This window comes from Arachis ipaensis, chromosome B5 (assembly GCF_059453495.1).
Source record: "Arachis ipaensis isolate K30076 ecotype BB chromosome B5, ASM5945349v1, whole genome shotgun sequence".
Taxonomy (NCBI): Eukaryota; Viridiplantae; Streptophyta; class Magnoliopsida; order Fabales; family Fabaceae; genus Arachis; species Arachis ipaensis.
The window spans coordinates 151,132,065-151,203,716 of NC_142440.1; the positions used below are offsets into that span (position 1 = coordinate 151,132,065).

A 71,652-nucleotide genomic window follows, 5' to 3' on the forward strand; every position below is an offset into this window, starting at 1 on the left:
ATAATGAATAATTTTATTTTTCTTTGCTAAAAAATGTAGTCAATACTTACCAGTAGCATAAAGTGAACCTTAATTAACACACAAATGAACCGAAATTAGTTCGAATTTGAACAAGCAGTCAAAAAGACTCAATCATCAATAAAAACACATAGAATTCATTTCTGGATCCAAATGAACCTCAATTAAACTAAGAAATGAACCGAAATTACTTAAGAAATAAAAAATTTGGTCAATACTTATCAACTGCATCAAATGAACCTCAATTAACATACAAATGAATCAAAATTAGTTCAGATTTGAACAAGCAGTCAAAAAGACTCAATCATCAATAAAAACACATCGAATTTATTTCTGGATCCAAATGAATCTCAATTAAACTAAGAAATGAATCGAAATTACTTAAGAAATGAAAAATTTGGTCAATACTTATCGGCAGCATCCAGTGAATCTCAATTAACATACAAATGAACCGAAATTAGTTCAAATTTGGACAAGTAATAAAAAAGACTCAATCATCAACAAAAACCCATCAAATTCATTTCTGGATCCAAATGAACCTCAATTAAACTAAAAAATGAAGCGAAATTATTTAATGATCGCACAAAAAAAAAATCAGAACCAATAAAGATGTTAGCAAAATGTTGGTGTTGTAGGTGATGAAAGAAAGATAACGAAAAGAAAAAGAAGAACCTATGTGCACGAATTTAAAAGAAGAAGAACAAGTGACGCTGTGACAGTAGTAAAACATGCATGCGTAAATTTAAAATACTTGATTGGACTTGATTAGAGTTATGACTTAGATGCAGAGTTTTATTCAAAAATTTATTAGATATACAATTATTTATGTACTTTTACTTAACAGCTTAAGTTAAAATTTTAAAACGTTTGAAATAAGTTATTTTATGACATAATATTAGAATCTCTACTATCAAAATATATTGAATTTGATTTTTATTACCGTTAAAAAAAATTGATTCTAATATAAGATAAATTGAAAAAAAAACCCCTTAAACTTTCAAAAACAAGTGGTTTTAAGATAAATTTCTCTCCCCATCGATCCCTTGTGTATAAGCATTGTAAGCATGTCAACATTACAGTTTTGCACTAAGATGCACATTTATGATGTTTATTAAAGATTTTGTTTTTTTTTTTTATTCCATGAGGAATTAGGAATTTATTATATACTTGCATGTTTACAATAATATGCTTCTTCTTTTTAAAGGCCTATCACTTGCTACCAACAATGGAATTGGAGAGCCCCACATCATGAACAGGAAATAGCACATATCATTGCTCCTTCCCCAATGCCTTTATAAATTCCTTCAATTCCCACTCCAAGTTGCCATCAAAAGTTCCCACCTTCAATTTGAAGAAACACAAAATGATGAACTTTTCCTTGTTTGGTAGAAAGCTACAACATCTTTGTAGTAGCCCTTATTTTCATCTCAACTTCAGCTCATTTTTCATTCAACTTTGTTATTTCATGATCCTTTCTCTTTTTGGTTACTTGGGTCTCAAGATATCAAAGACAAGAACTCATATTAAGCCCAATGATTTTGACCTTTTTTATACTTCTGTTTCTACCTCTACTGTGTCTAGCATGACGGCGGTAGAAATGGAAGTTTTCTCTAACTCTCAACTCATTCTCATGACCTTTCTTATGTTTGTTGGTGGTGAGGTTTTCACTTCCTTATTAGAACTTATTTTTGCTAGGTTCAGTAATAATAACAATTATAATAATTCATCCACTTCTATGAAAAATAGTCTTCCAATAAAAGTGGTCAATGATCAAATTGAGCTTGGCTTAGTTTCTATTCCTAATCATCACTCATCACAAGACCATAAACAAGTCAATGATGTCAATGGTATCAATAATAATAATAACAATGTTCCAAGTGGCACAACAATAGTCTCCTATAATAACAATAAAGATATGCTACTTAGGTCTAACTCCCTTAAGTATTTGAGTCATGTAGTTTTAGGTTACTTTTTGTTGCTTCAATTTGTTGGAACTTTCTTGGTTTCTATGTACATGAGCTTCATTCCTAGTGCAAAGCAAGTACTTAGAGAAAAAGGTATCAAAACCCTAACATTTTCTTTATTCACCATAGTTTCAACTTTTGCAAGTTGTGGCTATGTCCCCACAAATGAAAATATGATAGTTTTCAAGAAGAATTCTGGCCTTCTTCTTATTATTCTCCCATATATCCTTCTTGGTAACACCTTATATGCACCATGCTTGAGGTTTGTGATTTGGGTTCTTGAGAAAATTACCAAAAGAGAGGAATTTTCATACTTGCTTAAGAATTCAAAGGAAATAGGTTTTGGTCATTTGCTACCTCCCCTTCATTCTTGGCTACTTGTTGCTACCGTTTTAGGGTTCAATATAATTCAATTTGTGATTTTTTGTTCCATGGAGTGGGGAACACAAATCATGGATGGTTTGAATCCTTATCAGAAATTTGTAGCGTCTTTGTTTCAAATCACAAATGCTAGACATTCTGGTGAATCCGTTTTTGATCTCTCTACCATCTCTTCAGCCATATTGGTTCTCTTCGTTGTCATGATGTAAGTCTATTTCTTTTCATAAATTATTAAGGCCTTATGTATGTATATATTAATTTTTTTCATACAAAAAATTCAGAGGTGTTGCGAGAAAAAAGTTAAAATAAGATAAATGTAAATTAAATAAGTCTATTTATTTTAATTCAATGTCTTTGTATTTCTATTTTAAGATGAACTTACTAATTATAACATTATAAGAATATGATAATATTATTCAAGGAAACAATAATATAAAATTATCTTATTTAGTTTAATATCTATAATTTTATGTATGTAATATTTATAATTATATATTTATTATATTTAATATTATTTAATTATTTCAACTATAATTAAGATATATAAAATAAAATAATTTTAATGTATTTTAAACTAATTTTTTATTTTTTTTATATGAATATATAATATAATGATTACCATAATAGATGTGCTTCATATATATCAACATACTATTTCATTTACCATTGAATTTTATCTGAACTTTATTTACACTGGAATTCGTATATGATTCGGTAATAACTAAACACTATGTTGATCAAGAATCCAATAATAACTATATTCCATACAAATGAGCTTATTAATTATTATATCTCTAAGAGTCTAGAACACATGCTTTCTTAGCTTATTACCATTGGTGTTTAAACTATATTATTATATATTGATAGATTGAGTACCTAACTAAATTATCTTCTACACTAACCGAATCCAATGGATTGATATTTTCAAAACCTTAACTTATTAATTAAAAACAATAACTTTTGCCTATATTGTATAAACTCATCATTTCTTATATAGACAAAAACTAACATATTTGTCAAAATTATGCAAAATTTATATTATATTTTCTGTTTTTCATGCTTTTTTTTCATATTGCCCCTTTGATAATACCTAGTATTCCACCAAAAATAAGTTGAAAAAATGTTAATATCATGTTTCAGAGGGAAAACATATTTATTGAGTTCCTTTGTTTAATACTAAATACATAATTTTTAAAATTATTATATTCTAATTAACCAATAATTTAGTCTCATTCTAATGATTCTATTAGAGTTTTTTTTATAACAATAAAAAAAAAAAAAAAACAAAACATATTGGTGTTACAAGATAAGTCACACTGAGTCATTGAAATGAAAGCACTACCCTTTCTTCCCTATGCAGAGAGATAACATATATATTAGAATAGTAGTCTTCATTATATGTTGTTTCTATAGACATTAATTATATATTGCTTGATTGGACGTGAAATTAATGAGAAAAACTTATAGCTTAATAATTACTATGATTAGTTACTTGCCACCTAATTTTTCTCTTACCCAATGCTAACATAATGTGTGGCAATTGAGTTAGATTTTCTAGAAACAAAATTACAATTAAGTGATCTCAGCATTGCCTCAGATATGTCCTTAATTATACTAATATTCATACCCACAGCCCAATAGGTTTATTTCATTTTTCTTTTAGTTTTCTTGGATTTCTTTGCTAGTTTGATACAAAAACTTTATATTTAGAAACATTAAATAATCTGTTTATTAAAGATACATACATATAGAGGAGATGATGTTAAATACTTAAATTAATATAAGGTAAAAACTCAGATGAAGCCGACTTTACGTAAAGTTGATATCTGAGAGTCGTTAGATGAAAATTTAGTCAAATCAATCAAATCATTTAACAGTTCTCAGGTATCAACTTCACGTGAAGTTGACCGTACCTGAGTTTTCACCTTAATATAATGCATATATCATATTATTAGCTTTCTCCTTAGGACAAATGAAGAATATTCAAGGGTTTCTTAGCTTTCTTCATCAACTAGATAATGACCAGACCAGATATCCCTAGTAAATTATTATTGTGTGCTAATCAACAAGATCTATAACCTTAGCTTCCTTTTCACTGCACTTAGCAATATTCCACACTAGATTCGGTTATAGAACCTTTTTTTCCCCTTCTTTTTTCTTTTTCTTTTTTTGCTAAAAGCATATGAGAGCAAAAATATTATGGATATATTCCTTTTATTTTCTCTATTGATTGTTTTGCATAAATTCTATCCTCCCACTTATATGGAATTGGAATATATTTTTAGATTTGGTGAGTCAGTATTAGAATATATCTAAAGGAGCTTACTTAAGATATGATTATTAACCATACGTACATAAATTTATCAAAATGGTCAATATTCAGTTTGTGAAATTAAGGCAGTGGGAATTTTATAAATTATCTTGAAAATCTCACTCTTGATCATGATTTCTTTTTTAAAAAAATCAAAATTGATAATGCAATAATTTTAATTGGCTTTTCAAGAATCAAGAAATATATAAAACTATGAACATGTGGAGGGGTTTTTTTCAGGTTAATTAAACTTATAATAATAATAATAATAATAATAAGAGAAATGTTAGGTAAACAATGACTATCTTGAATAACACGAACAACCACCAATTAAATAAAAATACAATACAACATAATTTAATACTATTAATTAAATTTATTCTTTTAACTCTATTAATTCACATTGTTCACACATTGTTCAAAAAAATTGTTGATTACTTATACTTTTCCTAATAATAATAATTTGATATTGATTGTTATGGGTATGGAAATCAGGTACCTTCCACCATACACAACATTCTTGCCCATAATGGACCACGAGACCGAAAATGATGCCAAGAAAGACAAAAGAAGGCTAGTGGAGTGCCTTGTGTTGTCTCAACTTTCATATTTGGTTATTTTTATTATTTTGATTTGCATCACTGAGAACAAAAGCCTGAGAGAGGATCCTCTCAACTTTAATGTTTTGAATATCACCATAGAAGTCATCAGGCATGCCACTTTTATTTCTTTTCTCTCTTCACTTATATATATATTCTTTCTCAACTATTAATATTTTTTTTTATTGAATTGATTCCTTTATTTTTTTTTTATATTATCTAATCAATTTTAAATGGTTATATTAAGTTATCCTGAACAACCCATTTTTACACTTTATTTGGATTATAGTATAATATTTGTCATTTTAATCATTTGCATACTAATTTAAAATAATATTGATTATAAATTTTTATTTACTAAAATATATTTATTTGATAACTCAGTTACTAATTCTTAATTTTTAGATTAATTATTTATTGTACTTAAAATTATATTGAGAGAAGTTGAAAATAACATAATGAACAAAATATAAAATACAAAAAAATTGAGTAAATTACACTAGCCTCTTATTAAATTTGACGATAATAATATAAATTTTTTAGTTCAACTGGACAGCTAATTTTTTTTTATTCTAAATTCTATATTCTAAATTTTAAATCTTAAAATTTAAATTCTAGATCTTAAATCATAATTTTAAACTCTAAATTTAAAAAAAAATTACAATAATAAATTAATTAATATTAACTAATAAAAATTAGTTCCTATTGCTTATTAATTATCTTGTCATGCCTATACAAAATTATAAAGAAGACCATTGTAACACAGTTTATAAAACACAGGGGAAATTAAATGTTACCTAACTTAAATAATATCAGAGAAAATTAGTGTTTATATATATTTCTACAAATTAAGAAATATTATGATAAATAATACCAATTAACAAGTATTAAAAATTGTTTTGAATTGTGCAGTGCATATGGAAACGTAGGTTTCTCAATGGGATATAGCTGCGGAAGGCAATTGAAAGCGAATGGTAGTTGCAAAGATTTATGGGTTGGATTTTCTGGGAAATGGAGCAACAAAGGCAAGTTCATCCTTATTCTTGTCATGTTCTTCGGAAGGCTCAAGAAATTCAATATGAAAGGTGGCAAAGCTTGGGACCTATCCTAGCTAATATATATAGCACACCACAATTTAATTATTAATTTGCTCCAACAATTGCCACATACGTTATCATAATCATCATAATATTATACTATATACTCGTTTATGGTGGAATCAATAAAGAGCTTCTAGAACTTGTACGAGATTTTGTGATAGTGATCCTAGACCTTGTATAGTTGCACAACGTCAGATTCCATGTAAAGTAGTAAAAGAAGCATCTCTATTTACTCAACTTGTATGTCCTAGTTTTAATGTCCTTTTTCTTTTTTCTTTTTTTTTTTTGTCTTTTTTCCACAAAACTTCTCCTCTTGTAAAAATTAAAACAAAAAAAATATGTGTGGAATGCATAGCATGTATGATTTTTCTACTCAGCTATATATATTTATTTCTATGATGAAAAGACATTTTAAAAGCAAAGAAATTAATACTTTAATTATTAATTAACCTCTGATGGTTATCAGTGGTTAAGGGAAAGGGGGTTGAATCTTAGCCTCTTTTTGTTTATTAACACTTGCTGTCCTTTTAAAGCGTTTCAGGAGATATTTCTGCTTTTTGTCTCGTCACTGGTCAAGAGACTTTTTCTTTTTGTCTCGTAATCAATGAGGAGATATTTTTCAATTTTGTCTCCTTCGAACAGAATCAGAATTTGAATAGAGTAGAGAGAGAAAATCACACACAGAAGAATCCTAGTTCAGCTGCTAAGTGCAGTACACCCTACATCCAGTCTCCATCACAAAAATGATGGAATTTCACTATAATCATCATGATTATATACAATAATTCTCCCTAGAAACTACCCTTCCTATTCGGGACAAGTCCAGAATCTAACCCTAATCCTAAACTTGACTTGGTCACCTATCAAGCTTTCAACTGCTAAGTGCTAACCCAACTTACAAGGGGATTCCCACAGAATCATGAAATACAACACAGATGTACAAAGGACTTCTAGGATATCTATGACTTTTTTCTTTTAATTTTGTATACTCTGCCTTTTTCCGCTCTATGGCTTTTTCTTACAAACCTCACTGTTTGCCTTTTTCCATGAAACTTAAGACAGACAAAACTAAACAGAAAAATACAAAATGAAGAACATTGAAGGAGGAGAACTTCTGTTAGTTTAGGTAGCTATGAGAACTCTGTGCTTTGCACTCTTGACTCCTTGCTTCAAGCTCTGGTTGTTCTCCCTTATTTATAGAAGGGGAAGCCTCCACGGTTGAAACTATTGAACTAAGCTAAACTTCTTCTTCTTCAAACAAAAACCGGTTCGACCAGAGAGAGATGAGAGAAAACCGAATGTAAAACTCAACATGCAATTATTTCTATGTCTTTCCTTCACACCAAGCTTCATCAATTCGGGCCTTCCATCTTGACTTGCTCTCTAAGACGGATTTCTGGCCCTTGATGAGTTCTTGATGATGACAGCTCTTCCTGCTCTTATCCTCTGCCTCATCTTCCACGTAGCTACAGTAGCTACCTCCTGTAGTGGTTGAGCAAAGGAAGAGACGAGCCATGCCTCCAAGGATCTTCTTTCTCTGACCGAATGGATCTCCACCATTTTTGGTCATGGAAGGCTTGAGATTACTTCACCACATCTTGCCTTTTGTGGTAAAAATCTCAGCCACACCATACTTCAAATTTTCTTTTTCTTGATGCCATCATCACAATGGCCTTACTACTAGCTTCTTCTTCTTTCTGATAGTTTGCCTTAGCTTTCATATTTCCTCTGTGAAGTGACCGAAAGTCTGAGAGAGAAGAAAGAGAAGAGTGAAAAAGGCTTCCAAATGAACTAAAGAAGGAAATTAAAATCTATTACATTTAATTAAAAATCCACTTTCCTTTCTTTCCTGCCTTGTAACGTGTAGCACACATTTAATTGCCATCAAATCACTTTTGCATTTTTTCTCTTATGTTACCAAGGCAATTAAGGTTATTTCATAAAAATTTGAATTCCAACTAAAGAGAGAGAGAAGTAACCAAACAAAGCATGCAGATTTTCCTCCTTCTTTCTTTTCAATTCGGGCCAATCCTTTTAGTCTTTTACCAAAGAAATAATTTGGACCTGCTTCTCAATTATCTATCCCAACTAATACATTACTAATTCAGCCACATATATTAAACCATTTTTGTACCAAAGTTAAATTCTAATTTCACATTGGGCTTATTAATTGTTTCTTTTAGCCCAAACCAAAATCTGCAAGCAACAAAAATTTTGATTAGCAAATATGAATTAAAATTCAAATTAATAATTTTATAATTAATAATGTTTGATCATCATCAATTTAATTTGAAATTTTTCAAACTCATCAACCTCATTTATTATTATAATTTCCAATTTGTAAAAAATAAATTAACAAATATATTAGTGCCTATTAATAAACTAATAAACCACAAATTGCTCTATTTAATTTACAAGCTTGATCAAAATTTCCATTACAAAAATCAAGAGGTTCGTTGTTTCATATACACAATTTTATTCAATTCGCCATTAAAAAAAAAGTATTTTTGAAATTATATCAAAGAATTAGCCACTTATATAAGATAACTAACGTTAAAAATATCAAAATTATTGTTGATTTTATCATTGGACTAAAAACCTCAGTAAAATCCACTCTCTTTATTTGATGATTAACCAATAATGCTACTAAAAGAGTTTTGTATCTAGTAATATTTGCTAGTGGACTCTTTTTTTATTACAAATACCCACTTTGAGCCAATTATGATGCTATTAGAGCATTTTCACTTTTTCACAAGAATATATATCTAACAGCAGTGGAGTTTTTTTTTTTTTTTTTTTTTTTTCACTTTTAAGTTTCTGTCAACAAGAATGTGGCTTTTTTTTTTCTCATTAATTTTTTAACATCAACTTCTATTATATTAACTTGCATTTTTTAGCGGGGCATATGATGACTGGAAAATAAAAAATATGTTAACTAAAGTAAATATTTAAAACTTGTTAAGTACGTAGATAAAAACTTACAATATTAATTAAAAACATAAAAAAAAAATAGAATACATTTTGATTGCCACTGCTAGAGAAAAATAATTATATCACTTTGTTTGCTTAGTTTAGAATAGTGCTAGCATCTTTTGTTGAAGATTTTAAAGGGATTTGATAGCTCTTAAAAATCAAACATTATTTAATTATTGTAAAAAAAAAAGGGTACAAATGGATTTTTTGGACTGAATAGCACTATCAATTTATACAATAAAAATTTTCAAATTCATTTTAGAATTCTTTTTTTTTTGGACTTGATTGTGTTTTTTTTTTCTGTGTTCAACGTGGGCTGCTTGCAGCGGCTCTTATTTATTTCACTCCCACATTTGTGTTCGGCTTATTCAATGAAATTTTCATTCAGGAACAGGAAGAAAAGCCACCGCTCAAAAATTAAAAAAATAAAATGACTAAAATAAAATGGAGAAGAAATACTAATTCCTAAACCGGTCCAAAAAGATAAAAATAAAAATACTCCCTAACATCCCCTAAGGAAATGCTAAATTTTGGAGTTTCATGTAGTTTAATATATATATATATATATATATATATATATATATATATATATATATATATATATATATATATATATATATATATATATATATATTTGAATTTAATCAAATATTTTTTTATTTATATTTATGTTTTAATATTAATAAAAAATTATTTCTTATTTTCTTGTTTTATTTCATTCCAATTAAACAAGGACTTAAACTAAAAATTAAAAAGTGCAAATAGTTGTTGAATTTGTGTGTTATTGGCACTTGGGATTTTATTTAATTATTTTGCTATCACACTTTCTCCTTGAAAGGTATCATAAGCCAGCAGAGAAGGTGAAAAAAATCAGAGAGTCTGAGAGTTTTAGAGAGGAAGAGAAGAATTGTTATTGAGCATATTCATCAAAACTAACTCAGAATACAATGATAGTAATCACATATATAAGCAGAGGCAGAGTTCACTAACGAGTTTACTAACAAACTATGATAACTGGCATAACAGAAAGGTAGAGCAAGTTGGAAGTCTCCAGAGAAAGGGGGGATTTAACTGACTTAAGCCAGTTGGATTAACAGAATGCAAGCACACGTTTCACGTGCTACTGCTGCATCCTCTATCATGCCCCCGCAAACTCAATAGTGCTGAATTTTTTAAATTCTGCACCTTGAGTTTGTCCTTGAAATGAAGGAACGCAGTGGAGGGGAAAGCTTTGGTGAAAGTGTTTGCAATTTGTACCGAACTTGGAACATGACTCACTTGGATAGCCTTGCTTGAGACACAATCCCTAACGAAATGCAGGTCTATCTCAAAATGTTTCGTCTTTGAATGCAGAATTGGATTTGCTGCTAGAAGTACAGCACTTTGGTTGTCACAATACGCCATAGGAGCCTCTTGAACTGACCACTTCAATTCTCCTATCAAGCCTTTAACCCAAATCAGCTTTGCTACTAAGTGTGCCAGTGCCCTGTACTCTGCTTCTGTGCTTGATCTAGCTACCACTCCTTGTTTCTTTGAGTGCCAAGAGACCAATTTATTTCCTAAATATACACAAAACCCACCAATTGACTTTCTGTCATTTAGATCACCAACCCAATCTGAGTCACAATACGCTGTTATTTTCATAGACGGATCCTTGTGCAGCTTGAGGCCATAGGTGGCAGTGCCACTAACATATCGTAGTATCCTCTTTACCAGCTTCCATTGTGATTCCAGTGGTGCTTGCATAAATTAGGCAACTTTGTGCACACTAAAAGCTAATTCAGTTCTGGTTACAGTTAAGTATTGGAGACTGCCTACCACTGATCGATATAAGTGGGGGTCGTCAAACTCCACCCCCTAGCTTGAATCTTTAAGGATGATGGTAGTGGTGTCGAGCACGCTTTGCAGCCAGTATTAGTCCTCCATCATCAGTCTTGGTCACTTGAATGCCCAGAAAATAGTGCAACTCTCCCATATCTTTTAGTGCAAAGGCTGAGTTGAGTTTGTTAGTGACTGTAGTAATGACTTCTGATGAGCTTCCAGTTACAATTATATCATCAACATAGATTAGTACATAGGTGATTGAGGTGGTTATTTGCTGCACAAAGACTAAGACATCTTATTTGGTGGGAGAGAAACTGAGATCTTTAAAGGCTGAGGACAGCTTATGATACTAAGTCCTAGGTGCCTGCTTTAGGCCATAGAGTGCTTTAATGAGTTTGCAGACCATGGTGCTGTCATTTGAAACATAACCTGGTGACTGCTTCATGTAAACATCCTCTGTGAGCTCACCATGTAGAAAAGCATTATTTACATCAACTTGTCGAATTGGCCAGTCTCTTGCTAGTGCAATCGAGAGTATGATCCGAATAGAAGTTGGCTTCACTACTGGGCTGTAGGTCTCAGTAAAATTAAAACCTGGTCTTTGGGAAAACTCTTGTACAACCAGGCGTGCCTTGTATTTCTGCAGGCTTCCATCAGCATTGTATTTGACTCTATACACCCATTTACTGCCTATGGGCTTCCTGCCAGCTGGTAGTGGTACTAGTGTCCAAGTGTTGTTCTTTTTCAAGGCCTGAAACTCTGCATCCATAGCCTCTTTCCACCTTGGATCAGCTAATGCCTGCTGCACACTTCTGGGCTCGATACTTGCTTGGAAGGCTCTTGGTTTTAAGGTGCCAGTTTTGCTCCTTATAACCATAGGGTGATGGTTTGTTGCTACATTAAGAGAGTCAGAAGGGTTTGTGTCTAAGGTCCAGGGTAGTAGTGCTTCTGGGTCTGAGATGGGAACAGAGATAGGTATATCAGATTGGGCTGTATGTGAAGGATGGATGGAGGTGAGAGAGTTTTGGTTATTTGTGGCTGTGGTAGCAATGAGAGAGGGTGATGTTGGATTGTGTGTAGCTGATAGATATGGTTGGAATGGTGTTGGTAAGGTAGGGTCAGAGGAGGTGCAATTGGGAATTTGGTCATCTATGGCTGGGGAGGCATTAAGGGATGGTGACATTGAGTTGCTTGTAATTGACAGATTAGGTATAGGAGCAGGGTTTTTAGGTATGATGTGTAAAGGTGGTAGAGTTGAGAAGATGGATTCTTGAGGTTGCTTATTTTCAGTGTTGAACTCTGAACGTGGAACCTTGAAAGGAAAGGTTTCTTCATAAAAAATGACATTTCTAGAAATTATTACTTTGCCTGAGCTGGTTAGGCACATGTATCCTTTATGCCTGCTGCTATGTCCTAGAAAAACACATGCTGCTGATCTGAATTGAAGCTTGTTTTGGTTGTAAGGTCTTAGGTGTGGGAAGCATTGACAGCCAAATACTTTTAGGCTATCATACTGTGGTTTCTTGCCAAACAACTTTTCAAAAGGTGACATGTCATCTAGCACTGGTGTAGACAGAATGTTGATGATTTGAGCAGCTGTTGTAAAAGCATCCCCCCAGTATTTGATGGGAAGTGAGGCTGCAGCAAGCATGGTCAGTCCCATCTCAACCACGTGTCTATGCTTCCTTTCAGCCGTGCCATTTTGCTGATGAATGTGAGGGTAAGAGAACCTGTGAACTATGCCTTGTTCATATAGTGACTTTGAGAGACTTACATATTCTGCTGCATTATCACTTTGAAACACTTTTAGCTTAGCATTCAATTGTAACTCAGCCATGTGTTTAAAATGCATAAAAAATGATTTTAATTGAGCTCGACTTCTAATAAGGTATAACTAGGTATATCTAGAGTAGGCATCAATAAAATTGACAAAGTAATTGTGTCCATTAGAAACAGAAAGTTGAGCAGGGTCCCAAATATCAGAATACACAAGCTCTAGAGGAGCATTGTAAGTAGACTCAGACTTGAGAAAAGGTAAAGTATGAGATTTTCCTATGCAACATAAACTACACAGAGACTTATTTGGTGAAATTGAAAGGTTACAGGATTTCAGGACTTTGGTAACTACATTGGCTGAGGCATGCCCAAGCCTAGCATGCCAAAGCATGTATTTCTAGGAGTGTGCCTCGACTGAACTGATAAGTGCAGAGGGAGAATGATCAGTGTGTAGATTCAGAAGCCTATACATGCCTCTTGCCACATCTCCTTGTAGAATTACTTTTTTAGTATCCTGAGATTTAATAAAACAGGCATGAAAGTGAAACTCAAAGAACACATTGTTATCACAGCAGAATTGATAGACACTTAGTAGGTTCTTGGTTATATCAGGCACTAATAGTAGTTTTTGCATTATGAATTTCTTAGAGCTCAAATCTGTTTTGAAATATGCTTTTCCAATGCTATGAATTGCCAAACCTGAGCCGTTTCCAACTACAACTTGATCCGTGCCTTCATAGTTTTGCTTCTCAGTCACATTATTTGGATCTGCAGTAATGTGATGTGTGGCTCCAGAATCTGGATACCGGATTGAATCTTGAACCGTCGCAGGGTTAGCCAAAACACCACTCAAGTTTGCTTTTGGTTTTTCATCTTGTTGTTGTCTATTTTCATACCTCTCTCTGTACTGAGGCTGAGTGTATGAGAATTATTGTGCACTGTCATCTTCATACATGTGCCAGTAAGATCTTGCAGTGTGACTGAATTTGTTGCACAATTGGCATTGAGGCCTCTCTTGCATCATATTTCTTTCTTGACCTTGTTGTGCTCTTCCATAGCTTTGGTAATTCTGAGTTCTTGACCTTTCTGGATAGGTCTGTGGTGACTGCCTTCCTCCTCTAAAATTTTGAAATCTTCCTCTTCCTCTGAAATTACCTCTGTAGCCACCTCTTTAGACAAAATTGGCTTGATAATTGTCTTGAATAGGTTGATGTGTATAGCTGGATTGAGCAACATTTGCTTGTATCAGGAGATCTAGTTCAGGCTTCCTAAATCTTTCCAACATGCTTTCATGTGCAAATAGAATTGCTTCTAGCTCTCCTACTATGATTCCTTGAGATCTTATTAGAATTGATGTGAGTACAGGTGCATAGTCTTCAGTTAGGCCATGAAGAATCGCATTTACATGTTCACTTTCACTTACTTTTTCTCCTACTGAGGTTAGTGCATCGATCGTGCTCTTGATTGTTAGCACATAGTCATTCACTGAGGCACCAATCTTTGTGTTGCTGAGCTTATTCCTCAACTGTATTACCCTGGCTTTGACTTGTGATGCAAAGTGACTCTCCAGCTTGTTCCAGATCTGGTAGGTAAAGATGCATCCAACCATTCGAGTTGTATATGGCTTTGTCATTGAGGCGAGTAACCATGATTTTAACAGCGTGTCTTGCTTCTTCCACCTCTAAAATTCTGGATTGCTTTCTCCATTTTCAAGAAGTTGCTGTGGAATTCTTGTTCCGATGATATGACCTAGTAAGTCATTTTCTTCAATCATTGCTTCAACTTGGTCCTTCCACTATAAGAAATTGTCATTGTCAAGCTTCATGTAGATTGGATTGGCTGTGAATCCTGGTGCACTTACCGTCGGAGCTGAGTGCATAGCAGGAACAGGATCATTTGACGTAGCCATGGCTTGAGTGTAGAGCAAGCTCTGATACCATGAAAGGTATCATAAGCCAGCGGAGAGGGTGAAGAAGATCAGAGAGTCTGAGAGTTTTAGAGAGGAAGATAAGAATTGTTATTGAGCGTATTCATCAAAACTAACTCAGGATACAATGATAGTAATCAGATATATATGCAGAAGCAGAGTTCACTAACGGATTTATTAACAAACTATGACAACTGACATAACAGAAAGGTAGAGCAAGTTGGAAGTCTCCAGAGAAAGGGAAAATTTAACTAACTTAAGCCAACTGGATTAACAGAATGCAAGCACACGTTTCACGTGCTGTTGCTGCATCCTCTATCACTCCTATTTCACAGGCCAAATTCGCACGAGATATTATAAGAACAATACAATGAACATTGAAAACTTTTCCATTATGAGAAATATTGACTTGCTTTATTAATTAGGGGGTGAAAATCGATCGAATAGAGTCAAATTTTAATTTAATAAGTCTGATTTATATTGTAAATATATAATTTAAGTTTAAGTGTGTTATCTTTTATTTTTTATTTTTATATTTGATGAGTCTATTTAAATTCAACAAGTCCATGAGCCTAGTTAAAAATTCTGTTTTGTAAAATATAACTCAAAACAAATTTAAAAAATCTAAATTGATACTAAATACATTTTAGAGTTTATAACTTATAATTATATATCAATTGTTAGTTATATATCATAATTATACTTAAAATTCATAAATAGTTAAAAATTTAAATTAAAAATAATTTATTTTTAGAAAAATAATATTTTAACAAGTTAGCCCAATAAATTTCGTAGACTTTTTTTAAAGACTATGGCATGCACGACCAAAAACAAAAGACTATGTATGACATAAACTTTTTAAGAGTATATACTCAAATAGATTTTTAAGAAATTTTGTATTAAACGTCTTGGTTTCCAAAAAGTTTTTATTATATAGAGGTTTTTAAACTTTATAAAAGTAAAATATATAAATTCTTTTGTCACATTTTTAATGACCTATTTGTACAAATAAAAATGAGTCTAATTAAAGTAAAAAGTTATTTGTCCTAATTTTATAAAGTTTAAAGACTTTAGTGTAATAAAATTTTTTTAGAAACAAAAATGTACGACGCAAAATTTTTCAGAAATCTATTTGAGTATATATTCACTTTTTAACTAATAGACTTTACAAAAATTTAAATTTAATTTGTTTAATAAAAAGAACTAAGTCGAACCACACTTAAATGAGCTGATGAGTCATGAGTCCATGTTGGGTAATCTGACAAGCCCGATTCCACTCCTATTTACAATCATCCTGTATAAATTAAAAAATTAATCATCAATTAATCACGTATATATAAAAATACATAGTAGCCGTACAATATACAAAAAATTACGAACTAGATATAAATTTATAATCAAACTTTCCAAAAGTAACAATTTAACTTACAACTACTAATCAGATATATTTTCAGTCAAATATTGCAATCATAATAATCGAATATTTTGGTACGTCTACTAATCAGTTAATTAAACCTTTCATACGTTATATATAAACCTTTCATTATTGGATCACTTGGGTTATTTTGTGTTGGTATAAGATTTTGTATGATTTTTAATATATATATTCGGTAAAGAATTTGGTTATATCGGTTAGAAATATTTGATTACGCATATAAAAAGGTTTGATTATTTCAAACTTTTGTTTATCTTACATGGATTGTTGATTATATGCTAATTTAATTGTTAAAGGGTTTGATCGTTTTGGTTACTGACGTGTACCTATAAATTCGGTAACAAGATCAAAATCAAAATCGACCAAATAATTCGGAGATAATAATGCAGGAGAATTCAACTACAACTTGATTACAGTTTCAAACAAGACAAACATCATCTCTAATCCATTATCAACAACGGCACTTACTATCCAACCAAAAAGATCGGAACAAATAAAGAGAAGTTAACACTTCACTCGTCTATATAAACAAACGAGATAGCCCAAGAGAAGACAGGTCACAAATACATTTCATTTCTCATTCGTATTGCTTTCTTAATATCTTGTTCTGACTTGAGCATCGGAGTGTTTTTTGTATGTGCTCCCGCTGCATTGCCGAAGTGTTCTGTCATTTTCCTTGGACGACGAATAACTCTCATCAAAGCCGAGCAGTCGTGGAAGGAGTCCTTATACCTCGGTTGAACTCGAACAGAACATTTGGCGCCCATCGTGGGGTCCGAAAATTTATCTGACCCCACTATTTTTTGCCTAGATTTTGTATTCTTCTTTCTGCAGGATTCCCAGCATGGCCGATAATGGAGTCCAACAACCCACGCAAGCAGAACTCCTAGCTCAGATTGCTGAGTTTCAGGCAGAAGTTCGAAGGATAGCCGAGCTGTCCTCCACCAATAACGTGGGAAAACAGGAGGAAGGAAATTCTAAAGGCTCGGCTCAGGGTAACACAGACCCACTGAGCATCAGTCCGCCAAAGGAAAAGCTGACCTTAGACAATCCTTTCCCCGAGGAGATCACCAAGTTTTAGATGCCGAAAAATTTCGTGCTACCTACTACTCTTGAGCTATATAAGGGGTTTGGTGACCCCCGCGCTCATGTTAAGAAATTCTAATCTATGATATTTTTTAACGGTGCTAACAATGAACCTGTACTTTACCGAGCTTTTCCTACTTATCTTGATGGTGCTGCATTACTTTGGTTTTCTAAGTTATCTGCAGGTTCGATCTCCTCATTTGAGAAGCTAGCGAGATCTTTCATCGACTATTTCGCAGCATCAAGAATATAAGTACATGGATTAGATTATCTAGGCACTATCAGACAAGGACAACACGAAAGTTTAAAGGATTACATGACCCGGTTTGCTGAAGCAACCATGGAAATTCCAGACTTAGACCCAGCAGTCCACTTGCACGCCCTTAAGGCCAACCTCAGACCCGGTAAGTTCTGGGAGACAATCGCAGTTCACCAAACCTAAAATGCTGGAGGAATTCCGAGAAAGGGCCGCAGGACAAATGGAGATCGAAAAATTTCGTGAGGCTCAGAGAACGGACAGACAACCACCCAGGAGAGAAGAAGACAAGACTGTAAGATCACCAAACAATAAGAAACCAAGGAAGCTATTCAAGTTCACCCCTAAATTTGATACTTATACCAGATTTAACACAACGAGAGAAAAAATAATCAAAGAGATTCTCAATGCCAAAATAATAAAACCCCCCGCCCGAGCAGGAAGCTACCAGGATCAACGATTTGTCAACAAGAATAAACACTGTGCTTTCCATCAGAAGTACGGACATACAACGGACGAATGCGTAATCGCCAAGGACTTATTAGAAAGATTAGCCCGACAAGGCCTCCTTGACAAATATGTCGAAGGAAGAAGAAGCATGGAAAACACTCGAGACCGAGAAGAGCATCAACGAACCTCAGAAGAAAAGGATGACAGTAGGTGGCCCAACCCTAACCCACCAAAGGGGGTCATAAACTGCATATCCGGAGGATTCGCGGGGGGAGGCGAGACAAACACGGCACGCAAACGAAGCTACCGAGCAATGCTGGCAATCGAAGGAACAGTACCCCAAAGAAACAACGACACAACAGATCTCAAAATTACCTTCATCCAGGCCTACCTATCTTCGCTTGGCCCAAACCTGGACGACCCAGTGGTGATTTCCATCCAAACAGGTGAATTATTGGTAAGAAAGGTCCTCCTAGTCCTAAACCCAGGTAGTAGCGCAGATGTCCTCTTTTACTTTACTTTCCAAAAAATGAAATTATCTGAAAAAGCCATACAACCTTCATCCGGAGAATTGGTAGGGTTCTTAGGAGAAAGGGTGCCAATAAAACGCTACATATGGTTAAAAACAACAATGGAGAACACCCCATTATCACGGACCATTGATGTCCATTACCTTATAGTCGACTGCCCCAGTCCTTGCAATATTATTCTCGGAAGACCCACTCTGAACATATTCAGATCAGTGGTATCTACCTTACATTTATGTGTTAAGTTTCAAGCACAGGATGGCAAGATAGCAACAGTCCACTCAGACCGCCAACAAGCTCGGCAATGTTACAATGCAAGCCAAAAAGGAGCCAACACCAGAGGAAAACTTCAACAAGAGGTCAAGGCTATCCACAGCACAAACGAAGTACTGTCCCTAGCAGAACTCGATCCTCGGGGGGATTCCCAGGAAAGACCTTAGCCAGCAGACAAACTCCAAAAAGTCCCCATGACCTCAAAACCAGAACAATTTACTTACATCGGTCGAGCTCTTAAAGGACAGGAGAAACTAAAACTCATAAAGGTACTACATGACAACGCCGACTTGTTCACCTGGACTCCGACAGACATGCCAGGGATAGACCCGAACATCATTTGCCACAAATTCGCCATTGACAGAACAATCCGACCTGTTGCTCAAAAGAAAAGGAACCTCGGGGCAAAGAAAGCAAAGGCAGCCCTGGAAGAGACTAAGAAGCTCCTCAGTGCCGACTTCATCAAAGAAATCCGCTTCACCACATGGCTCTCGAATGTGGTAATGGTAAGAAAAAACTTAGGTAAATGGCGCATGTGCATCGGCTTTACAAATCTTAACAAGGCATGTCCAAAAGATGCCTATCCATTGCCCTGTATTAACAAACTAGTAGATAATGCATCAGGATTCAAAAGCTTAAGCTTTATGGACGCATACTCTGATTACAACCAGATCTGCATCCAGAAGACCAAAGCAAAATAGCTTTCATAACTGAACATTTGAATTTTTGTTATAAAGTAATGCCATTCGGCCTAAAGAATGCAGGTGCAACATATCAGCGACTAATGGACAAGGTATTCCATCAACAAATAGGTCGAAATATGGAGATCTACGTAGTGACATGGTGGCCAAGACTCCATCAGAAAGATCGCACTGCGATGACCTCGAAGAAATATTTAAACAGATCCGAACATATAATATGAGACTCAATCCAGAGAAATGTGCTTTTGGAGTACAAGAAGGAAAGTTCCTCGGCTTCTTGCTAACTTTGCGAGGAATCGAAGTGAACCCCGAAAAATGTGAAGCGATACTCAACATGGCAAGCCCGAAAACAATAAAAGAAGTACAACAGCTAGCAGGGAGAGTCGCCGCTCTATCAAGATTTCTGCCCGCAGTATCAAACCGATCATACCACTTTTTCCAGACGATTTTTAAAACCAAAAAGTTCGAGTGGATAGAAGAATGTGAGACAGCATTTGTCGAACTTAAAACCATCCTATCCTCACCACTAGTACTGCAAAGTCCATAGATCGGTAAACCTTTGTATTTGTACTTATCTGTTTCCAATTATTCTGTGAGTTCAGCCCTAGTTACTGAGGCAGGAAAAGCACAAAAACCAGTATACTTCATTAGTAGAGTCATGCAGCCAACAGAAAGGAGATATCCCAGAATAGAACAACTGGCCTTGGCACTGGTAATAATAGTAAGGAGGCTAAGGCACTATTTCCAGAGCCACACAATAGTCGTGAGGACGAACCAACCACTAAGACAAATATTGACAAAACCAGAATTGGCAGGACGGCTGGCCAAGTGGTCCATCGAGCTTTCTGAGTTTGACATTCAGTTTCAATCAAGACCGGCTCTGAAATCACAGATCCTGGCAGACTTCGTTGCCGAACTTACATCTAGCGAGCACTATCACGAATAGGCTTGGGAGTTGCACGTAGATGGAGCATCAAACCGAGAAGGAAGTGGAGCTGGGATAGTACTAAAGGAATAAGAACAGTAATGGCCGAACAATCCCTTCAATTCCACTTCTCGACAAGCAATAACCAAGCCAAATATGAGGCGCTCATAGCAGGTCTCAAGCTCGTCCTCAGATTTCAAGTATAATGCCTGATAGTACACTGTGACTCCCTCTTAGTGGTCCAACAAATCAAAGGAGATTTCCAAGTAAAGGATCCTCTGTTAGAGCAGTATTGGCTCATAGCAAAGGATCTTATTTCAAAGTTTGATAAATTTATCATATCACATGTGCATAGAGAGAAGAACACTAGAGCGGATGTATTATCCAAACTTACTGCTACTAGAGCAAATACACACACATCGGCACTATCACAACTTACACTAGAAAAACCCAGCATCGAATCATTGTGCATAATGAACATCACTCATACAAACGACTGGAGAATACCTTTTCTTGAGTATATTAATACAAACGAGACTAATCCTCAAAGCTTTAGGCAAAAAGCAAGTTTTTTTACGGCAGGAGAACTATACAGACGTGGTTTCTCACACCCACTACTAAAATGCCTCGGCAAAAACGAAGCCAATGAAGTCATGAACGAGGTCCACGAGGGCGTATATGGCAACCACATAGGAGGACGAGCTCTGGCGGCCAAGATTATCTGAATAGGATATTACTGGCCAACAATGCAAAGGGACTGCATATTAAAGGTCAAAACATGCGACAACTGCGAAAAGTATGCCGCCATCTCAATGAAGCCCGCCGAGGTATTGCACAGCATGGAGGTAAGCTGGCCTTTCTATAGATGGGGCTCGATATCCTCGGCCCATTCCCAATAGCGCCAGGACAAGTAAAATTCCTCTTAATCTCAATCGACTATTTCTCAATCCACAGCACAAACAAAGTGCTGTCCCTAGCAGAACTCGATCCTCGGGGGAATTCCCAGGAAAGACCTTAGCCAGCAAACAAACTCCAAAAAGTACCCATGACCTCAAAACCAGAACAATTTACTTATATCGGTCGAGCTCTTAAAGAACAGGAGAAACTAAAACTCATAAAGGTACTACAAGACAATGCCAACTTGTTCACCTGGACTCCGGCAGACATGCCAGGGATAGACCCGAACATCATTTGCCACAAATTCGCCATTGACAGAACAATCCGACCTGTTGCTCAAAAGAAAAGGAACCTCGGGGCGAAGAAAGCAAAGGCAGCCCTGGAAGAGACTAAGAAGATCCTCAGTGCCGACTTCATCAAAGAAATCCGCTTCACCACATGGCTCTTGAATGTGGTAATGGTAAGAAAAAACTTAGGTAAATGGCGCATGTGCGTCGGCTTGACAAATCTTAACAAGGCATGTCCAAAAGATGCCTATCCATTGCCTTGTATTGACAAACTGGTAGATAATGCATCAGGATTCAAAAGCTTAAGCTTCATGGACGCATACTCTGATTACAACCAGATCCTTATGCATCCAGAAGACCAAAGCAAAATAGCTTTCATAACTTAACATGTGAATTTTTGTTATAAAGTAATGTCATTCGGCCTAAAGAATGCAGGTGCAACATATCAGCGACTAATGGACAAGGTATTCTATCAACAAATAGGTCGGAATATGGAGATCTACGTGGATGACATGGTGGCCAAGACTCCATCAGAAAGATTGCACTGCGATGACCTCGAAAAAATATTTAAACAGATCCGAACATATAATATGAGACTCAATCCAGAGAAATGTGCTTTTGGAGTACAAGAAGGAAAGTTCCTCGGCTTCTTGCTAACTTCGCGAGGAATTGAAGTGAACCCCGAAAAATATGAAGCAATACTCAACATGGCAAGCCCGAAAATAATAAAAGAAGTACAACAGCTAGCAGGGAGAGTGGCCGCTCTGTCAAGATTTCTGCCCGCAGTATCAAACCAATCATACCACTTTTTCCAGACGATTTCCAAAACCAAAAAGTTCAAGTGGATAGAAGAATGTGAGACAGCATTTGCCAAACTTAAAACCATCCTATCCTCACCACTAGTACTGCAAAGTCCAGAGATCGGTAAACCTTTGTATTTGTACTTATCTGTTTCCAATTATTCTGTGAGTTCGGCCCTGGTTACTGAGGCAGGAAAAGCACAAAAACCAGTATACTTCGTTAGTAGAGTCATGCAGCCAACAAAAAGGAGATATCCCAGAATAGAACAACTGGCCTTGGCACTGGTAATAATAGTAAGGAGGCTAAGGCACTATTTCCAGAGCCACACAATAGTCGTGAGGACGAACCAACCACTAAGGCAAATATTGACAAAACCAGAATTGGCAGGACGGCTGGCCAAGTGGTCCATCGAGCTTTCTGAGTTTGACATTCAGTTTCAATCAAGACCGGCTCTGAAATCACAGATCCTGGCAGACTTCGTTGCCGAACTTACATCTAGCGAGCACTATCACGAATAGGCTTGGGAGTTGCACGTAGATGGAGCATCAAACCGAGAAGAAAGTGGAGCTGGGATAGTACTAAAGGAAGGAAGAACAGTAATGGCCGAACAATCCCTTCAATTCCACTTCTCGGCAAGCAATAACCAAGCCGAATATGAGGCGCTCATAGCAGGTCTCAAGCTCGTCCTCAACTTTCAAGTACAATGCCTGATAGTACACTGTGACTCCCTCTTAGTGGTCCAACAAATCAAAGGAGATTTCCAGGTAAAGGATCCTCTGTTAGAGCAGTATTGGCTCATAGCAAAGGATCTTATTTCAAAGTTTGATAAATTTATCATATCACATGTGCATAGAGAGAAGAACACTAGAGCGGATGTATTATCCAAACTCACTGCTACTAGAGCAAATACACACACATCGGCACTATCACAACTTACACTAGAAAAATCTAGCATCGAATCATTGTGCATAATGAACATCACTCATACAAATGACTGGAGAATACCTTTTCTTGAGTATATTAATACAGGGACCATCCCCAAAAACGAGACTAATCCTCAAAGCTTTAGGCAAAAAGCAAGTTTTTTTACAACTGTGGCAAGAGAACTATACAGACGTGGTTTCTCACACCCACTACTAAAATGCCTCGGCAAAAACGAAGCCAATGAAGTCATGAACGAGGTCCATGAGGGCCTATGTGGCAACCACATAGGAGGACGAGCTCTGGCGGCCAAGATTATCTGAATAGGATATTACTGGCCAACAATGCAAAGGGACTGCATATTAAAGGTCAAAACATGCGACAACTACGAAAAGTACGCCGCCATCTCAATGAAGCCCGCCGAGGTATTAGACAGCATGGAGGTAAGCCGGCCTTTCTATAGATGGGGCTCGATATCCTCGGCCCATTCCCAATAGCGCCAGGACAAGTAAAATTCCTCTTAGTCTCAATCGACTATTTCTCAAAATGGATAGAGGCACAACCACTAGCAAGAATAATAGCCGAAAAGGTACAATCTTTCATATGGAAAAATATCATATGTAGGTTTGGAATACCTAAGGAGATAATATCAGATAATGGTATGCAATTTATAGATAACAAACTTGCATCATTCTTGAAAAACTTTAACATACAACATCATTTTAGCTCGGTCGAGCACCCACAGACAAATGGGCAGGCCGAAGCTGCTAACCGAATAATCTTGCAGGTGATGAGAAAAAAGCTCACTGATGCAAAAGTTGAATGGGCAGACTTGATCCCAGAAATACTGTGGAGCTATAACACAACAATACAAACCACTATAGGCGAGACCCCATTCAAATTAGTGTACGGAACAGAGGCGCTGATACCGATTAAGGTCGGCATCCCCACCTTAAGGGCTGAGCTATACAATCAAAACCACAATATTGATACAAGGAAGGCCGAGTTAGATCTCGTGGAGGAAAATAGAGACGTCGCCGCTATCAAACAAAAAGCAATGAAGCAACTTATAGAAAGAAGACACAATAAGAAAGTAGTACCCAGAACATTCAGCAAAGGGGACCTAGTCCTCAGAAGAACAGAGGAACCAAGACGACCTTCATCACATGGCAAACTCGTCGCAAATTGGGAAGGACCATTTCGGATCGCAAAAGTACTCGGAATGGGGGCTTACCAATTACAAACACTAAAAGGCGACTCACTATCAGGAAATTGGAATATCTCTTCACTAAAGTTGTATAGATCATAACATGTACAATCCGCAGATGAAGGTACTCTTTTTCCCCTTTAGAGGTTTTTTCCCAAATAAGGGTTTTACCTAAGGAGGGTTTTAATGAGGCCGGATGCCCAATATGTCAAATTATCAAAGTTAGACAATGTACTGACATATGGATAACCGATCTGTTCCTTACTTTCTCTTTTTTCCTATTCTATTCCCAAATGCAAAAACATTAACCAAGCATGCATATCTATATATTATCAAAATACCAAATTGTCAAACTGACCCAACCTTGGTCAGCACAAACAAAAAAAAATAGGAGTTACTCCAATCCAAACTCAAAAAGACAATAAACATAAAAAAAGAACGAGCAAACCACACAAATATACATAAATTAAGAGGGGGAAATATTCTCATCATGGTCCTCCACGGTCCCATCCACAACCAGCTTCCCGCCAATAACAATCTTGGTCACATCAAGCTGACCACAATCAAACTCGGGGGCCAACACAGCAATTTAACTGACAGCTAGGTCAAATCTGAAGGAGAACATCTCCACTCCCTCCTCTTCCAACTCATGAACCCTGGAGGTTAGCTGCCCCTTAGTCTTATCATTCTCTTTCACCTCTGCCTGCAGAAGCTGGACTTGATCCCGAAAGCGAACAACCTCCTCTTCAAACTCTTTCATTTTCGCCGTAACATCTACAATGATGTCGTCCTTCTCCTTCGACGACTTCTCTAATTCGGAAACCCTCTCCACAGCCACCTGTTGTTCAGCCCCGAGAAGTTCAATAGTGCGACCCACGCGCATCAAACGCGAAGCGACAATCTGCATCAGAAGACAAACATAAATCAACAAACATAAAAAAATAATAATGACAAAGACACAAAAAATGCACAAATGTATATAGCTGACCTGAATAAACTTTCCCATCCCCTCCATGCCAATCCGACGAGTCATAAGCATATCTCTAGGGTACTGAGAAACCCTGTCAAAAAGCTCGGCAAAGGGAAATTGATCACTCCACAACGAATGCGAACTAGTGGCAGGAATGAAGCCATGGAGCCTTTTCTGCCTCTCAAAAGCAGACCTATTGCCACCAACAACTTCCTTATCACCCTCCGAAATAACCTCAAGAGACTTCTCGGTGTCATCCCTCTTCCTCTTAAAAGATGATGCCGGCTGGGCAGCAGACTGAGCGGCATCCCCCCACCCTCCTTCACGGTCCCAAAGCCTCCCGCACTTTTCTCCTTTTTCTTTTTGAGAAATGACTGAAATCGGGAAGGATCAAGAAGAGGAACTCGCCCACCTACAGACAGAAAGCAAACAATCAAGAAAATGCAAACATGACAACAAAAACAGCAGCCAGCATTACCTATGTAAGCTTTCAAACCCTCACTGTCACCAGAATCACGAAAACAAAGAACTTCGGGAATAGATAAATATTCCCCATCAGCAAAACTCTCTATCAAAAAGTCTAAGAAACAGTCTTCATCCTCGCTCCGCTCCGTAGCCTCAAGAATTTGGATCGTCTCCGAGCACCAATAAAGGGAAAATATTTCTATAAGCTCGTTGTCCAGATAAAAGGGATACTCGGTCTCTACTGACCGCACTTTAACAAACATAGATTTAAAATTTTTGAATGAAGATTTATATAGCAGGAAAATGGAACACCCAGAAAAGCTGCTCAAACATACCCACAACCCTTTCTGAACCCCTTTTGATTGAAATAATGAGAAAAATACAAACAAAGAGCATGGAAAATAAAGAAAGTCCATGAGACATTGAAAAGCACGAAGAAATGTCCAAGAGTTAGGATCCAACTGCGAAGGCGCGCAGTTGAGTTGGGTCAGAACATCACACTCAAAATTAGTAAAAGGAAATTTTATACGAAGTTCAGTATGGCATGGGGTGTACATGTAGAAATATTGCCAACCCCCTCTCTTCTCATAAACCCTATCCTCACCAGAACAGTGGAGAAGCTCAACAACTACACCCGAACCTTCTTTGACAATTTTCAAACCCTTAAGCTCACACATTGACTCGACGTCCACATACGACGAGGAACGAGTCCTAACATCATTATGTACCCAGTGATACCAGTTGTCTTTTTTCACTTCAACTACCTTCTGCTTTTCTTTCTTTTTCTCTTTCGCCATTTCAAAAACAGAAGCAAAAGAAACTTTAGGAAAAGAAACTAACTTTTAGAAGTCATGATGGGGGTCAACTGGTAGGAGAAATTTGAAACAGCAGAATGTCAATTCCAAAACAGCAAACAAATATTATTACAAGCCCACTAACTTAGTAGGTAACTCAAGTGATAACCTCTCAAAGCATCGAAAACCCAAACAGTGAGGAAGCGCATTAATCGCAGCACATTTCACAAGGAAAAAGTCTCTTGACTTTCTTTTGATCTCTCCCAGGTTTCTTTTTATTTCTTTCTTTTTCAAACACTTAAACGCAACCCATGGAAGGCCCAAGATTGCAAAAAAAGACTCAATACATCACGAAACTAATCAAACCCATACTCGCGGGAAAAACACACACAAAAGACGAGCATATTAAAAGCTTACCCGTTGCTTTTGTACAAAGCCAGACAAGCTTGGGGGCTATGACATGTACTCTATAAACTCGGTAACAAGATCAAAATCAAAACCGACCAAATAATCCGGAGATAATAATGCAGGAGAACTCAACCACAACTTGATTACAGTTCCAAACAAGTCAAACATCATCTATAGTCCGTTATTAACAACGGCACTCACCATCCAACCAAAAAATCGGAACAAATAAAGGAAAGCTAACACTTCACTCGTCTATATAAACAAACGAGATAGCCCAGGAGAAGACATATCACAAATACATTTCATTTCTCATTCGTATTGCTTTCTTAATATCTTGTTCTGACTTAAGCGTCGGAGTGTTTTTTGCAGGTGCTCTCGCCGCTGTGTTTCGCATTGCCGAAGTGTTCTGTTATTCTCCTTGAACGACGAATAACTCTCCTCAAAGCCGAGCAATCGTGGAAGGAGTTCTTATACCTCGGTTGAGCTCGAACGGAACAGTTACTTTAGCTTTGATTGTTTAATTATATGTGAAAATTACCTTATAATTTAACATTTTTGTCTTAAAATCAAATTCCTCTGTATAATTAAACTTTTTTTTTTTAAAACACTAAAAGAAATATTAGCCATTCAATTGTGAAAATAACTACTATGCAAAGAAATACTCTAAACCACATGTATGTGACTATGTGGTTAAAGTCAAAGCATATAGAAGCCAATGCATTGTTGTTAAAGGAATTAATGGCATATATAGTTTCACCCAACTTACCAAAACACCTTCCATCGTTTGAATTTGTTTGATTTGTACGAATTTTACTTCAACCACAAATCAAAAAGTTATTTCATCAGCATAATTACCCGAAATTGTGATGCTTAAGTGAATATCTAGGACTATAGTCTTTATGATGATATCATTAGTATTTAAGGTTATTGTTATCGTCCAAATTGATAACCCAATTTCCCTACCCCTAGTCTTCCCGCAACTTAATTTCTTTAAGTTGTTGTGGCTTTCTTTATAGTTTATAACCAAATATGATAAGTGATTTGAATCAGTTTGATGATTTTCAGCGCAATCTCAAATTCAAACGTCTGTGAACTTTTTGCAGCAATTTAAAATTAGCACAGTTTAAAACCGTCACAAATCCCATAAAAAAACTGCCACTATTTTCCGTGTTTCATATATATACTAAATTATTACCGGAATAATTTAACCTAAGAGAGAACTAAGAAATTCATTAAAACTTTTTAAATTTCAACTTTTTTATGCTAACATTACTGCTTAATTACTAGCTCTGACGATTAATTAAGACAGATTTACATGTTTAAAATATTTTAAAAATAGCATATATTAAAAGAAATTAACATATAAGTAACTAATAAGTAAGTAATACTACTTAATATATTAATTATACCATCCAAAAAAATTCAATATAAATAAGATTTTTATATATAAAAAAATATTTTTTATTTATTAATATACGTAATTTATGGAATATTTATCAATTTAAATAATTCTGAAACGTATCTCAAATACATAGTAGATATTAATAAACATGTATTTCAGATGCAACGCATCCAATATATAAAAAAAGATTTAATATGTTAATTTTGGATGCACCCAAAATTCAATTCGTTTGATAATTCAAGATGAGTTAAGTTATCTATGAGTCACTGCATTCTAAATATAAAAAAAAAAAAAAAAAACATAAAAATTATATTAATCTCTAACTTTTTAAATTTAAGACAAATCTTCCATCAAACCTTTTTTTTTTAAATCACTTTACTTTTTTCCCAAAATATATTAGAAAAGATTTTATATTTTATTTAATAGAGATGAATTTATATTTTATTTAAGACAAAAATCACTTCCCAATGCCTTTATAAATGCATGCCTCCAATTCCCACTTCACGTAATCATCCAAGTCCCCATTCAATTTCAAAAAACACAGAATCAAATTAAATGATGAACCTTTCCTTCTTTGGTAGGAAGCTACAACATCTTTTTAGCCCTTATTTCCAATTCAACTTCAACTCATTTTTCATTCAGCTTTGTTATTTTATGATCATGTCTCTTTTTGGATACTTGGGTCTCAAGGTATCAAAGCCAAAAACCTATGTTAAGCCTAAGAACTTCGACCTGTTTTATACTTCTGTCTCTGCTTCTACTGTCTCAAGTATGACGGCCATAGAAATGGAAGTTTTCTCTAACTCCCAACTCGTCCTCATAACTTTTCTTATGTTTTTTGGTGGTGAAGTTTTCACTTCCTTACTAGAACTTGTCTTTGCTAGGTTCAATAACAATTCATTCACTTCCATGAAAAATGATTATAGTGTCAAAGTTAGTACTAATAATAGTCTTCCAATAAAAAAAGTCCATGATCAAATTGAGCTTGGTTTAGTTTCTATTCCTAATCATCACTCATCACAAGACCAAAACCAATTCATTCATGTCAATTATGATATTAACAATAAACATGTACTTAGGTCTAACTCCCTTAAGTATTTGAGCCATGTAGTTTTAGGTTACTTTTTGGTGCTTCAATTTGTTGGAACTTTCTTGGTTTCTATGTACATGAGCTTCATTCCTAGTGCAAAGCAAGTACTTAGAGAAAAAGGTATCAAAACCCTAACATTTTCTATTTTCACCATAGTTTCAACTTTTGCAAGTTGTGGCTATGTCCCCACAAATGAAAATATGATAGTTTTCAAGAAGAATTCAGGCCTTCTTATTATTATTCTCCCATATATCCTTCTTGGTAACACCTTGTATGCACCATGCTTGAGGTTTGTGATTTGGGTTCTTGAGAAAATTACCAAAAGAGAGGAATTTTCATACTTGCTTAAGAATTCAAAGGAAATAGGTTTTGGTCATTTGCTACCTCCCCTTCATTCTTGGCTACTTGTTGCTACCGTTTTAGGGTTCAATATAATTCAATTTGTGATTTTTTGTTCCATGGAGTGGGGAACACAAATCATGGATGGTTTGAATCCTTATCAGAAATTTGTTGCGTCTTTGTTTCAAATCACAAATGCTAGACATTCCGGTGAATCCGTTTTTGATCTCTCTACCATCTCTTCAGCCATATTGGTCCTCTTCGTCGTCATGATGTAAGTCAATTTTACATACAGTTCTTAAAAACAACAACTGCGCGTGAATTTTCACTATATTTCTTTTCATGAATTGTGTGTAATAATTTGATATTGATTGTTATGGGTATGGAAATCAGGTACCTTCCACCATACACAACATTCTTGCCCATAATGGACCACGAGACCGAAAATGATGCCAAGAAAGACAAAAGAAGGCTAGTGGAGTGCCTTGTGTTGTCTCAACTTTCATATTTGGTTATTTTCATTATTTTGATTTGCATCACTGAGAACAAAAGCCTGAGAGAGGATCCTCTCAACTTTAATGTTTTGAACATCACCATAGAAGTCATCAGGCATGCCACTTTCATTTCTTTTCTCTCTTCGCTTATATATGTATTCTTTCTCAACTATTAATATTTTTTTTATTGAATCGATTCCTTTATTTTTTTTTATATTATCTAATCAATTTTGAATGGTTATGTTACTATATCCTGTGTTAGAATATAATTAAGATCAACTAGGATCAATTAGTATTATTTAGTATATCTGAATATTTATTATAAGAGATTATGTCTTTATTATTACGATTCTCTTAGTACCTATAAATACCCTTTTATATTGTATCATTCCAAACAACTTGAATAGACAACTTGATTACACTCAATAATACACAAATTCTTCCTCCAATTTAGTCTCTTGTTTCTAACATCATGAACAACCCATTTGCACTTTGTTTGGATTATAGTATAATTTTTGTCATTTTAATCAATTGCACACTAATTAAAAAATTTAATATTGATTATAAATTTATTTACTAAAATATATTTATTTAATAACTCAGTTACTAATTCTTAATTTTTAGATTAATTATTTATTGTACTTAAAATTATATTGAGAGAAGTTGAAAATAACATAATGAACAAAATATAAAATACAAAAAAATAAGTAAATTACACTAGCCTCTAATTAAATTTGATGATAATAATATAAAATTTTTAGTTCAACTGGATAGCTAAGTTTTTTTATTCTAAATTCTATACTCTAAATTTTAAAATTCTAAATTCTAGGGCTTAAAATCATAATTTTAAACACTAAAAATTTATAAAAAAATAAAATTAAAATTAAAATTTTTTTCAATAATAAAGTAATTAATATTAGTTATTAACTAATTAAAAATTAGTTCCCTATTACTTATTTATTATCTTGTCATGCCTATACAAAATTATAAAGAAGACCATTGTAACACAGTTTATAAAACACAGGGGAAATTAAATGTTACCTAACTTAAATAATATCAGAGAAAATTAGTGTTTATATATATTTTTACAAATTAAGAAATATTATGATAAATAATACTAATTAACAAGTATTAAAAATTGTTTTGAATTGTGCAGTGCATATGGAAACGTAGGTTTCTCAATGGGATATAGCTGCGGAAGGCAATTGAAAGCGAATGGTAGTTGCAAAGATTTATGGGTTGGATTTTCTGGGAAATGGAGCAACAAAGGCAAGTTCATCCTTATTCTTGTCATGTTCTTCGGAAGGCTCAAGAAATTCAATATGAAAGGTGGCAAAGCTTGGGACCTATCCTAGCTAATAATTCCTATATATCAGGATTCTAAAAATCAAATGGATTATTAAACCAACAGAGTTAGAAGTTCAAAAGTTAATATTTCAATCGAGATTCATGTAGGATTGAATTAGATATAATAAAATATATAGCTTTTAGGAGAGAAAAAGTAATTTTTTATATTTTATTATTTTTAATCAGTTAATTGCTAAAAAATCGTACCGATTTGACTAGTTAACTGGTTCTTCAACTGAATTTTTTTTTATTTTTTGACTGATTCATTATCAACCAATTTTTTTATCTAAAACGAACTGATCTAGTAAATAATTCTCGATTAACCCATCTAAATCGATCGGTTTGGTCCGATTCTTATAACCATGATGTATTTATAATCCAATGTTAATAATTATTAAAAAAAAAGTAAAAAAAGAAATAGCAAACAAGGCGGAACCTTTGATGTATATTAAGGTCTGCATATATGCTTTGATACAATTGTCAAGTTATTAAGGCAACCTCTAATGGAGCATATAAAATAAAATACCTCCCCATCAAGACATGCCAAAAAATGAGTAATAAGCAAACCATATAAGGAACCTTTCACTTAACAAAGTGGCAGATTACTTCATCAGTTATTGAGGAAATTTTAATCATATGTAGTCCATCCACAACTTATGCTATATAGATCAGCATCTCTTTACTCTTGGAGACTAGTGTAGCAAACTAAGGCTGTGACACAATTCCATACAAGGCTTATTCCCCAGAGACATATTTTTTCTCTTCTTCATAGTATCTCTTCTCATTCTGTGCCTTCTTGGCATTTCGTTTCTGCAGCATTCACACAACAAAAAGAGTAGCACAAGTCTATGTCATAAAACCTTAGACATCGAATTCTGAATTAGAATTTCAAATGTATGAAACTCAAAATGGTTACAGGTCCTAATCATGATCATGAAAACCGGATCGAACAGGTCAATTCAATTGGGTTAACTGAAAAACCAAACATCAAACCGGTCCGGTTCAAGATGAAAATCGGTTGTCAATGGACCGGTCAAAAATTGGTAAGCCTTGTAAATTGGTAAAACCGAACTGATTTTTTAACAGTTAACCAATTTAAATAACAAAACACAGAATTCCATTTTAAAAGAAAAATATATATTTGATATACGAATATAAGATTGAACCTCTAGCTCCACCTATTCGATGATCGGTTAGGTTTTCGGAACCTTGCTCCTAATAGTAGACCTAGCTACATCTTTCTTGGATATTTGCTTTTAGAAGGGAATTATACAATTTGTGATATACTATAAGCATACAAAAGTCACAAACACAGATTTTAACGGCAGTTCAAAATTTCCAAAATTTTGAACAAATGAATGAAAAAAGAGACACACAATACCTTGTAAGCTTCATGGTTAGCTATTATCCTTTGGGCTACAGAAGTAGTGGTGGTATCTTTCGGGCTTTCGAGCAAGCGGAATATCCCCATGTTCTTCGGAACCTCATAAGGATCACTTTCAGACTGAAACAAGACAACATGCTCCAATATCAATACCAGCAAAAAAGGAAGATAATATCTTTGCCACATATGAACAGAATAGCTTTCAGTGAACTTACCTTAAGTGAGTTCTCAGCAACAGTCCCATGCACAACTTGAGAGATATTGAAAGTTGTAATCTGTTTGATTCAAAGGAACAAAAAATATGAAATGAACATTAGATAATTTCATTCAATGCTTGATTAAGAATGGTTAGGAAAATGGAAAAGACAAGCACAGTGCACACATAAAAAATTGACATACCATATCCTTTGTAACTTTCCAAGGTGCACCGATAATGACTTCATTGGCATAACGGCAAGACAGCACGCTAAGGCTACGCTCATGAAGACGCATAATAGGATAGTGACTCCCCCGGTGTTCCCTAAAGGTAAGTTGTTACTTGTTACTCTCTTATCTAGTGTTAACATAATACTTAGATAATACCAATCAAAGTCAAATTTGCTAAATAAGAAACTATACCTCACTGTTTCATCTGAGTAGATACCAACTAAAAGAAAATCTCCAAGCTCCCTAGCCCTCTTAAGAATCTAAAAGAGTAGTGAATAACAGAAAATAATAAGTCAATAAGAAAATACCATCCATGAGTATTAGCTGAGATAGTGCCTTTGGGAGAATGAAATTTGGAACTTGATTAAAATACTATGAAAAATTTATGTACCTCAACATGCCCTGCATGGAACAGATCAAATGCCCCATCAATGTATATAATTCGAGCATTCGCTCCAGGCTCCTGAAATTAGATGAAATGGCAATGGATTAACCCAATAAAAAAGTTCCTCACAACATTATAACACACACAAATATCACCATTCACTAAAATTTTGCAAAGATAAAAATGTTCCATGTTCTGAAGATTAGTGATTACTCATAATGTTAGAACCTGTCTCTGAAACTATAACAGACACCCCTTGTGTCTCCTCTCGTGGAAAATTTGCCAATATATAAAAAATACCATGAAGCCAATGATATATCAAAACCAGTGTGTTACATCAAGTAGATCTCCAAAAATATTAATATACTTTGCAATGGCTCTAAAAGAATTAATAAAAATATTGCAAACCAAAAACAAATATAATCTAAAGACATTCAGATTAATCGGTATGCCAAACTATCAAGTATCAAGTATCAACTGAGTATACACATATTGCAATGGAAAACTTGACTACGCAAGAAATCAAATACCTTGCCATTTGAAAACTGGGAAATCCGGCGCGATGTTGGTAGGAATTGGGATATGTGGGAGTCCTCGGACTGGCTTTCTTCTTGATGTTGCTCACCATTAACAATATGATCTTTACCATTTTCTCGACATCTTGAAGAAGCAAGTATCCTTCCTGGATTGAAGCAGAGTAAGAGCACATACACATGGTTCACAAAATTTCAGGCCTTCTAATACAAGCAGAGAAACTTAGTACCTACAATATCTGTACTGGAAACTCCTTCAGTACGTTTAATTTGCTTATAACGCCCAGCTTTCTTTGCTGCAGCATAGACATCTGATCCATCTGGAAGCAGGCAGGGATCATCGCCATGTATGATATAGTCAATTTTGTATTCATTAAAGAGACGCTTCATGAACTCCTCAGAAATTGCATATGGAGCATCAGGAATGACCTCGTCCACCCACTTCAATCCGTTTACAAGGGTCAGCCTGGAAACAAACCATTTTTTTCAAATCAAAAGTTTATCTTCATAATGCAGTTTACAAAGCTGTCAGTACAAGTAGAAATATATGCATATATTGTTCATATATGGCTACAATATAAAATTTTATCAAACTGCTCTATTCCTCTTTAACTTGAATTGCTTTAATAAGCTCTTTTGAAACTTAATTCTTCCTTTCAATAGAATCCGAGTTTTTCTCTCATTGTTCCATATAGTGAAATGAACTTAGAAACTTACATGAACAAGAGCTTACAGCAGCAGAATCTGCATCGCCCTTACACTATTGTTTGATACCAGTTTCAGTAACAATTACCTACCCAAAATTTTATAACTTAAGTACACTTCTAATTCCTTGATAGCTAGGTATATCATCATTGATCGGGATACTTTTAATCATGTAAGTCAATAACTATATACAGAATTAAAAAATGCAAAAGGATAAGATGCTACAACATCAAAGCTTAAGATGAATCATATATAGTTACTTCTTTTGATCAATAGAACAAATCAAACGGAGATTAACAGGAAAAGGGGCATTTAAAAGGAAACAGGATTCAAATATGCTATGCAATAAGATCCTAAAACTAACACACAGAGGCAAGCTGCATACCTCTCCTCCACGTTGAAAACCGGCGGCCCTTTATGTTCCGCAATAACCTCATCATTGACAACCCCAACAACTAACTCATCACCAAGGGCTTTTGCTTGTCTGAGTGCATTGGCATGACCATAATGCACAAGATCAAAGCAGCCATCCATGTAGACACGAATGCGCTTCTTCTCACCGGATTTCCTCTTGTGGAAGGATCCAATCCCACCAAAGTAGCTTGTTGACAAGCCCAGCAAAGCAGCTGTCACCATTATTCCACCAAACAGGTGAGGGTAGTAGTATACCCCATCCCAAATCCAGCTATTATTTTCATAATCCATGACTTCCTATCTCTATCTTTGTCTCTATTCTCACTTATGATCTATGTTGGGATTTCCAGGATTCTCAGCAACTAACTTGCTATTCCTAGTTGCTACTATACACAAGGAGACACAAACCTGCAATGAACTCATCATATCAAAAGGGGCATAAAAATGCAACTTCTTTTTCACCCTAATAGATTCATATAGCATCATTTTCAAGCAATTAAAAACAAAACAAAAAAACTTCACAAAGCAGGGGAAGAATGCCAAAGATCCAAGTAGCTAGCTAGTAAGAGGAAAATCAAAGTGACCATAGCATGTAAATTTGAAAATGGAAAGCATGAATTAAGAATTGAGCATACTCATGGCATAAATCTAAAGCTTCAAAAAAAGAAAAGGAGTGGACCAATAATGAAGCGTAAATAGGAAAACCAGAATGAAAATGATGCTTTGAGGTGAATGGAATATAGCATAGAGTACACAGATTCAAAAGGGTAAATTCCACAAGAATGGGAATTGAAGAAGAAAGAGAAAGACAAAGCAAACCTGACACTAGAAATCTCCCAAGAAGAAAAAGAGTGAAGATTCTGAGTTTTGAAGAGCTAAGTATCATAAAGTAGAGAGAGAGAGAGAGATGCGAATCTTATTCTTCTCTTTCGCGTTTGATTCGTTATGTTTCTGTGTTGAATTCGCATGTTAGAAAAGCTCCTTTCTGACCGACTTGAATTTATGTAGTCATCAATTCACTCCTCCGTTTAATAAATATAAGAGGTTTAAGTGTTTTTTTTGGTGACCGAAGAGGTTTAAGTGTTTGTTTGGGCGTTATTATTTTGATAAAAAAAAAATTTTTAATGAAAAAAGATTTTTTTTAATTATTTAGTATGTTTAGTAAATTTTGAGCAGTAAAAGTAAAAGTACTAGAAAAATTAGAAAAATATCTTTTTTTAGAAACTGTAATTTATATCTTTTTAAAAAAAAGATATTTTTCGTATAATAAATAAACAAAAAAGTACTTTGTTATATTCAAACATAATTGATAAATAAAAAGATCTTTTTGCATGAGATATCCAAACATAAAATTACTTTTACTTTTATCTAAAATCTTTTAAAAAAAAATAACTCGAAAAAAAAAATCTTTTTAATAATTTTTATTTGTGATAGATTAATCTTTAGTTTGTATACTAAAAACTCCTTTCTACTTTTTTTTCTTTTCATTTAAAAATAAAAATTAATGCAAAGTCATGATCTAATTTTTTTTCTGGACAGAGCTCCGATTCTTTTAGAAGATTATTTACTAAGGTATTAATTTTACTGGTATTGCAATATATATTAAAATTAACTTTATATAGGAACAAGTTATATTTATAAAGAAACTTTTGTTAATTAAACTATTAAAGTATTATTTTGATTTTACAAGATTAAGCTTTTAACCAAAAAAACAAAAAACAATCAAAAGAAAAGAATGATATAATCTCTCCTGCATAACTAATTTCGAAAATAGAAAGTATATGAACAATTTTTTAGTTAGTTAACATTAATTTTTCTTTTTAAATTCTAAAATTTTTTTATCTTTTAAAAGTTTGAAATTTAAAATTTAAGATAAATAAAATAATCATAAAAAATAGTTTCTTAACATATTTCAAAAATATTACGTAGATACCAAAAATAAATTCTAAAATAGTCACTGTATATATGTATTGGTTAATTTATTTTTTATATATATTTTATATTTTAATATATATTATATATAAATAATTAATATTACCGTTGATTTCTTAAATGTATTTAAAAGTATTATAATCTAAATTGGGTTCGAATATATTAAAAATGACAATTTTGCATGGGAAATAATAACAAATATTGACTAATTAGAATTTGGACATAGACGTGAATGAATAATTATGATATAAAATGTACATCAAAATATAAAATATATATTTAAAATTAATTATTAAATATAAAATATATATTTAAAATAAATTAAATTATATATATTTATATATAAATATATAATAACTAATTTTAATGTATAAATAATATTTTTATAAAATGAAATATCACGTCTGGGTTACTCATGGCCATAGTTAGCAAAACCGGACCGGACCGGCCGGTTCGATCGAAAAATCAATAAATTGGACTTTAAACCGGTTCGGTCTGATAATCTGACTGGATAAAGTAGCAAACCGGTATAAATTGGTTAAACCTGATCAAACTCGATAAGACCGGTTCGATCAAACCGTTTGAGTTTCAAAATTTTTTTACAATGTTGACGTTGGGGTTCGAACCCCCCTCATCCAGAAAAAGCATAATACTCACTACCACTAAGCTACTAAGCTTGTTATCAATATATATGTAAATTAATATATATATATAAATATCTTTCAGTAAATAATTTACTTCTATTTAATTTATTTTAATTTTAGTTATAAACTCATTCATTCTTAAATTAATTATATTTTTATTTAACAATAATTATAAACTCACTTATTTTTTTATAATTATATAATATCTATTAATATTATTTTTCAATAAAAACTTGTAGTATATAATAGTATAATAGATATAAACTAATTAATAAATTATGAAAATTTGAAAATAATAGTTATTTTAATATAAAAATAAAATAAAAATATTTATAATAGAGTAAAATTAACAAAATACTTATTGTTTCTGTTTTATATTATTTTAGAATAGTTAGATATTTTTAAAATGTTAGTGAAAATATGTATTTTAAATTTTAATTTTAAATTTATGATTATATTTTATTTTTTATTTACATAAAACTGGGTCAATCGGTTCAACTAATAATTCACCGATTAAACTAATAACCCAATAACTCAATAATCTGACCGGTTCGATTCTGACAACTATGCTCATGACTCCGTAGCATAGTTCATTCTTGTAGGGAACATGTTCATGAGCCCACACGTATTGAACCGTTTAATTTGTTTGGCTTCCGTATACTAATTTCATTTTGAATTGGTTTTTGTGACGACACGTGTTAGTTTCTAATCTTGTTAAATGCCTATCATATCAATCATCTTTATTAATCGAAAAGCACAACAGAAGCTGAGGTTTATCTATTCTTTGGTATTTTTGTTCACATAAAAATAGTTGTATTAACTCCAAATCTTCAACTACTAGTCAAACTACTATCGTCAATATCTCTTAGCTTTAGTACCACGTAGCACAAATAATATTTCGATTTTCTTGTGCCGATAGCACCAAATTCATCTTCATCACTAAGATTTCTTTCTTTTTTTTTTTCTTTTTTACGTGTGCATGAATAACCGGAGACTTAGACTATCTTTAATAGAGAACTCATCCTAATTTATATTTACAGTCCACTTGTCATCAAAAATAACTTCACATTAGCTTTTGCGTCATAAACAGTAAATATGAACTCAAAACATATCTTTCTTTTTCATTAAGAAGAACTAACTTTAGTCTCTATTGTGATCACACTTAATTAATTAATTAAAGTAATTAAAATTAATATAATTACTAGTTTTTTTATAATAATATTATTTAAATTTATAAATTCAAAAACAATTCACTATTAAAAATATTAAAATTAAAAAAAATTCATATATAACAATAATATATAATATATAATTTGAAATTAAATTAATTTGTAAAATTATTTAATATAAAAAAAAACATAGTTAAAGCTCTATAGTTATGTTTTTTTTTTTTACCTAATATAGGAGATTCGAACCCGCAACTTCTTAATTGAGTATGGGAAAACTATGTCATTTGAATTATAACTCATTGGTAAGCTTTACAGCTAGTTAATAATAAACATTGTAAAATTGCCATATATAAAAATTGCAACGACTAATTTTGTAACGGCTAATTTTGTAATGTGGTTAGTATTTTAAATATTATAAATAAAAATAAACAACCTAACCAAAAATTATTTTATAATGTATAAAAATTAAATTTATTTTTTTACGTAAACAAATTTAATGTAACAATATAATATTTAATAATGATTTAATATAATTTTTTATATTAATTATGATTTAAATAATTAATATAAATTACTAATTAAATAAATATATAATTATTTAATATAATTATTATAATTATTAATTAATTAATTAATTATAATTTAATTATTATTTTAATATATATGTTATATTTTTTTAATTTATTTTTTAATTAATTTGCCATATGTCAAAATTTTATTGGATTGTAAGAGTCTCTCTTCAGAGGAACTTTTCTTCTTGACCTACGTGAAGGAACTGAATTATATTTCACTCTAATCTTCAAAGTTTCTTTATGTCAGAGAAGGAACTTTATTTTTATACCATTGGAGTTGCTCTTAGGATTGGCAACTTGATAGATTTTTACTTTATTTGACTCCGTTCTGTTCATAGAATTCATTCTGGCTCTACCTGCGAATAATAAAAATTTATACCCTAATTTTTTTTTTGAAGTAAAAAAGCTCAACACAATAAGGTGGAGTAAAAGAAAAGAAACAAAAACTCATAATGTTAAAAATAACAATCCCTAGCTATTTCCGGCATTGCCATCAACAACCATAGGATTCACTACCAATCCACTCATCGTAACTTGTAAAGGATCTGTTAATAATATCCATCACACTTGAACCTTGATTTTTGAAGATTCTATCATTTTTTTTCTAGTCAAATTGTCCTGATACCACAAAAAAATAAACCAACCAACCACCGCTTCCGTTCCATCTTTCTCGTTAATATATCCGTCCAATTTTCATAGTGTTACTTGAGCTTACCTGGAATAGTCCATATCCTTCCAAGAGCGAACAACCAAGCACACCACACCTTCCAAGTGAGCTTACAACCAATGAACAAGTGAAAAGCAGTTTCAACAGATTTATGACATAAAACACACATGTTATCATTCTAGCCAATAACACCTAATCTACACAGTCGTTTCCTTGTATTCTGATGCGTGAGCATCTTTCCTATCTTTTTCTAGTGAATTTGCATTTAATTTGTTGAGTTTAATCAAGAATTACTTATCTTTTAGCCATTATAGATGCTACTTTGAGTCTTGTACAATTCTGTTTATTTTAGGTATCATTTGGTTGGATTTGATGGAGCTTCCGCAGAAAAAGAGAAGAAGGCTATATAGGGCAGGAATGGCTTAAAGGATGGAGAGGAAGCTTGCACAAATGGAAGGAGCACGAGAATTAAAGGAGATGACCAGCGAGGAGCGACGCGTGCGCGTACTTGACGAGTGCGCGTGATTTGCAGCTTTCCATGGCGACGCGTGTGCGTACCTGACGCGTACGCGTGATACGCGAAGAAGACCATTGACGCATACGCGTGATTGACGCGTACGCGTGACTTGCGTCACGTGCAGAAAACGCAGAAAACGCTGATTTTAATTCTAATTTAAACTTTATTTTTATTTTAAAAATAGGAAAATATATTATTTTAGTTTTAGAAGATAGATTTTAAATTAATTAGGATTAGATATAAAAGGATTCCATTCCAACATTAGTTAACTTTTCAATTCCACCTCAACCCAATTTACAATCCTTATTTTCTCTCTGAACCATGAGCAGCTAAACCTCCACTGTTAAGGTTAGGAGCTCTGTCTATTGTATGGATTGATTCTATTATTTTTTTATTTTAATTCATGTACTGATTTATAATTTAAGAATTGTTTTCGTTCTTTATCTTATGAATTTGGGTGGAACGGAAGTATGACCCTCTTTCTAATTGAGTTCTTGTATAACTTGGAAAAGCTCTTTACTTGAACAACAGCTTGAAAACATATTCTCCTAAATTTTAAATTATCTGGACTTAACGAGATACGTGACATATAATCCTCTTATATTTGGGTAATTAGGATTTCTGTGGCATATAAACTAGAATTGAACTTCACCCTCTAATTGGAATTAAGTGACCAAGGAATTGGCGGTTGATGAATTTTAGAGGAGACTAGAAAGGTCTAAGGAATTAGGGTCTAGTCACATATAGTTTGCCATGAATTAAATATTGCATGATTAAAATAAATTAATAAGAAAAGTCAATTCGGAAAATAGATAACTCTGAAACCTTAACTGTTTCTCCATACATATTTCACAACCTGTTGACTGCTTGCTTTGTTAAATTTTTGAATTATTGTTTAATGCTTTTGAATACCAAAACACTCTTTTCTGTTTGTCTGACTAAGCCAATCACTCAATCATTGTTGCTTGATCCATCAATACTCGTGGGATCGACCCTCACTCACCTGAGGTATTACTTAGTACGACCCGGTGCACTTGCCAGTTAGTTTGTGGTTAAAAATTACCGCACCATATTCACCTTACCAACCAGTGCAAACCAAGTAAACAACTCAACCCTTGGTGGGACGAATCCTCTCCAAATAATACTAGTGAAGCTATAGCTTGTGATATCCGCGGGAAGTAGCTTTGCCTACAATACCTGCATAAATGAGTTAGTAGAATAAACACCTTTTTTTTTTATCAAATTTCCAAATCACTCTGTCCTCTCTCTCAGTTATCAGTTTCACTGATTGTAGAACCGCATGAAACTGGTTTACTAGTTCTATCTCCCATTGAAATAACTCTTGTCGCCACTGGAAATTCCAAATCCACTCTAACCCATCCCATAACCCACAATCCCCTATGATAGATCCTTGAAGATTTGAGACCGAGAAAAGTCTTGGAAAAGTAACTTTCAAAACACCACAAGATAACCAGCTATCCTTCCAGAAGCGGATTATCCTACCATCCCCTAATTCCATAATCAAGCATCTGATCATTTTCTCTCTCACTTGTGACTCCTTGATTTATAGTTGACAAATATCTTTTCAAGGACCCCCTCTTATAGGTACAAGCTGATCACAAATCATCTTAGAAGGATTCGTGTTATTACAGGAACATACAATTTTCTTCCAAAGTGGACAATCCTCTTTCGAAAATCTCCATCACCACTTAAACAGGAGCGCTGTATTCCGAATTACCGCATCACCAACTCCCAAACTTCCTGCCTTTTTGGGGCCTGTACAACTTTTCATTTCACTAGAGGCATCACATCCCTCCCATCCTCCTTACTCCACAAAAAGCGTCTTTGTAAGGATATTATTTTGTCTGCTACTGCCTTTGGCATTTTGTACAAGTTGAGATAGTAAATAGGCAGGTTATTAAGAACAGATTTAATGAGAACCAACTTACCCGCTTTATTCAGAGACTTTGCTTTCCATAGACTTAGCCTTTCCTCTATCTTATCAATCACTGGTTTCCATGTCTTGACCAGTCTCGGATTTACCCCCAGAGAAATGCCAAAATATCTGACAGGTAAATACGTCTCTTTACACCTACCCTAACAGTCGATACATCTGTCGTGGCCAACTTTACTCACAATTAACCGGGATCAAGCTAGATTTGTCCAAATTGATATTCAGCCTTGAGATCATCTCAAAGCAGCGCAGCAACCGCTTATAATTTCTGATCGTCTCTTCTTCAGAAGGACAAAAAATTATAATAACATTCGCAAACTGCAAATGTAACAACTCAATGTTATCCCAATTTATACCCTAACTTATTTTTACGGATGTCTATTATATTCCTATTGGTTCCTATTAATTATTATAATTTATTTATTAATTAATTTTAAAATTTATATAACCATCGTTATATACATAACATAAATTATATTTAAAATTGAATAATAATATAATATCAAATAATATTATTAATAATTTTTTAATTTGTTTGTATATTAAATATATTAGGGGACAGATAAGAGCAGGTATTTTTTTTAAATTCGACCTCGCACTATCTCTTTTAAGATCCCCTCCTGCCAAAAGCTTACTCCACATTGGAGCCGAATAGTTACCTGCCTCAATCGGATGGTGACAGACCGAATATCCATGTGTTGGGGTCATTTACTACCCCTGTCGAAATTATTGTGATTTAGTTGAATTTCAATTGTATCACATTAAAAAAATCGATTACTATATAAAATTTACATTAAATAGGTATAAAATGATATATATATATATATATAATTTTTAGTGTTTATATAATATTTTTTATTGATAATAAACAAAATTTATTTTCAAATATTCAAGATTATTAATATAAATCTGGATTAGATTCATATAAAAAAGGCATAATTTTATAAAATTAATTTTTTATAGATGTTAAATTTGAGCTTATAAATTAAATAATAATAATAATAATAGTGATTTCATAATAAAATTAAAATTCATCATTATAATGGGAGATTATTTATATATTGACTTGTGTAAACAAAATTTTTAAAACTATTTAATTAGATATTTTTGTTGTAAAATTTTTAAGACTTCCAATAAATATTAAAAGTGTTAGAGATATAATTATTTATGTGCCTCTTTTTATTAATTTAAATTTTTAAAAAAAATAATTTTATGATATGATTTTAGAATGTCTAAACTCTAAAGTTCAATCCATGTTGAACCTCAAAAGAAAAAAATAAAAATAAAACAAAGAAAAAAGTCTATAAAAAAATTCAAACAAATTTAAAAGAGACTCTTTCTTGAAGCATAGTTATAAAAATCAAATCGGACTGACCGATTTAACAAAAAAACTGATAAATTGAATTTGAAGCCAGTTAGATTTAATCCTTGTACTCAGGGACGGATTTACCTTAGGGAATGTGGGGCCAAGTGCTTCCATTAAAATTTTGTTAAGTTACATGTAGTATATGGAATAAAAATTTATTTGCCCCCACTCAATAAATAAATTTGACCCCACTATAATTTTTTTTAATCTATTTCTGTTTTCATAATGTATAGAAAAAAAATCTCACTATTTTATAATAATATCATATTAATTATAAAAATAATTAAATAATAATAATAAATAATAATTAAAAATTAAGTCAGTTATTTAAATTTAAGTACTAAAAATAATTTTTTTTATATTCTCTAACATTCTAATTCTATTCTCTTATTGTTCTTTTTTGATTCTCTGACTCCTAAATAAAACTCCTTAACTTTATTATTTAATTTCTTTTGATTCAATTAAAGATTTATTTTTATTTTTTAATTCATTCAATTATTTTGTAATTATATTACTATATATTTTTATTATATAGTTAAATATTATTGAATAATAAGATCCATTAATAATTTAAATTTTAAACTATAGTAATATTAACTAACAACAAATAACGGTTATAATAAAAAGTAATATCTAAATATACAGATATCTATTGATGTTTCTTCTTTTAAAGTTAGTTCTAGTTTTTTTAGTAATAACGATATCAATTAAAAAAAATTAATTATGAATATTATAAAGAATCAATTTCGTAATCTTATAAGACATGAATTTTTAAATGATTATTTACTAATATATATATATATAATAAAATATTTAATTATATTAATAATAAAAGAATTATTAAATTTTTTTAAATATCAAATTTAAAAAAATAAAATTCTAAGTTATATATTATTATTTAAATTACTATATAGGTGTTTTAATTTATTAGTTAAATAACTAGAAGATTAATTATATTTTATAATAATAAAATATAATTATAAAATTATTATCATGTTATACATATTTTGTCCCCACTAATAAAATTTTTTGGATCCGTCACTACTTGTACTGTTTAAAGAAGAAAACCAGTGTGAACCAGTAAGACCAGAATAAACCGGTTAAAATCGACGAGAACCGGTGGTCCAAACAGGAACCTTTGAGTTACAACATCTCCCAATTACCACTGGCCATCATGCTTCTTATTATGGTATAGGTGACAAATGCTAATTATATAGTATACATTCAATTACATAATTTTATAGATATCTATTTTAGTTTAATTTTGTATTCTCTATTTTTTGAATTAATTATATTTTAATTATATACTATTATGAATATAAATATAAATTTTACTAAAAATTTATTAATCTACTTGATCTATTTCAATGCTAGTATTGTGGTTAAAGTTATTTGTTTTTATATTAGTGTTAAAATATACTGATATTATAGTTAAATGATAGGTTTTGTGAATTAATTGTTACTCTTATTGTGTCAAATTAAAATACTATTGTAGTAGTACTCACAAATTTTATGTTTTTTTTATGTTAGTTATTTTTAGAATTGGAGACTTGATTCTTCATAAAATGTTAGTGAAGATATGTATTTCAAATTTTAATTTTAAGTTTTTGACTATTTTATATTTTTTATTTACGTGAGACCAATTTTATCGGTTGAACTAATAAACTAATGAACCAGTAGCTTGATCGGTTCGATCACCAATTCGATTCTGATAACTATAATTTGAAGATATGTTTTAGAGATATAATTATTTATGTGTCTTTTATTATCAATTTAAATTTTTTAAAGAAGAGATTTCATAAAATGAGGCAAATATTTTTACTAGGCTACTAATTTATAATTAGATATTTGTATAAAATTCATTCATGCCAACAATTTATACAAATTGAAATCTTAGTGTGTGAGTATTAAAAGCTAAAACATCATTATCTATGTAATTCAAAAGGGTGAGTTCGAGGTTACATCTGCTATTGCTTTTCCAGTTTATGTGATGTTGCAAATGTAAATTTAGGTATTGTTACGATGGGTAACCGGAGATTAATGGGTTGGATTAGTTTGGCTGGCCTAATCGTCTGAATGAGGGAGTATCCGAATGGGTTGGTGATCCAAGACCCAGTCTGACTTCAGTGTGAGAGAATGGGGGGTGGTACCTGCAAAGACACTCCGATGCCAAAGTCAGCAAAGGGAGCAAAACAGGTATAGAGAGTATTGGGCTTCTGTTATACCTGAGGAGCGTCAGTGTATTTATAGTGGTGAACCCATAACCACCGATGGAGTAGTTCCGCCATTTAAGGTGGATAACCGTCCCTTTATCTTAGGGAAGTTGAGATATGGCTCCTGGAAGTGGGTAGAGAGATTTTAGGGGCAATTACTCATTTGAATGAGTGCTTATCTGCCAGCTAATCCTCGTCCCCGACTTCTTTAGGGTAAGTCGTGGTAAGAACCGACTTCATAGAGAGAAGGTCGGTGTAGGGCGAGGCTCGATCCTTTGGATTGGGCCTTTCATTTGGACCTGGGCCTTATCATTGGGCCAGGGTATGAACAGTGCCCCTACTCGAGCCCAATTTCTTTTGAGACTTGGGTTCGAGTATTCTACTCGGGGTCGTAGCCGACTTGTGAGGGAACCGACGTGATTGTTCGGAACCGACGTGACTTTCGTGACTTTTGGTTTTCACAATTACGTCTAATCAAACGTCGCATCCATTAGAGGTTTGCGTAGGTATTAATTACCTTGGTAATGGTGCACCCATTAATGACCGCTTTCCGTTTTTATCATTATGCCCCTAACGTGTCTATAAATACTTTTCCTCTCTTTCATTGTTTCGTTTCTGCGATTTTCCAAATTTTCTTCTCATCTGTTCGTGGAGCATTTTTGTTTGAAGGCTTTCATCTTCCTCTACCTTTTTTCCAGGCAAAGGTTGGTTCTTTCTCCCCTTCTCTTTTACTAAGTGCTTCTGTTTGCATGCTTTTTATTATTTAGAGGGAGAGGAGGTGACGTCGTAGGCTTCTGTTTAATTCCATGCCCCCTTAGGAACTCTCGTTTTTTATTCTTTTTCTTTTTCCTGTGTAGGTTTTCATCATACCTTAGGAAAGAATGTCTTCTGTAGAAGTTCTTGCTCAATGGGTCGATGTCACGATCTTAGGAGAGGAACCTTTGATCGATACCGAATTTATCACCAACCTTTGCACTCATCACCGAATTTGTACTTCTGAGGAGGATGAGCCGAAGTATGAATGGTGGTCCCGGGTCCGGAAGACCGGGTTTGTTTCGGGAGGGCTTCTGAAGTAGCCCCTCATTTCTTTTATATGTATGAGAGTATGATCACCCGTCTGGGCGTTTTTCTCCCTTTTTCTGATTTTGAGATTGCCATCTTACGTCACTGCCGAGTTGCTCCTACCCAACTTCACCCCAACTCTTGGGGCTTTCTGAAAATCTACCAGTTTATCAGCCATGCTTTAGACTTTCCGACTTCCTTGAGGATTTTCTTTTATCTCTTCCACATGACCAAGCCCTTCAGTGGGCAAAATAACAAGCAACAATGGGTGTTTTTCCAAGTTATACAAGGTCGGAGAGTTTTCACCCTTTTTGATGAATCATTCCATGACTTCAAAAATTATTTTTTCAAAGTTCAAGGTGTAGAGGGTCACCACCCCTTTTTCTTGGATGAGAATTCTTCTCCTCGCTTTCCTCTATACTGGTTGGAGGCCTCCCCCTGTGAGAAATATAGTTTGGATGATCTGGATGAAGTGGAGGCAGCCATTGTGGGGTTCCTCCGAGAAGTGTGGGGGAAGGCCCCATATCTGGATACCAAAAAATTTCTCCAGGGGTCGCCGACCTTTGTCCAGACACAACTAGGTAGCTTTTATTTTTCTACTTTGTTTCCGACTTGCGATTTATTTTTACCGACTTGTCTGACTTTTTTGGCTACTAATTATTTTTTACAGAGATGGCGAAGAAGAATTCTAGTGAGTCTTACCAGAGAGTCCAGGAGGCCAAGGCGAGGTCCCGTGCCAGGACTGGCGGCGCCAGGGTAACTAACTCTCCTCTTCCTCCTCCTCCCCTTTCTTCCCGAAGTTTGGGGACTCCTTCTCAACCCATCGTCATTTCCTCCTCGGCTTCTTCTCAGCCGCCCCCTCCCCCCCGATCTTCTCCTGAGCCAGAGAAGAAGAAGCGCAAGACTTTAGCGTCTAGCTCTTCTTTTGAAGGTGAGGCTAAGGTGGATGCTCCTGCATTCATCCGGAAATACATTTATCCCCATACCCGTATAGGTATGGATGATGTTTCTATCCGGAACCACCTCACTATTCTGGCTCAGGAGAATATCAGGGCGGCGGCGGTGTGCACCAAGTTTCTTGATATTTTTGAGAAGACTCCTCTTAGCTATCTGGGTTCAACCTCGAGGGTTGAAGAGTTGGAGGAAAGGCTTCTCATATATCAGAAACATGAGAAGGAGTTGAAGAAGGAGGTCGCTGAGTTGAATGAGGAGAGGGATGGCCTTCGGGAGAAGGAGAGCAAGTTACAAGCCCAATGCAATATGGAGGAGGGCTTGAGGAAGAAGGCGCAGGAGAGTTATTCGAGCCTGTTCGAGGACCTCGTGGCGGTGAGGAAGGACTTGTTGAATTCTCGGACTGCTTACACCGAGTTGGAGGATTCTATTGCTGAAGAAGCCGAGGAGGCCTGGAGGATTTTTAAGGAGCAGGTCGGAGTCCTTGCTCCCGACCTGGATCTCTCTCCTTTGGATCCTGACAAGATCGTCATTGATGGTGCCATAGTTTATCCTCCTCCCTCTCCTAAGCCTGTCACCGATTCCGATCTGAAAACTCAGGGGCAGAGGATAATTGAGTCCCCTCCTCGTTCCAAGGATGCTCCGAGTTCCTCGAAGGCTCCCAGAACCTCCTCTCCGTCTCCTATGGATACTTCTCTCTTTGGACCTGATGGCGCTCCGACTACTCTTCCGGACTCTGGTGGTGATCCGACTATTCCTGGTGGTGATGTTTAAAAAATTGTTGGCTATATGGGGGCCCGGCCTGTGGGTCCCCTCTTTTTTAAACTCTTTGTATGTTTGTGGTGGTAGTGGTCTGTTGACATTCCTCTTGGCCTTTTAAGGCCGTAAATAAAATATTTATAAATACCCTTTTTTGGATAAGGGTTTAAGTTACCTTTTGTGTGCATGCTTTTCTGTTTTTGATACTTTAGGGAATTTCTTCGACCTTTTTGAAAACCTTTTTCTTTGGCTTGTCTGTCCTCCTGAGCTTTTTCGCTTTAAGGACTTAGGACAGTCTTTTGACTTTTTGATAGGTTTTTCGATCTCTTTTTCACTATTCCTTATACTCAGCTTTGTGGTTTATTGAGTTCCTATGACTTAGGTTATTTTTGCGATGCGTTTTTCTTTTTTCTACTTGGTTTTTCATTTCGACTTATGAGTCGGAATGTCTCTGAGTTTCTAACGATCAACTTTTATAACCTCTTTACACCGACTTGTACCTCGTCGTTTTATCCTGACGACCATCTAGGTCGGTTCATGGGATTTTCACGCTTTGTCGAGCTTAAGTCGGCGCGTTTCGTAGAAAGAAAAAGCAAACGAGAAGGAATTTTATAAGAGATATTGTAAAAGATCTTTATTTATTTGAAAGGTACTTTTACTGCTACTAAGGGTTTTCAGTAATCTCTTCCCCCTTAGCCTCTACTATGATGCCTCGTTAAAAACCCTTTCTTCAGAAAAAACCCTTTGATTTTTGGGAAAAAATCATGAAGTTGGGAAAAGAGTACATCAGGGAGTAGAGTTCGCTTTTAACTATAGTACCTTTTCATGTTACAAGCATGCCACGACCTTGGTAACTCGGGGTCGTTTAGGTCAGTCACCTTATAATAACCTTTTCTTAAGACCTCGCTAATCTTGTAGGGCCCTTTCTAATTGGCAGCGAGCTTTCCTTCCCCCGATTTGCTGACTCCAATGTCGTTTCTGATCAAGACCAAATCGTTTGGGGTGAAACTCCTTCGAATGACTTTTTTGTTGTACCTGGTAGTCATCCTTTGTTTCAATGCTGCTTCTCTTATCTGGGCTTGTTCTCGGACTTCGGGGAGCAATTCAAGCTTCTCTTTGTGCCCCTGTATGTTCCCGATTTCATCATGGAGGATCACCCTTGGGCTTTGTTCACTGATTTCCACTGGTATCATAGCTTCTACGCCATAGACAAGTCGGAAGGGTGTTTCTCCAGTGGCAGATTGGGGCGTCGTCCGGTAAGCCCACAACACTTGGGGAAGCTCTTCTGTCCAGGCTCCTTTTGCATCTTGTAGTCTTTTCTTTAGCCCTGCCAATATGACTTTGTTGGCTGCCTCAGCTTGTCCATTTGCTTGTGGATGTTCCACCGAGGTGAACTGGTGTTTGATCTTCATACTAGCCACTAGGCTTCTAAAGGTAGAGTCGGTGAACTGGGTTCCATTATCTATAGTAATGGAGTAAGGTATCCCATACCTCGTGATGATATTCTTGTAGAGGAACCTCCGACTTCTTTGGGCTGTGATGGTGGCTAATGGTTCTGTTTCTATCCACTTTGTGAAATAGTCTATTCCCACGATTAAGTATTTGACTTGTCCTGGCGCCTGGGGAAAAGGACCTAACAAATCCATTCCCCATTTTGCGAAGGGCCATGGAGAAGTTATACTAATGAGCTCCTCAGGGGGAGCCACGTGGAGATTTACATGCATTTGGCATGGTTGGCATTTTTTCACAAACTCTGTGGCATCTTTCTGCAAGGTCGGCCAGTAGAATCCAGTTCGGATTACTTTCCTGGCTAGCGACCTGGCTCCGAGGTGATTTTCGCAGATCCCATTATGGACCTCCTCTAGCACTTCAGTGGTCCTTGAGGTCGGTACGTACTTCAACAATGGCGTTGATATTCCTCTTTTATAAAGGATATTTTTCACCAGAGTGTAATATTGTGCTTCCCTCCGGATTTTCTTAGCCTCTTTTTCCTTCTTGGGGAGGATGTCGAATTTTAGGTATTCGACCAAGGGATTCATCCATCCGAGGTTTAGCCCGGATACCTCAAGGACATCTTGTTTGCCCTCTGCTTTCATGACAGAGGGCTCTTGGAGAGTTTCCTGGATCAGGCTTCTATTATTCCCTCCTGGCTTAGTACTTGCTAACTTTGAGAGGGCGTCTGCTCTGCTATTGAGATCCCGAGTTATATGCTTAACCTCGGTTTCCGCAAAGTGCCCGAGGTACTCCAGAGTTTTTTCCAGGTATCTCTTCATGTTTGGGTCTTTGGCCTGATACTCTCCATTTATCTGGGAGGTTACTACTTGAGAGTCGTTGTATATCATCACTTTTATTGCACCGACTTCTTCTGCCAGCTTCAATCCTACAATCAGGGCTTCATATTCTGCTTGATTATTTGAAGCTGGGAATTCAAATTTGAGGGATACCTTTATTTGAGTTCCCCTTTCATCCACCAGTATTATGCCTGCACCGCTTCCTGTCTTGTTTGAGGATCCATCTACATAGAGTTCCCATGTAGTTGGCTTTTTCTCTTGGTCTCCTGCGTACTCTGCTATGAAGTCAGTGAGGCATTGGGCTTTAATTGTTGTCCGAGTTTCATACTTCAAGTCGAACTCGGAGAGCTCTATTGCCCACTGAACCATTCTCCCTGCAACATCCGTATTTTGGAGGATTTGCTTCATGGGTTGGTTCGTTCATACTCTTATCGTATGCGCTTGAAAATAAGGCCGTAGCCTCCGTGAGGCTATTACTAAGGAGTAAGCAAACTTCTCCAGCTTGTGGTACCTTAGTTCGGGGCCTTGTAGAACTTTGCTGATGAAGTACACTGGATGCTGTCCGACCTCGTCCTCCCTTATCAGGGCTGATGCGACAGCCTTGTCTGCTACAGACAAGTATAGGACGAGATCTTTCCCAACTTGAGGTCGGGTTAGGATTGGAGGTTGGCTCAAGAACCTTTTGAACTCTTGGAACGCTCCTTCGCATTCCGGAGTCCATTCGAACTGGCATCCCTTTCTTAATAAAGAGACAGTGGAAGGGATTTCAGTGCTGATCCTGCCAAGAACCTGGAGAGGGCTGCAAGTCAGCCATTTAGTTGCTGAACCTCCCTTAAACAAGTCGGGCTATTCATTTCCAGGATAGCTTTACACTTATCGGGATTTACTTCAATCCCTTTTTGTGTCAGCATAAACCCTAGGAATTTTCCGGCCTCCACTGCGAAGGTACACTTTGCGGGATTCAGCCTCATCCCGTGTAACCTTATGGTGTCGAAGACTTGCGAGAGGTCTGTTAGTAGATCAGCTTCTTCCCTAATTTTTACTAGCATGTCGTCCATGTAGACTTCCATTAAGCTCCCGAGGTGGGAGGCGAACACCTTGTTCATCAACCTTTAATATGTGGCCCCTGCATTTTTTAATCCAAATGGCATGACCACGTAGCAGAAATTTGCTCGGGACGTGATGAACGATGTTTTCTCCTGGTCTGGCTCATACATAGGGATTTGGTTATATCCCGAGTAGGCATCCATAAACGACAAGTATTGATACCCCGAGCTAGAGTCTACTAGAGCATCAATACTTGGGAGTGGATAAGGGTCCTTAGGACATGCCTTATTTAAGTCGGTGTAGTCGACACACATCCTCCACTTGCCGTTTTGCTTCTTGATTAGCACTACATTTGCTAGCCATGTTGGATATTTAACTTCTCTGATGAAGCCAGCTTCTAGGAGTGCCTGTACTTGCTCCTCCACCGCTAGAGCTCGTTCCGGACCGAGCTTGCGTCTTCGCTGTTGTACAGGTCGGGATCCCGGATATACCGAGAGCTTGTGGGACATAAGCTCGGGATCTATCCCAGGCATATCAGAGGCTTTCCAGGCGAAGAGGTCAGAATTGTCTCTTAGGAGCTTAGTCAACCCTTGCTTCAGGGTTTCCCCTAGGTTGGCTCCTATGTTGGTATTTTTTCCTTCCTCTTTGCCGACCTGTATTTCCTTAGTTTTTCCTCCTGGCTGTGGTCGCAACTCTTCTTTGGCCCTTGCACTGCCGAGCTCTATGGTGTTGACTTCTTTGCCCTTTCCCCTCAGGTTCAGGCTTTCATTGTAGCACTTTCTTGCCAATTTCTGGTCCCCCCCCCCACCGTTGCTATCCCTGCTGGTGTCGGGAATTTCATGCAGAGATGGAGAGTAGATACCACCGCTCTGAGTCGATTTAGGGTAGCTCTGCCGATTAGGGCATTATATGTTGACCCTTCGTCGATGACTATAAAGTCTATGCTCAGAGTTTTGGATTTTTTCCCCTTTCCGAAGGTAGTGTGGAGGGGTAGAAATTCCAGTGGTTTTATTGGCATGTCGCCTAGCCCGTACAAGGTGTCGGGGTAGGCTCTTAACTCCTTTTCATCTAACCCTAGTTTGTCAAACGCAGGCTTGAAAAGGATGTCTGCCAAACTTCCTTGATCTACTAGGGTTCTATGGAGATGGGCATTGGCTAGGATCATGGTTATCACCACTGGATCATCATGTCCAGGGATTACTCCTTGCCCATCCTCCTTTGTGAACAAGATTGTGGGGAGGTCGGGTGATTCACTCCCGACCTGGTAAACCCGCTTGAGGTGTCTCTTGCGAGAGGACTTGGTGAGTCCTCCACCCACGAATCCTCCCAAGATCATATGTATATGTCTCTCGGGAGTTTGTGGTGGTGGGTCTCTCCTGTCCCCGTCCTCTCGCTTTCTCTTCCCATGATTGTCCGACCTTTCCATAAGATATCTATCAAGCCGACTTTCTCTGGCCAACTTTTCTATCACATTTTTAAGGTCGTAGCAATCATTTGTTGAATGACCATAGATCTTATGGTACTCACAGTAATCGCTGCGACTTCCTCCCTTTTTATTTTTAATGGGCCTGGGAGGTGGCAGCCTTTCAGTGTTGCAGATCTCTCTGTATACATCCACCATGGAAACCTTTAGAGGAGTATAAGAGTGATATTTCCTTGGCCTATCGAGACCGAGTTCTTCTTTCTTCTTGGGCTCTCTTTCCTTCTCTTTTGCAGAGTGGGAATGCTCAGGTCGCCAACTCGGCTCTCGTAGTCTGGCATTTTCCTCCATGTTAATGTACTTTTCTGCTCTTTCCTGTACATCGCTTAGGGAGGTGGGTGCCTTTTTGATATGGACTGTGAGAAGGGACCTTCTCTAAGTCCATTCACTAACCCCATGACAGCTTCGGTGGGTAGGTCCTGAATCTCTAAACATGCTTTATTGAACCTTTCCATATAGTCCCGCAAAGGTTCTCCGACCTCCTGCTTTATTCCCAGGAGGCTCGGCGCATGTTTTACTTTATCCTTTTGGATGGAGAACCTCATCAAGAATTTTCTCGAGAGGTCTTCAAAGCTGGTGACTGACCTCGGAGGGAGGCTGTCGAACCACTTCATCGCTGCTTTTGACAAGATAGTCGGAAAGGCTTTGCAGCGAGTTGCATCAGAAGCATCAGCCAGATACATCCGACTTTTGAAATTGCTTAAGTGATGCTTCGGATCTGTGGTTCCGTTATAGAGGTTCATATCAGGGCTTTTGAAGTTTCTTGGAACTTTTGCCCTCATGATGTCCTCACTAAACGGATATTCTCCTCCCAGGGGCGACTCTTCTCGATCGCCACGGGAGTTCCGACTTCTCAGAGAAGATTCTAGTCTTAAGAGTTTTTCCTCTAACTCTTTTCGTCGCTCTATCTCTTCCCTGAGATTTCGCTCCGCCTCTCGTTATCGTTCTAACTCATGTTCCAACTGTTCTAAACGACCTTGGTGGCCATGGACCAGCCCTATTAGCTCGGTTGCGTGGGGTGGCCCTTCCTTTCCTGACTCTCGTCCATCCGAAGAGTTTACCTTTGGATTTTTAAACCCAGAGGTGCCTTCTCGATGTTGATCACTGGCCTCCGGGTGAGGAGTTGGGTTCGCGTCGTTGTTTCCGGTGTCCAGGTTTTCCTGCTCGGAATCAGACGCCGTATGACCATCTTCCGGTGATTTGTCCATCATAACTGGTTGATCTCTCGGGTCCCCGGCAACGGCACCAATGTTACGATGGGTAACCGGAGATTAATGGGTTGGATTAGTTTGGCTGGCCCAATCGTCTGAATGAGGGAGTATCCGAATGGGTTGGTGATCCAAGACCCCCGTCCGACTTTAGTGTGAGAGAATGGGGGGTGGTACCTGCAAAGACACTCCGATGCCAAAGTCAGCAAAGGGAGCAAAACAGGTCTAGAGAGTATTGGGCTTCTGTTATACCTGAGGAGCGTTAGTGTATTTATAGTGGTGAACCCATAACCACTGTTGGAGTAGTTCTGCCATTTAAGGTGGATAACCGTCCATTTATCTTAGGAAAGTTGAGATATGGCTCCTGAAAGTGGGTAGAGCAATTTTAGGGGCAGTTACTCATTTGAATGGGTGCTTATCTGCCAGCTAATCCTCGTCCCCGACTTCTTTAGGGTAAGTCGTGGTAAGAACCGACTTCATAGAGAGAAGGTCGGTGTAGGGCGAGGCTCGATCCTTTGGATTGGGCCTTTTATTTGGACATGGACCTTATCATTGAGTCAGGGTATGAACAGGTATAATATCTAACCATTATTGTACTGGAAAAAAGAAAAGAAAATCAAAACATGTAGAAAAGCAACAAGAAAAGGGGCATATACATTCAATGTCAAATGACCATATACATTCAATGTCAAATGACCATATACATTCACAAAGGGGCATGTAACGCAATAATAATAATAATCATAAGAAAAGCGAAAGTGATCATCACTACCATCATTTGCGTTTAGTGGACAAATTAAAAGATGTGGGGGCATGAACATAAGAATATACCATAAAAGAATTAGATGCCAAACTACTTTTAGAAATTTAGATACACTAAGCATCCCCATAATAATGCAAGTATATGTGTAATGCACATTCTTATTAGCAGTTAATAAATGTTCAATTGTAATACCAAAAAAAAATGTTGAATTGCACCTTGAAAGCGTAAGTCAATGTCAAGCTGGCAACATTACTCGTACATGCGGATGTCCAACCTGCTGCAATTCGATCAGAATGGGTTCGTAATCTAATCCGCAGTGAACTGGATTGGATTCGAATGTTAGAACAATTTTTTTTTCAAAGACTATAAGTTATTTTATTTCAAATGAAAAAAAATATTTTGTCCAAAATTTAGGACTACAGAAAAAAAGTGGGTTCTCCCATTTTTGTTTAAACATTAGCGAGGTACAGTAAAAGAATTAAGAGGTGAATGTTATAGTGCCTTTAAAATTGTGCCTAACTTACCAAAAAAAATAAATAGATAGTATTTAATAAATTTTAAATATTTTATTTTTTGCTTTAAATATTTTATTTTTTACTTTTAAAAACAAGTTAGGCAATTTAGGCACCATAGTAAAAGACACCATAAAACTCATCTTAAAAAAATGACACTAAGAAAAAAGCAAAGTTAAAATTAAGTTGGGACTTTAATGGGTAAGTTTACAAGTTTCTAATTTTGTTTGGTATCAATTGCTATAAGTTCTTAGGGATTCATAGATTGGCGTTCGAACACCCTCCTATACATTTTTTTTATATAGGCCAGGCAATAATCAAAGCAAAATAGACCAAGTTCTTACTCACAGATAATCCGGGACAACAATTTGGAGTCTCTACCAATCAAAAAAGGAGATGCAGTTTGAATTCGGGATCAAGTGCGTTATTGGACTCTTGCTCCAAATTTCTGAAGCATCTGGACAGTTGAAGATGAAATTTAACAAGAATTCTGATTCAGCATTGCAAATGGGACAAATTGATAAAATACTAAAAATCACTGATTTATAAGCTGCATGATGAAAAATTTTTTATAGAAGAACTTCCACCCAAATACCTGAATCTTGTGTGAAACTGTCAGACTCAAAAAAAAATTTAGATTTTCGGTTTCTAAATGTTAGACCAATTATGTTCTTCCAACCCGTATTTTTAATATAATATATATGATCATAAAAATATATACATATAGTGAATTAATGATATAATGAACAAGTAAAAATTTAAACCTATATTTTTTTTTTTTTTTGCACAAATATTTAGTGTTGCCAAGATACTAAATTAAATTTAATTTGCTAATAATACATAAATAATATTTGATATTATAAAATATAAAAAGACTAAATATTGTATTTGAATAAAAATAAATTTGTTTTTAAGAATCAAGTAAGATTAAAGGTGTTAACTCAGGTGCAATCAACTTCACGTGAAATTAATTAGACCTAAATTTTCACCAAGATCGAATTGAGTTGAAATATTTAAAATACAAATAAAATTAAGATAAAATTTAAACCTTATCATACTCGTTACCACTCCTAAATAAAACCTTTATAAAACATTTATAACTAATTTGATTTGAGGAATTATGGCTACTTCTTCTAACACGGAAATTGTCTTCAGAAAGACTCAAATAAGGTAGCATTAAGAAGAAAATAAATTTATCTACCACTTAACTAACCTAATATTGAGATAAATAATTAATATTTATTTGAAAATCTTTTCCATTAACAATTTGTCGAAATTAAATCAATTAGAGCGACAAGTATATCACAAAGTATACTGAGATATACCGATCAAAATTGAATCAAATCTTTTCTATTGTTTAAAAAATTTCAAATAAAAATAATCTTAGCCATTTCTATTGAAATATTAAATCTTAACCAGACGATAAATCTTTTAAATGAAATTCTTATTGTATAACAAATTTTGGGTTTTGTGATAACACTAACCCTTGCATAGAAGTTGCATGCATCTCTTGGCCACACAAAATTTTCAATGGCTAAAGATAAGTTTTTTGTTGATTGCGATCCTCCTGCTTATGACATTAGTATTTGGGGTTTGGCAACATAAGAATGAAGCAAAAACTATATTACTTTTCATAGCCAAAATTATGAACAGGCCAACAACTATGCCCTTTTCCAAGCAATGAAAAACGTCCTACAAGAATCAAGACTCATCCGTAACTGAATATCCAAACAATGATCTAAACTTTTTAGTCCAATATCATTGCATTTAACCTACAACAAATATGGTAAAAAGCCCTTTTATCAAGTGCCTTTTCTCGTTGAAAATAGATTTTATTGATTTTCAACCACATTAACAAGTTAACAACGTAACACGAATCTCAATTAAAACAGCCAAACATAAAATAGTTTGATAGGTCTACAGTATTTACCACAACCCTTTACGAGTTATATAAAAAGCATATGTTGTAGCCTCATTAAGGTCTAACATTTAAAACCCTCAAATTATTTCGAAGCATCGTCCACATTTTCACATGAACTTCCTGTACGGTCTGCCGTTATCTTCATCTTGCATATGCTGTAAGCATGAAAAATTGATCCACTTAAATGCAAAGGATATCGTACATGATATGTACAAAGTTACCAGTCACACGGTATATGTCCTAAAATTAATATGCATTACAAATTTACAACAGAAGAATCAAACACGTAAACCAAGCATTAAGGCCAAAGGACAAGAATCCAGTAACAGAAATCAATTGGTTCTGTGAAACCCATGAAGACTAATGCTAAGAACATTTCCTTTTTTTTTTTTTGTTATCTTTTTTATTTTTCAGTTTAGCTTTATGATACCAACTACCAAGCACCGAAATTCGCATCTCAAACTTCAATATCACAGTTTAGATACATTGAAACCATAACTCCAAATCTTAAATTCTTAATACACAATTTTCCATCCGCTTCAGCAAGGCTGAAACTCATTTACTCACTATTAAGTATTATGTATTGCCCAAACACCCATAATCACCCTAAATCCAATAATGATAAAAATCCTATGCAGCTATGCTAAGTTGCTGACATTACACCCACACTAAAATAAAAAAACAAGAGAAGGGGAAGGAAACCAATTCAAGCCAATTCTCATCCAAAACACTCAATCCCAAGCAAGGCTTGCACATTAGACAGATTCTAAATCCTCGAAATGCAGTTGTACAAAGCCATTTATGAAGTCAAGTTTCCTCAATCTAACCCCTTTCTAAACCTAAAGCTAGAATAAAATCCCCAATTCCTCAAATACCTTTCAAATTAACCAACTAAAGTTCACACATTGCGATAACAGAGTAATCATCCCTGCAACCACACAAACCACATCCATAATTCTTCTAAGCACAAAGTTAGATCCTAAGGAGGCACTAAGTTATCCCGATAATAACTTCAACACGCAGTAAGCATAAAATATTTTGCCCTATCATCCAATCACAAATAGTTTAAGATTCTTGACCAAATGATTGAATGTCAGTCACGGATCATGAACCCTAACAATACACACTTCAACATTTCTGTAATCAAAACGTACTAACAGACAATAATGAGCAATATTTGAAGGGGATTCTAGCGAGATCTACCAGGAAAATCAACAAAACGATGAACAATCGACTGGATTGAATGACGAAAACATAAGGAACTTACAAATTCACGGACGATGCCTTTGTAGACGAGGATGGGAATGGCGATGCCGAAGATTCCGACGAGAGCGAAGTTGCGGCGGGTCCAGCGGAAATTCAACTCGAGATTCTCCCTAGCGGCGCCCCAATCCTCTATGTGCTTGTTCTTGTGTGCTTCCATTCCTCCAGCCATTTTCGCTTCCCTTCCTCTTCTCTTCTTTCTCTCTCTTCTCTTCTCTTCTTTCTCCTCGTCTCAGTCTGCTCGCTCACCTTCTTGTTACTGTCGCACTTACCAGCTAACTTCACTCTAAATGGGCCTGTATAATACATGAAGGCCCATCAAGCCCAACTTGTCTCGGGATGGGCCAAACTGTACCTTCATCCAAAGAATTAAGTAACTGGCCCTGGCCATGACCCAAAAAAAATTATATTTTAAAATGCAAGATCAAATTAGCCCCAAGCCCCCAACTGGCCCATCAATATCCCACCTCAAATTGGAAAAATTTTACGGGAGGAAAAATTGGGCTTCTGTGCCTTTGGAACCCAGGAAGGTAACAGCTCCAATCTGCAGCGACGCTTGCCAGTTTCTTCTCGCCGGCGTTGCTGCCGGAGCGCCGCAACCCAGCCTCGCCGCAACATCCCAGTTCCGCTGCGGTACCCGTCGCTGTTCGTGGGCTTTGAATCCGCGAAATCCCAGATCTTAGCCGTGCGAGGCGGAGAAGCTTGGCCCCGGGGTAGTTAGCGTCCTCTCTGCAGCGTCACCGGCGGAGCTTCCTTCCTCCCGAGCAGACGAAGCCTCATCGTAGAAGTAGTGTGTCAATCGGTATTGTTGCGAGTCTCTAAGCTTATTTTGGTTCTTCAGAGAGTAGCGAGAGGGAAGGGGTACTGTTTGAACTGTGGGTTTGGGTTGTTTCCAGGTCGGGTCGGTTTAATCCGGCCTTGTCCTTGACAAAAAAATAATAACTATTTTAAAACATTTAATAAAAGATCTAAGTAACTATTTAAGTTCGTAACTAATTGGTGTCCGTCTAATAATTAATTTATTAGTCTTTTGTTAGAGGCTTAAATTTTATTTTATGTATATAATAGTTTATTAATTAGTGATCAGTTTTTAAATAAATTATTGTCTTATCAGACTAAAAAATACTATATATATAAAAGTCTCTGAATAAAATAAATTGTTAACTATATTTCAAATATTTACAAGTCTAGACTCTGTTAATAAAGTTTATTGGGTTAAATAGACTAGTTTGTTTATTTTAAATTTTTTATTCTTTTTGGTAAAAAAATAACATTTTTGTTAAAAACATAACCTAGGCAATTTTAGATAAAAATATTAAATTTATGGTCTATTTTATAGGATTTTAGTTTTTTTTTTTTTTTGGTCATTTTTGGAGTCTATGATAGGAGATAGCTTTTTAGCAACCATTTTTTAAAAAAATAAAAATTAAAAGAAAACATAAATAGGATTTAAAGAGAGTACATGAAAGGCAGAGCTGAAGAGTGAAGAGAAATGGATTCTATGCAAAAGGATCGGGAATGCACCGGGAATAGGTTTATCTTTTGGTTTGTAGATCTCAACGCCCTCAACCATTACAAATTTACAATGGGACTTGCCCTTGGTGGTACCAGTGTTAATTTATTGAGCCATGTGTATCAGAAATTAATGTATTGTTGGTACCACTGCTTTGGTCTTCGGGTGACAAAATTAATGTGCCATGGTATAATAATAATAATAATAATAATAATAATAATAATAATAATAATAATAATAATAATAATTTTTTATTAAAAATATAAAAAATTAAAATTTTTATATATATTTATTTTTATTTATTAAATAAAAAATTAAAATTTTTTATTAATGATAAATTTATCATATATTCTTAAAATATATATTAACTAAATTCAATAATAATAATAATAATTTTGTTTGACTGTAAAATGAACACAAAATTTAGCATTATAGGAGAAAAAACAGCATCATTTAGAGATGCTTAACACCTTAATACGACATCAAAAATGTTAAAAGACTAATAATTTTTATTAATATTAACTAATATTTTGAGTCAAAATTTTAGTTTTTTATTAGGACTTAGCTAATATATGATTTATGTGTCTTAACATACAAGATAAATTTATCATTAGTAGAAAAAATTTAAATATTTTTATTTAATAAATACAAAATAAACATATTAAAAATTTAAATTTTTTATATTTTTAGTAAAAAAATTTTAATTTTATAAATTTAATTTGTGTCCAAAGACACATAATAAATAAAAGGTAAAATACTTATATAAACCAAAAGTAACCTAATATTACATCAATCATCTAAAACAAAAAACGTTATTTAAATGTCTTCATGCATATATTTATGTAAATTGAATTTACTGAATTCGATTTACATATTTTAGTAGTAAATCAAATTAATGTGTATCAAATTACATGGAGCACTACATTTAAATATAAATCGAATTCATATAATTCGAATTAGCTATCGTGACACTAAATCGAATCTAGTTGATTCAATTTACTACTATACGGCATATATAGTAAATCGAATAAAGTTAATTGTTTATTTATTTTATATTAACTATAAAACATAACCCTTTGAATCCAAATAAAATATTAAAAAAAAATAAAATGAATAAGAATAAAAATTTAACTTTTGTGTTTTAGTTCAAATTCCAAAAAATCTATATTTTTATAAACTTATAAATTTAAAATAGAACAATAAAAGATTTCTAAAAATTTATTAAAAATTATCGTTTGACTCATTAGCATCTAAAGAATCATTACCGGGTCTTTTGATATTGAAAAAGTTAATATAAAGTATAACCCTCCAAGGTGGCATAAGAGTTAAAACTTGAATTTTTTTACAATCAGAAGTAACAGATAGTTATACAAATTAAAATGATCAACTATATTTATAAAATATGTAAATTGAGAAATAATTAAAATGACCAACTATATACCAATGAGCCTTAGTTCACATGGCATATCTCCCCTCTCCACCTCAAAGTTCTCAGGTTTAAATCCTATCAATTGATTCATTTGGGATCGATCAACTACAATACAATTCAGAGCAATGCCCTAAACCTTAGCTAGCCGGGTTTGCTTAATAAATTTATCAGTACCAAAATAACAAGCTAACTACTCCTGAAAGGATAATGGTTATGAGAGGATGAGAGAATGAGAGGATGAGAGGGGGGAACCACTGGGTGGGGCAGGTTTAGGGTTCTTTAACCGTGCACGAAAGATCCTAAGGTTTGGAATCGAGAAGAATACCATCGCTTGAAAAATGAATATTTCTCTGTGTTTGTGGATAATCTACCGGAGAATATTTCGAAGAGGGAATTATATTACTTGTTCGGCAGGACGGGAAGAATTAACGACATTTATCTTTCCCGTAAACGTAAAAATGGAAGGATCTATCTCTTTGCTTTTGTACGTTACACGATGAAAGGAAGCACTCTGAAGGCTATTTCGGAGATGAATCATATGAGACTACAAGGTAAGATAGTATCAGCAGGAGAAGCTAAATTTAGAAGGCTTCCACAGGGGAAGGAGCGTCTGATGCATGTGGAGCCGAGAGTTCAACATGAGGAGGAACCTAAGAAATCTGTTAGTGCGAAAGAGGTGGTGATCGTACAAGAGGTGGAAGTGACGAAGAATGATACGCAAGTAGCTGACCAACATGGGAGTGGACGGACGAAAAGGGTTGAAGTGTCAATAGCGGAAGAGAATATGAATTGGTTAGTGCGGAGCTTAGTAGGAAGTACTTTGAAACCTGCAGACCTCTAATCGTTGAAAATGACAATTTGCAAAAATATGCCTCAAGTTGTAGAAGTAAGAGAAATAGGTGCTTGCAAAGTGTTAGTGACTTTTGATACTGCAAAGCATGCAACCGAGATGTTTACCTTTAAACTGGATAGGATGTTGCAATTTTTTCATAAGGTCAGGAGGTGGGAGGAGTCCGAATGGTGTGAGACTCGAAGAGTTTGGTTGGAGTGCTATGGGGTGCCTTTACATGTCTGGTCATCAGAAACGTTTAAAACCATAGGAGGACTTTGGGGAGACGTGGTTATGTGTGAGGTAGACACAAAAGTAGGATCATCTCTTAGAACTGGACGGGTTCAAGTTGATACATGCATTTTTTACGTCATTAGTGATTGGGTTCACATCTCGGTTGGTATTAGTAGTTTTGATATCTTTGTGAAAGAGGTAGGTTTTGATGTATGTGATATAACAAGCACGATGTGAGGCCAAGTTGATTGTACTGTGGTCGGAATGTCTGGTTCTGGTGGTAGTAGCCTGACGAAGGGGACAGTACCGTGGGATCCGGGGACTGACCTGATGGTTTTGGATACAAAGGTGATCGATGATGAGGAGGATAGAATGGTCATTCAGGAGATGTTTTTGAATGATTTAAATTTGAATTATTCAAATTTGAATAATACATTTAAGATGATTGATTCTGTTAGCTACACCGAGAAAAATGGAAAGGAGGATTATAGGGGATATGACTTGAATGAGGAGGTGGGGTCGAAGAGAAGCAAGTTTTTGACGTGTGTGGAGGTGGGGTTGTTCATGAGGATACAAGGAATTGTGACTTCCAACAAACGGGCTACTCTTTTAAGTGCACGTCTAATTTATGTAAGGTTGGTGGGTGTGAATTGGGCTTGGGGGTAAGTGGCCCAATACTAAAAAGAATGAAACATGGGCCTCGGTCTAGTGGGATCCAGCAAGTGGAGTGGGAGAATGAGGAAGGGGCTGAAATGGGCTGGATGTTGGGCTAAGAGGTTGACGAGTTACACAATGTGGATAGGGTGGGTTTGGTGGGAGCTGAATCGGGGCAGGCTAGAGGGTCGCGGGTCACAAAGAAACCTGAAAGAGAAAGCCTGCGCGATAGGGCGCCGCTTATGCGGGACGTGCGAGGCCACCCAGCAACTCCTGGTTCTCATGCTGGCGCTACGGGGACGGATGAGCCACTCGAACAGAAACCTTTGGCGGCTTCTGTTTGAGGATCCATGGCTGATCCAGGGTGCGGCGATCCAACGAGCGGTGATGTTGTTGATGGAGGTACGGTGGCGTCGCGGCTGGAGGGGGTGACAATCCTGGGTGCGGCAACAAGGACACCGGAGCCGAAGGAACCGAAAGGAGATGAGGAGGTCTGTCTCTCTTGTGAAAATGGTTCGGGGATCCTGGCACAAGTGGGTAGGGTTCAAAGAGCTTCGGAACTGGTCACATGTATAGTTGCAGATATACAAGATGTTGCTAATGGAGAGAGAAGGTTTGCGGCTAATGCTAGATCCGATACAGAGGCAAAGCGACGGAACGGTATAGAGGAGGTCAGCATAACGGAACAAGATCAGCTAAAGGAAAATGAGGACACTTGGACTTTGGCAATGGATTCGGGGAGCTGTGTTATATGACGAAGAAGTGGATATTATGGCAATTTTGTAAGCGCAGAATGAAGAACTAGCGGTGAAGAGAAAGATGGCGAAACAAAAAGAAAAAGCACGAAGGAGTCAGCCTAAAAATCACAATAAGGTGAGTAAAAACGTTTTTAAATGATTTTTAGCTGTTGGAATATTCGGGGGTTGAGGGGGGTTAGATTCTTTGCAGTGATTTGGAATATCTGCTGAGAACGTAATGACAGAGTTTTTAAGAATAAAGAAGTAAGTGTTGAGGTTGAGGTTATACAAGAAAGGACGTTTTTGAGCTCTAAGGAGTAGGTTGATAATGAAGCTCTTGGTTGTTGATGGCAATACCAGAGAAGATAAGGGATTGATAACCGTTATACTTGGATTTGCTTTGTGAGTCTGTTTGTTTGCTGCTCCACTTTAGTGTGTTGAGCTTTCTTTGTTTAAAAAAAAAATTGACCAACTATATTATAATGATTAAAATATTATATCAAATAAATTATAATTAAAATATTATATCAATTTATATATTGATATAATATTGATATATCAATATGTAAATATAGTTAGTCATTTTATAATGTAGTTAGTCATTTTAATTATTTTTTAATTTACATATTGTATAAATATAGTTGGTCACTTTATAATGCATAACTATCTGTTAAGAAAAAATCCAATTTTTAATTTCTATGGCACCTTGGAGGGCTATACTTTATATTTTTTTCAACATCAAAAGTCTCGTTAATGATTCTTTAGATGTTAATGAGTCAAATGATCATTTTTAAAATTTTTAGAAATAGTTTATAAGTCCGTTTTGAATTTATAAGTTTATAAAGATGTAGATTTTTCTGGAATTTGAACTAAAACAAAGAAGCTAAATTTCTATTTTTTTTATATTAAATTCAAATGGAGTATTTTGTTATTGACATTTATGTTTTAAAGTTAATATAAAATAAATAAATAATTAACTTAAAAGTAGTAAATGTCAATAATCTGTACAGATAGTAAATCGAATCAAGTTGATTCAATTTACTATATATGTGCAATGTAAATCGAATCAACTAGATTCGATTTAGTGTTACAATAGCTAATTCGAATTATACGAATTCGATTTATGTTTAAATATAGTGCTCCATGGAATGCGATACACATTAATTCGATTTACATAAATATATGCATAAAGACATTCAAATAACGTTTTTTATTTTGGGTGATTCATGTAATATTAGGTTACTTTTGGTTTATATAAGTGTTTTACCCATAAATAAATCCTTCATATTATTAGGATTTAAAGTTTAGTACTTAATATTTATGAATTGAATTTGTCCATAAATTTTAATTTTATACTTCTTTGGTCTATTTTTTAATTCAACAAGTATGATTAAAAATAAAACAATAAGCTTATAATTAATATAACATAATATTGAAATTAATTTAAAACATAGGGTAAAGTACTAAATTGGTCCCCTAAATTTGGGCGTAATCCTATTTTGGTCATTAAGGTTTAAAGTGTCCTATTTGAATCTAAAAAAGTTTTATTTAGTTTCAATATCGTGAGGTCAAAGTTAAATAATTAACGGAATGTCCTATATGACAGCAGTACAAAAACAAGGTCATCTGGAAAACAAGTACAAGTTCCAAAGACACAAAATCAACCGTAGATGCATCAATACATTTATTTAGTATTCTCTTTAGTTCTATAGAAAATATTTCATTTAAATTGTAAGAAAAATGATAAATAAATGTATTGATGCATCTATGGTTAATTTTGGGATTTGGATCTTCTAAAGTTTGAATTTCACTTTAGAGAATAAAGTGTGATCTTCTCCCCTTGAATAGTTTCTCTTTCATATTTATTATTGGTCCCACCTATGAAATCAATGGTGAGAGATCACACTTTACTCTCTAAAGTGAAATTCAAACTTTAGAGGATCCAAATCCTTAATTTTGTATTTCTGGAGCTTGTACTACAGATTTTCAACCTTGTTTTTATATTGCTGTCATGTAGGACATTTGTTAATTATTAATTTTGACCACACGATGGAACTATATTAAAGTTAAATGAAACTTTTTTGAATTCAAATATTTAAACTTTAAGAACTAAAATAGGATTACGTCTAAACGTAGGAGACCAATATCGTACTTTACCTAAAACATATATACCTTTTTAGTTCACTTAACTACTCAAGGTGTATATGGGATCGGGTAAAATCGAATTCGCCTAGATCTAGATCCGACCTTAAATAATAACTGGTTTATTTTTGAGACCTATTCATACCATGTCCCCAAAACATAAAGTCAGGGTCCGGTACGACAAGGGAGGTCAAGCCCTACTTATCCGAATAACTACTCCCTTAAATCTCTCCTACTATCTCTATCTCATTTATAAGATAAATTCCAATAAACTCCAACGGCTATCAACCAACCAATAAAGTTAGAACTACTTCAAAAAAAATCATTATCTATTTTGTTATAAATACACTGACACTCTCAAATATATATAAGTCTCAATATACTAAAATCTACTTAAAGTTCTTGCTTAAGTATCAGAGTTTTTTTTGCAGGTACCACTTCCATTTTCTCGCGAGAAACTCGAACAGCGACGCCTCCAAAAAAAATTAGACGTTCAGGCGCAAATCACTGTTTCAGGTAATCCCAAAACAAAAACTTTATACAATTTATAAACCTGATGAAACTATACCAAATTAATTTTTAAAATATTTAGGTTCGAATCGAATTTTCAATGGAATCGAATCATGTACACCCCTATTTAAAATATAGCTTTTTTTAGTTAGTATCAAACTTCTATCTTATATCTATTAATAAAATATTGATGTAAATAGTTAAATGTCCTTAGTACCTAACAATTACTGTAGAAACCTATTAACTGATGCCAATATAATATTTGAAATTAATTCATAAAAATAAATTAAATAAAAATCAATAAACACCAACTAATTCAACTAGTTGTTGCCATGGATTTAGCAGATCACCACTACATTTGGTTGTGATACTTAAATTTTTGTACAGTAATTAATGAAAATCTCATCTTTAGATTCTTTTTTTCACTCTACGAACTAAGTTTGACATTTCACAAAGTCATAACCAAATTGATGCTTTTCTTAAATAAGAAAATTAAATTTTTATATTTATATTTGTGTATATTTTAAATTATTTATATTTTTTATTCTATTACTTATTCCCTGTGATTATATATATATAACAATAATTTATTATAATTTGTATTGTTTTAATTTGATTTTTATTTTTCAATCTAATATAATTTTATTAAAGAGATTGTCATTTACATTATATTAATTTAAAATTAATTTTGAGTCCTATTTGATTCAAGCAACTATAATTTGGATTAGATCCGTTTATATCATATCCAAATTTCAAATTTTATAATTTAAAATTTTTAATTATTATTTTTTTTCAAAACAAATTATATTCAGTTTGCGAACATCTTAATTAATTTAAAAATCAAACTTCTACGTAAAGTTTTCTAAAATTTACTTCAAAAAAACTTTTAATTTTAAAATTTAATAATTTTAAGTTAAATATTTTTTTTAATTTTGTATGTGAATAATAAAAAATTAAATTAAATTAAAACTACGAAAAACCAAACATCTTGTTTTTGGTAAAATTTAAATGTTTTGGAAGTGAGAGTTTACTTTAATTTATTTATTATGAATTTATGATTTTTCGACAAACCATAACAATAATAAATATTTAATATATTTGTTTGGTCTGAGATTGAGTTCCTTCGTCTTCCTTCTTTTTTGTTTCTTCAGAACACTAACTAAACAAATCTCTCTCTATTCAGTTTGAATTTTAAATTTAAAATAATGAGAACAAATTATTAATTCGGTTCTCGAATTTTAAAAATGTGTAATTAAGATTATATATTAAATAGTATTTTATAATACTACTTAGGTACTCCTTAAATATTCTAAAAGTACTCTAATGTATATAGATAATTAAATAGAGTATATTTATTAAGTTAAAATGTCTAATACTCTTATATATATATATATATATATATATGGATAATAATAATAATAAAAATAATAAAATTTTTCATTCCTCAACTATTTTTTCTCTTTTTTTAGAGTCTTTCTCTCGTAAAATACTTATTCCACTGATCACTTAACTCTGTAAATTTAAATAGAATTTTATTAGAATATTCAAAAAATAATCTCTACTTTTATTAACTACAAAAATACTTTTTAAATATTGAAAAACCTGTAAAAAAACTTAATTATATAAAAATATTTCATTATTAAAATTGGCCGAGATATCGAACCAATTCTGTTATTCCCTTCTTTCTCGCCTTCTCTTTCGTCCTCTTTTACTTTCCAAAGCAACCACAACAACAATAAAAGTCACTTCCTCCCTCTCCCAAACCTTACTGTAACAGCCGCAAGAACAACAACAAATTACTCTTATAAAATTCCTACAACGACATCATCTTTTAAAAACTGTCATCACTCTTAACTACCTCCATCTTCTTTAAACGGTTAATTTTTTCTTTCAACATGAAATAAACCAATCTAATGTAAATCACGGTAGATTTAATTCAATATTTTGAATGAAATTAAATTACATTAAAAAATAAAAATCAAACTAATATAATTAAAATCATAATAAATCATAGTATTTTACCTTTTAAATTAGTATAAAGAGTACTGCAAACACTTCTACTTTTCAAACATTTTTTGCTTTTGTGCAAACATATTTATGGTGTACCTAGTAAATAAAATATGTATAAATATGATTTCTTCGTATATTTGTTTTTTTATGCCTATCTCATATGCAGAAATAAGAACTATAGTGCAAGAATATAAATAATTTTAAAAATATATATATAAGTGAATATGAAATTTAATTTATTTATTTAAAAAAAACTTTCAATTTGATAGTGTATGAAAGGTCAAAGAGCAAAATGGTTTTTATAATTTTAACAGTGAAACATTTTGCATAATTTTTTTGAAAAATACTATGGTGTATGAAATTAAATCTATCATAAGATAAGTTAATTATGTTAGCTAATTCCAAATTTAGGGGATACAATTTCAATTTATTGATTAAATTATATTACATTGCATGGTTTGTGAACATCTTAATTAATTTAAAAATCAAACTTCTACGAAAAGTTTTCTAAAATTTACTTAAAAAAAAACTTTTAATTTTAAAATTTAATAATTTTAAGCTAAATATTTTTTTTAGTTTTGTATGCGAATAATAAAAATTTAAATTAAATTAAAACTACGAAAAACCAAACATCTTGTTACAAGCAATTTTGGTAAAATTTAAATGTTTTGGAAGTGAGAGTTTACTTTAATTAATTTATTATGAATTTATGATTTTTCGACAAACGATAACAATAATAAATATATTTGTTCATTCTGAGATTGAGCTCTTTCATCTTCCTTCTCCTTTGTTTCTTCAGAACACAACAAAACAAATTTCTCTCTCTCTCTGCATCGCACGGTTTTGTTCTCTTCGGCCAACGATCCTTCCTTCACATCCACTTGTACGTTTCTTCTTGCGTTATTCTCCATTTCCAATTTTTAATATATATATTTTTAATTTTCGCTCTTCGGATCATAGATTTAATGCATAGAACAGAAATACTTCGTAGAAAAAGAGTGATGAAAACCACAACACATTGTTCGTAACCAATTTTTCGTCGTTCCAATCTCAGATTCTTCCTTTTTCCAAAAAAAAAAAAGAAAATAAAATGTTGTTTGATTGTCTTAGAAGCTAGCTAGGTAGCTCAGCTATTTGATTTTTCTGCATAAAATGCATCCATTTTTGTTCCTCAGAAATTTGTGTGTGTTTGTGTTTTTTTCCCCTTCTTTTTCAACAGAAAAGAACGTTACATGTTTGCAACGTTACAATATAATTCCTATTTGCTATTTACTTTTAAGTAGAATCTCCCCTTTTTGTATTATTGTTCCCCTCTTTTGATGATGATCTATGTTCCTTGAGGGTTTGAATTGCATGATTTGATGCTTATCTGGTATAATCCCCATGATAAAGAGAAAAGCTATTGCAGAAAGTGTTTTCTGTTATATATAACAAGAGTTGTTGTTGTTGTTGAACAAGAGTACTTATACTTGCAAGACTAAGTTTGTGTCAACTGTCTAAAAATGCTT

At 34.3% G+C, this 71,652-nt stretch overlaps 8 protein-coding genes across 10 annotated transcripts in view; 6 read left to right on the top strand and 2 right to left on the bottom strand.

Moving 5' to 3' along the window:
• Positions 1-1,250: 1,250 nt before the first annotated feature.
• Positions 1,251-6,642, top strand: LOC107644493 (sodium transporter HKT1). 2 transcript variants are annotated; one of them, XM_016348360.3, is made up of 3 exons: positions 1,251-2,568; positions 5,170-5,385; positions 6,186-6,642. In XM_016348360.3, exons 1-3 carry the CDS (start codon positions 1,382-1,384, stop codon positions 6,382-6,384), a joined length of 1,602 nt encoding a protein of 533 aa, XP_016203846.1. In that variant the 5' UTR covers positions 1,251-1,381; the 3' UTR covers positions 6,385-6,642. The 2 variants fall into 2 exon arrangements, with proteins under 2 accessions (XP_016203846.1, XP_020958674.1); XM_021103015.2 differs by having other exon boundaries at positions 1,268-2,568; positions 5,170-5,247.
• Positions 6,643-17,837: 11,195 nt separating this feature from the next.
• On the top strand, positions 17,838-19,067 carry LOC148566225 (uncharacterized). Its single transcript, XM_088487460.1, has one exon. It carries the CDS (start codon positions 17,838-17,840, stop codon positions 19,065-19,067), a length of 1,230 nt encoding a protein of 409 aa, XP_088343586.1.
• Positions 19,068-23,110: 4,043 nt separating this feature from the next.
• Positions 23,111-23,755, top strand: LOC148566226 (uncharacterized). The gene has a single exon (XM_088487461.1). The coding sequence runs from the start codon at positions 23,111-23,113 to the stop codon at positions 23,753-23,755; it is 645 nt and encodes a 214-aa protein (XP_088343587.1).
• Positions 23,756-23,776: 21 nt separating this feature from the next.
• Positions 23,777-24,741, top strand: LOC148566227 (uncharacterized). The gene is made up of 2 exons (XM_088487462.1): positions 23,777-23,875; positions 24,220-24,741. The coding sequence occupies exons 1-2, from the start codon at positions 23,777-23,779 to the stop codon at positions 24,739-24,741; spliced, it is 621 nt and encodes a 206-aa protein (XP_088343588.1).
• Positions 24,742-29,233: 4,492 nt separating this feature from the next.
• On the top strand, positions 29,234-32,013 carry LOC148566228 (sodium transporter HKT1-like). The gene is made up of 3 exons (XM_088488652.1): positions 29,234-30,381; positions 30,501-30,716; positions 31,758-32,013. Exons 1-3 carry the CDS (start codon positions 29,234-29,236, stop codon positions 31,954-31,956), a joined length of 1,563 nt encoding a protein of 520 aa, XP_088344778.1. The 3' UTR covers positions 31,957-32,013.
• Positions 32,014-32,366: 353 nt separating this feature from the next.
• On the bottom strand, positions 32,367-36,795 carry LOC107644494 (ethanolamine-phosphate cytidylyltransferase). The gene is made up of 10 exons (XM_016348363.3): positions 36,615-36,795; positions 35,767-36,203; positions 34,907-35,142; positions 34,674-34,825; positions 34,150-34,221; positions 33,951-34,018; positions 33,732-33,852; positions 33,548-33,607; positions 33,330-33,452; positions 32,367-32,758 (listed from the first exon to the last, which is right to left on the bottom strand). Exons 2-10 carry the CDS (start codon positions 36,084-36,086, stop codon positions 32,684-32,686), a joined length of 1,227 nt encoding a protein of 408 aa, XP_016203849.1. The 5' UTR covers positions 36,087-36,203; positions 36,615-36,795; the 3' UTR covers positions 32,367-32,683.
• A 21,918-nt stretch (positions 36,796-58,713) lies between these two features.
• On the bottom strand, positions 58,714-60,345 carry LOC107644495 (neuronal acetylcholine receptor subunit alpha-5). The gene is made up of 2 exons (XM_021103017.2): positions 60,091-60,345; positions 58,714-58,978 (listed from the first exon to the last, which is right to left on the bottom strand). The coding sequence occupies exons 1-2, from the start codon at positions 60,256-60,258 to the stop codon at positions 58,931-58,933; spliced, it is 216 nt and encodes a 71-aa protein (XP_020958676.1). The 5' UTR covers positions 60,259-60,345; the 3' UTR covers positions 58,714-58,930.
• A 10,438-nt stretch (positions 60,346-70,783) lies between these two features.
• Positions 70,784-71,652, top strand: part of MBD02 (methyl-CPG-binding domain protein 02) — a 3,759-nt gene continuing 2,890 nt past the window's right edge. The window contains exon 1 of one of the 2 annotated variants that reach the window (XM_016348365.3): positions 70,784-71,027. The gene's annotated coding sequence lies outside the window, so the exon portion shown is untranslated. Of the gene's footprint in view, positions 71,028-71,638 lie in introns of those variants that run through there. The other variant, XM_088486063.1, reaches the window with a different exon arrangement.

Excerpts from the sequence above, each read along its gene's own strand:
- LOC148566226 (XM_088487461.1), top strand. The coding sequence starts at position 23,111 with ATGGCCGAACAATCCCTTCAATTCCACTTCTCGGCAAGCAATAACCAA.
- LOC107644495 (XM_021103017.2), bottom strand. The coding sequence starts at position 60,258 with ATGGCTGGAGGAATGGAAGCACACAAGAACAAGCACATAGAGGATTGG. Across the intron at positions 58,979-60,090 it reads AAGGCATCGTCCGTGAATTT|CATATGCAAGATGAAGATAA; the intron begins GTAAGTTCCTTA and ends TCATGCTTACAG.
- LOC107644494 (XM_016348363.3), bottom strand. The coding sequence starts at position 36,086 with ATGGATTATGAAAATAATAGCTGGATTTGGGATGGGGTATACTACTAC. Across the intron at positions 33,853-33,950 it reads TACTCAGATGAAACAGTGAG|GGAACACCGGGGGAGTCACT; the intron begins GTATAGTTTCTT and ends ACTTACCTTTAG. Across the intron at positions 33,608-33,731 it reads GGAAAGTTACAAAGGATATG|ATTACAACTTTCAATATCTC; the intron begins GTATGTCAATTT and ends TGAATCAAACAG.
- LOC148566227 (XM_088487462.1), top strand. The coding sequence starts at position 23,777 with ATGCAAAGGGACTGCATATTAAAGGTCAAAACATGCGACAACTACGAA. Across the intron at positions 23,876-24,219 it reads AGGTATTAGACAGCATGGAG|GTGATGAGAAAAAAGCTCAC; the intron begins GTAAGCCGGCCT and ends ATAATCTTGCAG.
- LOC107644493 (XM_016348360.3), top strand. The coding sequence starts at position 1,382 with ATGATGAACTTTTCCTTGTTTGGTAGAAAGCTACAACATCTTTGTAGT. Across the intron at positions 2,569-5,169 it reads GTTCTCTTCGTTGTCATGAT|GTACCTTCCACCATACACAA; the intron begins GTAAGTCTATTT and ends TATGGAAATCAG. Across the intron at positions 5,386-6,185 it reads ATCACCATAGAAGTCATCAG|TGCATATGGAAACGTAGGTT; the intron begins GCATGCCACTTT and ends TGAATTGTGCAG.
- LOC148566225 (XM_088487460.1), top strand. The coding sequence starts at position 17,838 with ATGCTGGAGGAATTCCGAGAAAGGGCCGCAGGACAAATGGAGATCGAA.
- LOC148566228 (XM_088488652.1), top strand. The coding sequence starts at position 29,234 with ATGATGAACCTTTCCTTCTTTGGTAGGAAGCTACAACATCTTTTTAGC. Across the intron at positions 30,382-30,500 it reads GTCCTCTTCGTCGTCATGAT|GTACCTTCCACCATACACAA; the intron begins GTAAGTCAATTT and ends TATGGAAATCAG. Across the intron at positions 30,717-31,757 it reads ATCACCATAGAAGTCATCAG|TGCATATGGAAACGTAGGTT; the intron begins GCATGCCACTTT and ends TGAATTGTGCAG.